We start from the raw sequence: 66,462 nt of genomic DNA, 5'->3' as shown, positions 1-66,462 counted from the left end.
GGTCTGTAATTTTTATCATAGGTACACTTCAACTGTGAGAGACGGAATCTAAAACAAAAATCCAGAAAATCAAATGTTATGATTTTTAAGTAATTAATTTGCATTTTATTGCATGACATAAGTATTTGATCACCTACCAACCAGTAAGAATTCCGGCTCTCACAGACCTGTTAGTTTTTCTTTAAGAAGCCCTCCTGTTCTCCACTCATTACCTGTATTAACTGCACCTGTTTGAACTCGTTACCTGTATAAAAGACACCTGTCCACACACTCAATCAAAAAGACTCCAACCTCTCCACAATGGCCAAGACCAGAGAGCTGTGTAAGGACATCAGGGATAAAATTGTAGACCTGCACAAGGCTGGGAAGGGCTACAGGACAATAGGCAAGCAGCTTGGTGAGAAGCCAACAACTGTTGGCGCAATTATTAGAAAATGGAAGAAGTTCAAGATGACGGTCAATCACCCTCGGTCTGGGGCTCCATGTAAGATCTCACCTCGTGGGGCATCAATGATCATGAGGAAGGTGAGGGATCAGCCCAGAACTACATGGCAGGAACTGGTCAATGACCTGAAGAGAGCTGGCACCACAGTCTCAAAGAAAACCATTAGTAACACACTACGCCGTCATGGATTAAAATCCTGCAGCGCACGCAAGGTCCCCTTGCTCAAGACAGCGCATGTCCAGGCCCGTCTGAAGTTTGCCAATGACCATCTGGATGATCCAGAGGAGGAATGGGAGAAGGTCATGTGGTCTGATGAGACAAAAATTGAGCTTTTTGGTCTAAACTCCACTCGCCATGTTTGGAGGAAGAAGAAGGATGAGTACAACCCCAAGAACACCATCCCAACCGTGAAGCATGGAGGTGGAAACATCATTCTTTGGGGATGCTTTTCTGCAAAGGGGACAGGACGACTGCACCGTATTGAGGGGAGGATGGATGGGGCCATGTATCGCGAGATCTTGGCCAACAACCTCCTTCCCTCAGTAAGAGCATTGAAGATGGGTCGTGGCTGGGTCTTCCAGCATGACAACGACCCGAAACACACAGCCAGGGCAACTAAGGAGTGGCTCCGTAAGAAGCATCTCAAGGTCCTGGAGTGGCCTAGCCAGTCTCCAGACCTGAACCCAATAGAAAATCTTTGGAGGGAGCTGAAAGTCCGTATTGCCCAGCGACAGCCCCGGAACCTGAAGGATCTGTAGAAGGTCTGTATGGAGGAGTGGGCCAAAATCCCTGCTGCAGTGTGTGCAAACCTGGTCAAGACCTACAGGAAACGTATGATCTCTGTAATTGCAAACAAAGGTTTCTGTACCAAATATTAAGTTCTGCTTTTCTAATGTATCAAATACTTATGTCATGAAATAAAATGCAAATTAATTACTTAAAAATCATACAATGTGATTTTCTGGATTTTTGTTTTAGATTCCGTCTCTCACAGTTGAAGTGTACCTATGATAAAAATTACAGACCTCTACATGCTTTGTAAGTAGGAAAACCTGCAAAATTGGCAGTGTATCAAATACTTGTTCTCCCCACTGTAAATGAGATATTTCTGTATTCAATAAATTAGCAAACATTTCTAAAAACATGTTTTCACTTTGTCATTATGGGGTATTATGGTGAGAAAATAAATATATTTAATCAATTTTGAATTCAGGCTGTAACAACAAAATGTGGAATAAGTAATGCGGTATGAATACTTTCTGAAGGCACTGTATTTCTCTGAACAGAAAATAAAAATGAAATCACTGGCATCATGTTACCCTGAAATTCCCAGGGGTTTTCCCATTCAGCTGAAGTTGTGAGGCAAAATGTATATAAGGCCTAACAAAATATGATTATGGCAATTCTACATTTGCATCAGTTAATCAACTAATGGTTTGACAAATGAAGACATGTTAGATTTCAGGTAAACCTAAAGCAAACATGGTGAGCATAGGCAGTCAAACCAAAAGCAGTGCCAACACAAGTACAGCTTCCTTATGGTGGAGGACAACAACAAGACAAACACGTGAATGAGTTCATCATAAATTACAGGCGTTTTTGTGGTCAATCTCTAATAATAAAGGTTACAGAAGAGCCTAGTTTTATGGGGCGTTATGTGATCTAGAAGCCAAACAACCTGAACAAAAAAGTCCACCAAGTCACCACGGAACCTCCCACTGACAGACGGAGAGTTGGCACCTTAAAACCTTTTACTGCAGTGGGCTAAATCAGGGTCACACAGAGTGTTTCTTGGTAGTCTTAAACAAATCTATTTTGAAACAAAAGTATACACCTCACACACATGGCTATGGTATTTGGTATTTTATTAGGATCCCCATTAGCTGTTGCAAAAGCAGCAGCTACTCTTCCTGGGGTCCACACAAAACATGAAACTGTGGGGAATGTTTGGTTAACTACTCTATCTCACTTAGGGGCGGACAACATATAAACCAATTATATTAATTATGCATGTTGTAGAATGAAACGCCTATATGCCTTAAATGCTTATGGATTAAGAACCAATTAAAGGGTTAAAACAGAGCAGAGACATTTATTTAGTGCAAATGCTGTGCTTCTGATAATGGATGGTTCCCTCTAGCTCCCTGCAGCTGGTCTGGGTATGGCAATGACATGTGATGGAGATAAAACTTCTCGTTGTAGCTGTGTGGTGATGGGAGTAACAATGGAACTAGTGTTGTCACTTGTTTGTGCTTATGACCTGACACACATAGTCATATGCACATAGTCTCAAGGAAAAACCATAGTGGCTCAAGGTCCAGGGAGGATGGTTGTTGGGAAAGGCTTAAAAGTATTAATTGATATGTTTTATAATGTGTTATGAAATGATAAGGGTAAAACAGAAGGAACATGATTGATACTTTGTACTCCAGATGCATGCCTGGATAGTGAATATAGTCAATACAGAGTGTGATTGTTCTTTAACGTACGTATGTATATAATGAGATAAGTGACAGAGGCCCCATTTAGAGAAGCGCACGTAGCCCTTGTGAGTAAACAACATGTGACACCGAAGGGTGTTAATCATGTACATTTAATGGAGTAACTGTGTAGGTTGTATAAGCATGACTATGCATTGTGTCTGTATAAAAGGAGGGCTCCGAGTCAGAAAAAACAGGTGTTCTGCAGACCATCTCGGCTTTTCGTTACTTTGTGTAATAAAAGTCTATCTTCATTCTACAAAAACTCTGGAAGATCTTTTGATTTTTAACAAGTATAGTGATAATTATCCACAACAAAACATTACATAATACAGAACATTAATAGACAACAGCTCAAGGACAGAACTTTTTACAAAAGGCACACGTAGCCTACATATCAACACATACACACAAACTATCTAGGTCAAATAGGGTAGAGGCATTGTGCCATGAGGTGTTGCTTTATCTGTTTTTTGAAACCAGGTTTGCTGTTCACTTGAGCAATATGAGATGGAATGGAGTTCCATGCAATAATGGCCCTATATAATACTGTACGCTTTCTTGAATTAGTTCTGGATTTGGAGACTGTGAAAAGACCCCTGGTGGTATGTCTGGTGGGGTAAGTGTGTGTGTCAGAGCTGTGTGTAAGTTGACTATGGAAACAATTTGGGATTTTCAACACATTAATGTTTCTTGTAAAAAATAAGAAGTGATGCAGTCAGTCTCTCCTCAACTCTTAACCAAGAGAGACTGGCATGCATAGTATTTATATCAGCCCTCTAATTACAATGAAGACCAAGGCGTGCCAACTGCAGCTTAACTAGGTATTTCCTTGCAGCACTCGACCACATGACTGGACAATAATCAAGATAAGACAAAACTAGAGCCTGCAGAACTTGCTTTTTGGAGTGTGGTGTCAAAAAAGCAGAGCATCTCTTTATTACGGACAGACCTCTGAATCTATATGTTTTGACCATGACGGTTTACACAATCTAAGGTAACGCCAAGTAATTTCAACAGCCACACAATTCATTACCAGATTCAGCTGAGGTCTAGAACTTAGGGAATGATTTGTACCAAATACAATGCTCTTAGTTTTAGAAATGTTCAGGACCAGTTTATTACTGGCCACCCATTCCAAAACAGACTGCAACTCTTTGTTAAGGGTTTCAGTGACTTCATTAGCTCCTTGTGTCGTCTCTCTTCTCTCCTCACCTCCTTCTCAAAACCCATTGGAGGAGAATGTCAGAGGGGCGGGACCTTTGGCTTTCTCATCCAATGGGTTTTGAGAAGGAGGCGAGGAGATAAGACGCGAGGAGTGTGCAATTGAGATTCTCCCAGAGTGTTTCTCACAAGGGAATGTCTGTGCTGTCAGCTGCTGCCCTCTCCGCTTCTTCTATTTCATCCTGCAGATGTAGGTATAACATTTTACAGTTTAGTCATTTAGCAGACGCTCTTATCCAGAGCGACTTACAGTTAGTGAGTGCATACATTTTCATACTGGCCCCCCGTGGGAAACAAACCCACAATCTTGGCGTTGCAAGCGCCATGCTCTACCAACTGAGCTACAGGGGACTGAATGCTAACCCCTCAGCATTCAGCTGCTTATCCAACATTAGTGGCTGCTTTTCCTTCCTCAGTAGCATTGTAATGTTGTTCACACACCCTTTCACCCTGACCACAGCCTGCATAATAAGTACTGTATGCAGAACGCAGAGAAAAAACGAATGTGAAATGCAGCAGGTGTGCTCATTTTCCTCTGCCTCTCTCCTCTCTGACTGTGCTGCAGTGTAATGAATGTTAACACTGGAAGCCAGGCTGCATTGTTATGTGTAACCAGAGGTGCTAAATAAACAACACATCCAGGTAAAACAAGAGAAATAACTCCGGTGCGAAAGGATGTCGCTATGTGGGCTGCTGTCAAGGCAACATTAGAAGTGTTTGTTTGGCTGAATGTGATACATTAGAGGTACAATGTGTACGTACACAGTCCACGCATCTTCCTGCATGAAGTACTGATTCTGTTGATGCCCCAGCTACCATTTCTAGTAGCTCCCTAGGGCTTCAAACAGACAGCAGAGCTCAAATTAACTCTTCCGAGTCGGCGAACGCTTCGGCGCGTTCAAATCGCGGGCCGGCTTTAGGACCGCGCAGCATCCAAACCAAGTGACGCAGAGGGCTGCCGTCGATTTCATGCAGAAATGGAGACCCGAAGCTACGTTTTGAGTGTTTGTTTCATGTAAATACACCAACTAAAACCAAAGTTATGATAATTTCAATTCCATGAAAAAGGTGCGTCAAAATATGCGCTCTTTTATGAGCGCTTTGCATTTATTATAATAACTTTGTCGTCTTTTGTGATAAAAAGGAACGGAAAAAAACGTGTGCTTGTGCTAACCCGGTTCTTCAGGATGCACACGAGTATATAAACATTCATTCCCATGACAACTAGCCATTGCGAAAGAACGAACGAGAGGAATTAGTTCAGTTCATGAGTAGTTTTGGAGAGTTTTTCACGAGTTAGTATTTCAATTGTTAGTATTTCAAGAGTTTTATTGTCAGCAGTATCGTTTTTGTGAAGCAATATGAGGCGCACACTTCACGTTGAACAAGCCGTCGACTTGTTATTCCAAATGAGCGATGAAGAAACTTTGGAAAGTTCGTCGTCAGACAATGAGAGTGGCCAGGATGACTTCGAGGACCCTGATTTTGTTGCTGAAAACGTGAGGTAAGAAGACAAACATTTTTCTAAAATGAATTTGTTTTATTGCTTTCGTTTATCTTACTATAGTATTCTATTCTACTTCACTGTAGTGCAAATGCCAATGAACATCTTGAACTTTGAATAATCTTGAATCCGTTTACCTGTTTTGTATAGTGACGACGACGACGACGAGCAGCCTGGGCCATCAACAGCCCCCACCCCCACAACAAGCCGACGGAGGCCATCACAGAGGGGGCGTGGAAGGAAGGATCAGGCCAAGACCAGGTCAAGATCTCCAGCCCAGTCAGCAGCACAGCCAGAACAGAGCTCTGAGCCATGGAAAACAGAGACTGATCCTGACACTGCCCCACAAGCCAGTAGGTTCATGCCCCGCAGACCACCAGGAGCCCAGGTGGATTTGCATTCAGGGCACACACCAAAGGACCTCTTCCTGCTCTACTTCGCCGCAGATACAATGAGGACAATCTGCAGAAACACCAACAAACAGGCAGCAAGAAATCAGCAGAAGGGGAGCAAATATCAGTGGACTGACGTTGATGTGGAGGAACTGCACAGATTTCTGGGTCTCCTCATCTACACCTCATTGGTGACTCTGCCTAGTATCCAGGACTACTGGAAACAAAGCCACATATTGTCTGTTTCATTGCCAGCGAAGGTCATGCCAAGAGACAGATTCCGGTCCATCTCATGGAACATCCACCTAAGTGATCCAGAGGAGGATGTCATAAATGACCAGCGCAAAGGTACACCCCAGCATGACAAACTGTTCAGGGTCAAACCTCTGATGGACGACATTCGCACTGCCTGCCAGGCTCATTACCATCCTAAGAAGGAACTGTCAGTCGACGAGAGGATGGTGGCTACAAAAGCCAAAACTGGCATGACCCAGTACATGAAGGACAAGCCTAACAAATGGGGGATCAAGCTCTTTGTGTTGGCAGAGTCTAACAATGGCTACACTCTAAACTTCAACGTGTATGTTGGGAAAGCACACACACCCAGCGTGCATGGACTTTCATATGATGCTGTTATGGACCTCATTCAGCCATCACATCTTGGTACAGGATACCATATTTATATGGACAATTTCTACACCAGCCCAAAACTGTTCCTGAGTTTGGGAAGTATGAAGTTTGGAGCCTGTGGGACCTACAGAAGCAACAGAAAAGGGTGTCCTAGTGGCAGAGAAAATGCCCTCACCAGCAAATCGAAGAGGGGGTCTGTGAGATGGATCAGAGAGGATCGCCTGGTCTTTGTGAAGTGGATGGATACGCGGGAGGTGTCGGTGTGCTCCACAATCCACCCAGCGTTTTCGGGCGAGACAATCAAGAGGAAGGTGAAGGAAGGACCTGGACGCTGGGTAGCAAAAGACATTCCCTGCCCTACCCCCATCATGGCCTACAATAAGTACATGGGAGGGGTTGACCTGTCAGACCAGCTTCTCCAGTATTACTCAACCCATCGCAGAACTGCTCGCTGGTACCGTACCCTCTTCCTGCATTTTTTGGACATGGGAACAAGAAATGCATACATCCTGCACTGTGACATCAGTGCGACCCAACAGGTCACACCCATGACGCACAAGAACTTTGTGGCAGAACTTGTGGCCCAGCTGTGCGGAGTGACCCAGACAGGGGTTCCACTTCAAAAAAGCACCAGCCATGTTTCTGTGGCCATTGCCAATGTTGCAGAGGCCAAAGACCAAGCCACAGCAGGCCGCAGGGTTTGTCAACGCTGTAAACAAGTTGACAAGAAGAGGTTTGTCACACCATGGAAGTGCAAGGCCTGTGATGTGGCTCTCTGTGTCATTGTGGACAGGAACTGTTTTGAAGAGTGGCACAAATAGGGTAAAGGCCAGTGGCTATACCTACTTTTTTTGTAAATAGTTGTGTATTGCTTGTATATATCTCAAGAATACTTTTATATGTTCATATTTGCACTTTGTGGTTCAATTTGAAGCTTTTTTTTTCATTTTGGACAGAAACTGTTTTGAGGAGTGGCACAAAAAGGTTTAGGGTTAGAATAGAAGAAAAACGCCAGTGGTTATACCTACTTTTTATTGTAAATAGTTATTTATTGCTTGTATATATCACCAAAATACTTTTATATGTTCATATTTGCACCTTGTGGTTCAATTTGAAGCTTTTTAAATGCTTGGTTCACCATGTTTGAGGGTTTTACAATAAAAAAAACATATTTTTTCTAAACGGACTTTGTGTTTTCTGTGTGTGTTTGGGTCCAGTGTGTTGAAATAGTATGTCAAAGTGAAAAACTTACTAACAGATCATATAGGTGAGGTTGTGCTGAAAAAAAAGATACCCAACATTGGTCTGGTAAACATTTCTTTATGTAGTATATCAGGGCAAAATTGAAGGTACCCAAAAACGGCCAAAAAAGCTCCAGACTCCGAAGAGTTAATCACAGGCATGATATATAGGTCATACGGCTTTTACCTCAAATGGCTAAAGACTAAAGTCGTTTCTTACAAGATTGGAAAAATAAGTTGTTTCTCCCCTGAAGATGTACACACGTGGTACTTTTAATGTACAATTCTGGAATATGACTAACATCCTGTTTCATCATTTACAAGGGTGATTCGAGGTTGTGAAATATATGTTTCAAAAGCATCTACATGTAGTGTACGATGCTCATTCAGAGAAGTGAGAAGAGGGTCGTTCCATGTCATTTCAGCAAGCCATGACACCCACCATCTCAGATTGTTCTGAAATGGTTTCTGCAGTTAGAAACATATAAGACAAGCATACCTGCAACATTATTTTGTTGAAACATAATTTGATTTTAAGCTAATTGACTGCACCCAAATTTGCCCTATTCATTTATAGGATTCACATAATATTCAATAAATATAGTACCTAACATCCGATTTGTACCAAATGTCATCCTACCAATGAGTAAGACATGAGGAATCCATATAAATGGTCAAAAGCCACCCACAGACCCCCCACACCCCACACCAAGCCCACCCCAACAGCCAGTATACAGTATCAGTCTGATTAGAAAATCAGATTCTCACACATTCACCATTGTATGCTCATCTATGGATTTCCCATGGACCAATTCAAACTTACTGGCATAATATGTGTCACTGAAAACTCTCTTTGCACCTATGAGGCTTTTGGAGAGTGGAACAAAGTGATGGAAGCTGCCGGTTCCTGGCAGAGTTATTGTGTTCTAGTTTGCTGAAATGATGATGAGTACTGTGGATGATGAAAATATGGACATAAAGGTGAAATTCATGCATCCAAGTTATCCAGCAAGGTAGTTTTCTTGGCAAAACAGAAAGGACACATGTTATGTATTTAATCATTTTTTAAGAAGAAGGTTTGGTCCAAATCAGTTGTTGCATACTATATTTATTGAATATTATATGAATCCTATTAATTGAAATGGCCAATTTGGGTGCAATCAATTAGCTTGAGTGGCGACCCATCATTCAGGACTTTTGAGCCCCACATTTTTAGCTAAAAATGGGGATTGCCTGTTTTGCATGTTATTTTTTGGGGATTGCCTGTTTTGCATGTCACATATGAGTTTGCAAACAATGTAAAAATAAAAATAAAAACAATAGAGTTAATAATTCCGCATACAAACATTAGCTCTTTTTTGCTTTCTTGAGAAAGGCAGCTCCAAAATGCAGGTGTTTCAGCCTAGCTCAGTGCTTCCTGTGGTGGTGGGGCAGCCAGCAGGAAATATGGAGCGTAGGTGTTGGTAATGTTCTCTAGTTGCGCCGTGATTGGCTTAGTGTTCTGTCACTCATTTGGACACTACGTCACCGCCAAGTCTAAGGGTAGAGCTTGGAAATTCAAGCCCCTTGGGTGCTGCCATAGAGTTACATTAGAAGTGCCCATCCAAGAAGGCTCAAGGTCATTGGCCACAGATAAAATGATGTCAAATCACGTTATATCTACAGTAGCTTTGATTGGACTGATCATGTCAACATCATACTTTCAAAATCTTAGCTAGCAGTCATCATCATGAATCAAGTCGATCAATCTACTGGCAAATCCTTTTTAATCCTTGTCATATGAAGATAAATAATGAAGAGAAATTATAGATAAAACTTATCGGTGCTCATCGGCCATTGGACATAAACATTACACAACAAGTTGGAAATCGCAAATTCAACAATGAGTGGTTTGGAAGGAATCAGTGGCTAACTGCAAGCATTGCAAAGCAATCACTAGCATGCTATTCAATGGAATGGCTTTGTGGTCCCAAATCTGAGATTAAGCCTCTCTTTTCCAAGTTTAAAATGATAAACATTCAACATTGGCCACGCTGTCAATGAAGCATGATTTGTGCCTCGCTCAAAACAACTGTTAACTCGGAACTGCAAAAACTTGACATCAGTGAGTTCAAGACAACTGGGAACTTGGGAAAAAAACTAGCTCCGACTGGGAAAACACGTTTTGAACAGTCATCCAACTCGGAATTGTAAATCCGGAACTCGGGCCTCTTTCTAGAGCTACGACCTGAAGATCACTGACGTCATCATGATTCGACCTTGTTTTTTTTGTTGTTCCCAGTTGTCTTGAAAGCACCATAAATCCAGAGAATACCATCATACTTTGATGACAAAGTTTGCGCACCAAGTACCGCCGCGCCACCTTCCTGTTCAAGTGAGCACAGCACAACAAGTTGAGTCCAAAGATGTATTGTATGCTGCTGCATAAATGATGTAATATGCCAGGGAGATATGTATACTGTAGCTAAGAAAGTAATACTAAGTGTATGTTGTGTAGTAAGCTATTAGTAGCCCATGTGCCTCACCCTAATAATTTGGTCTACAGTGAGGGAAAAAAGTATTTGATCCCCTGCTGATTTTGTATGTTTGCCCACTGACAAAGACATGATTAGTCTATAATTTTATTGTAGGTTTATTTGAACAGTGAGAGACAGAATAACAACAAAAACATCCAGAAAAACGCATGTCAAAAATGTTATAAATTGATTTGCATTTTAATGAGGGAAATAAGTATTTGACCCCTCTGCAAAACATTACTTAGTACTTGGTGGCAAAACCCTTGTTGGCAATCACAGAGGTCAGACGTTTCTTGTAGTTGGCCACCAGGTTTGCACACATCTCAGGAGGGATATTGTTCCACTCCTCTTTGCAGATCTTCTCCAAGTCATTAAGGTTTCGAGGCTGACGTTTGGCAACTCGAACCTTCAGCTCCCTCCACAGATTTTCTATGGGATTAAGGTCTGGAGACTGGCTAGGCCACTCCAGGACCTTAATGTGCTTCTTCTTGAACCACTCCTTTGTTGCCTTGGTCGTGTGTTTTGGGTCATTGTCATGCTGGAATACCCATCCAAGACCCATTTTCAATGCCCTGGCTGAGGGAAGTAGGTTCTCACCCAAGATTTGACGGTACATGGCCCCATCCATCGTCCCTTTGATGCGGTGAAGTTCTCCTGTCCCCTTAGCAGAAAAACACCCCCAAAGCATAATGTTTCCACCTCCATGTTTGATGGTGGGGATGGTGTTCTTGGGGTCATAGGCAGCATTCCTCCTCCTCCAAACACGGCGAGTTGAGTTGATGCCAAAGAGCTCGATTTTGGTCTCATCTGACCACAACACTTTCACCCAGTTCTCCTCTGAATCATTCAGATGTTCATTGGCAAGCTTCAGACGGCCCTGTATATGTGCTTTCTTAAGAAGGGGGACCTTGCGGGCACTGCAGGATTTCAGTCCTTCACGGCATAGTGTGTTACCAATTGTTTTCTTGGTGACTATGGTCCCAGCTGCCTTGAGATCATTGACAAGATCCTCCCGTGTAGTTCTGGGCTGATTCCTCACCGTTCTCATGATCATTGCAACTCCACGAGGTGAGATATTGCATGGAGCCCCAGGCCGAGGGAGATTGACAGTTATTTTGTGTTTCTTCCATTTGCGAATAATCGCACCAACTGTTGTCACCTTCTCACCAAGCTGCTTGGCGATGGTCTTGTAGCCCATTCCAGCCTTGTGTAGGTCTACAATCTTGTCCCTGACATCCTTGGAGAGCTCTTTGGTCTTGGCCATGGTGGAGAGTTTGGAATCTGATTGATTGATTGCTTCTGTGGACAGGTGTCTTTTATACAGGTAACAAACTGAGATTAGGAGCACTCCCTTTAAGAGTGTGCTCCTAATCTCAGCTCGTTACCTGTATAAAAGACACCTGGGAGACAGAAATCTTTCTGATTGAGAGGGGGTCAAATACATATTTTCCTCATTAAAATGCAAATCAATTTATAACATTTTTGACATGCGTTTTTCTGGATTTTTTTATTTTTATTCTGTCTCTCACTGTTCAAATAAACCTACCATTAAAATCATAGACTGATCATTTCTTTGTCAGTTGGCAAACGTACAAAATCAGCAGGGGATCAAATACTTTTTCCCTCACTGTATTTTCCCCTCTTAATTTTGCCTACTGTTCTGACTTGGTGGTGCACATGTAGCCTGTAACCTGTTTTAGAGAAATATAATCATTGAATATTGTAAGAGCTTTCATTGTCTGCTTATATGCCCCCTTTATTTATCCTATGGTTCTGACTTGGTATACAGGGAGAACACTGTAAGAACGGCCCATGTCCTGAATTCTGTCGCTGTACATTTCAAAAGTGCTAAACAAATAGTTATATTGACTACGTCCATCCTAGCTCGCTCATTAATGTCTTAATCGAAATTATGGATTGATCTTATCCACTTGTCATCCCCTTATGCCATAGTTTGTACATCTCAATTGTCAGTAGAAACCACATTTGTTTAAGCAAGTCAGCCATATCAGCTATGTTTTTTTTAAAGGCAGTAAATGAGGCTGAATGAACTATTTCGCTGCCAGACAAGGCTCTGCTGATAGCCAGGTGTTGCAGTGGTAAGATGTTGGGACTGCTGTTGGGACTCTGCTGTTGGGACAGCTTTATGTAGGCCCTAACAGTTTGTGGGGACCGTTTGTCACCGTTATAGTGCAATTAATGTATTGTTTAGTGTTGTGTTGTGTAGTGGCTTTGCTCGCATGCATCCCACATTACAGTGAGGGAAAAAAGTATTTGATCCCCTGCTGATTTTGTACGTTTGCCCACTGACAAATAAATGATCAGTCTATAATTGTAATGGTAGGTTTATTTGAACAGTGAGAGACAGAATAACAAAAAATCCAGAAAAACGCATGTCAAAAATGTTATAAATTGATTTGCATTTTAATGAGGGAAATAAGTATTTGACCCCCTCTCAATCAGAAAGATTTCTGGCTCCCAGGTGTCTTTTATACAGGTAACGAGCTGAGATTAGGAGCACACTCTTAAAGGGTGCTCCTAATCTCCGTTTGTTACCTGTATAAAAGACACCTGTCCACAGAAGCAATCAATCAATCAGATTCCAAACTCTCCACCATGGCCAATACCAAAGAGCTCTCCAAGGATGTCAGGGACAAGATTGTAGACCTACACAAGGCTGGAATGGGCTACAAGACCATTGCCAAGCAGCTTGGTGAGAAGGTGACAACAGTTGGTGCGATTATTCGCAAATGGAAGAAACACAAAATAACTGTCAATCTCCCTCTGCCTGGGGCTCCATGCAAGATCTCACCTCGTGGAGTTGCAATTGTTACGCACGCCTCTCGGAAGAGGGAACGCAACACCCTGCTACTACTCAACTCTCCGTGGTGTGAAAGAGGTATGGGACTGTAGGTGTGAGTAAGGATGACAAAAGGCAGAGAATACCGTTAACAGGGAATTTATTCCTTCGCACGGTAAGTTTGGGGAAAAGGGGCTGGACGGAACCAAAGCAAAGAAAGTAAATATCAAAGCCCCCTCTCCTACCTTACCTGCCTACCCACTACTTACTTAACTAGCACCACCTGGTGCACTAACCAAAATACAAGGGATGGTCCGCCCAGGTCTTTCCTAGTGTGCATAAACAGTTAACTTCTACGGGTAATGTATGCCTGCGGGCCTCTTGCCTAAGCACTCCCTAGGTGCCTTCCCCTTCCCCCCTTGGGAACAAATGAAACAGAATAATACAAACTGGTTCACAACAAAACCTGAGAAAAAAAACTAACTCAGGACATTAAAGAAACTCTCTGAGCAACAAACTAACACAAAACATTTCAATCAGCTCTCACAGCAACAACTACACAGTACATACCAAATGTCTTAGCAACAACCAACATGCTATAACTCTCAGCAATTCTGGTTCCCCTCTCTTCTTCTGAGCAACAGAACTGGGTCTTATATAGCTTCAGAAGGAGTTGGTAATTGGAGACAGCTGCGTCCTGACGAGGGCGCAGGGTCAGCTCTCCAATCATCAATGTTCATTGACCAATCAGCTGCTTGTTGGGGAATTTCAGGAACCCATTTCCTGAAATACATACATGAAAATACATAACCTACAACACAGAAACTGGGGAACGTAACAGCAATGATCATGAGAACGGTGAGGAATCAGCCCAGAACTACACGGGAGGATCTTGTCAATGATCTCAAGGCAGCTGCGACCATAGTCACCAAGAAAACAATTGGTAACACACTACGCCGTGAAGGACTGAAATCCTGCAGCGCCCGCAAGGTCCCCCTCCTCAAGAAAGCACATATACATGCCCATCTGAAGTTTGCCAATGAACATCTGAATGATTCAGAGGAGAACTGGGTGAAAGTGTTGTGGTCAGATGAGACCAAAATGGAGCTCATTGGCATCAACTCAACTCGCCGTGTTTGGAGGAGGAGGAATGGTGCCTATGACCCCAAGAACACCATCCCCACCGTCAAACATGGAGGTGGAAACATTATGCTTTGGGGGTGTTTTTCTGCTAAGGGGACAGGAGAACTTCACCGCATCAAAGGGACGATGGACAGGGCCATGTACCGTCAAATCTTGGGTGAGAACCTCCTTCCCTCAGCCAGGGTATTGAAAATGGGTAGTGGATGGGTATTCCAGCATGACAATGACCCAAAACACAAGGCCAAGGCAACAAAGGAGTGGTTCAAGAAGAAGCACATTAGGGTCCTGGTGTGGCCTAGCCAGTCTCCAGACCTTAATCCCATAGAAAATCTGTGGAGGGAGCTGAAGGTTCGAGTTGCCAAACGTCAGCCTCGAAACCTTAATGACTTGGAGAAGATCTACAAAGAGGAGTGGGACAAAATCCCTCTTGAGATGTGTGCAAACCTGGTGGCCAACTACAAGAAACATCTGACCTCTGTGATTGCCAACAAGGGTTTTTCCACCAAGTACTTAGTCATGTTTTGCAGAGGGGTCAAATACTTATTTCCCTCATTAAAATGCAAATCAATTTATAACATTTTTGACATGCGTTTTTCTGGATTTTTTGGTTTGTTATTCAGTCTCTCACTGTTCAAATAAACCTACCATTAAAATTATAGACTGATCATTTCTTTGTCAGTGGGAAAACGTACAAAATCAGCAGGGGATCAAATACTTTTTTCCCTCACTGTATATATTTTTTTGCCCCACCAAGATTTACATGTAAAAATCACCACTGATTAGCTTAATTTCTGAGTTCAAATTGTCTTTCAACAAAATGATGTTGCAGGAATGCTTATCTTATCTGTTTCTAACAACATAAATGATTTCAGAACAATCTGAGATGGTGGGTGACGAAATCCTCTATCTTGTGCTTTTTGAGGTGGAATGACCCAAGTGACAGATTTGAAATGTAAACCAAATCGTAATTCGTAAAGATTGTATTGGGGTGCAATTTAACATTGGCTACAGGTAGACAGACAGATGGGCAGTGAAAAGAGTATGCATGCTCTATGTTCATTAGAATAAGGATTGAGACACTTCAAACTGTTTTCAGATGCAGAGACTGTCCCACATTGCCTGCATACTGTAGAAGAGCAGTTGTCATGGAAACTGTGAGGCAAAGCTTTCCCCTCATGGAGCTAAATCGTGTGGCCAATGCCATGGCTGCATTCATGCAAGTCTTGCCTCAGTGAGGGAGTTCTACTAACCTGAGCCGCGGTGCACCTGCCTATGGCCCGTGACATGAGCGGGCAAAAACGGTGAGGGAGGCGCACCCTTTTCAAATCGAACAGTAACCTGTGCCACTCGGTCAAGGCAGCATGGTGCATCGTCCAGAAACATACAACATCTCTTTTCCATTAAATATCAGTTGGATACAGTATACCAAACATTAGGAACACCTTCCTAAAATTGAGTTGCACACCCCCCTTTTGCCCTCAGAACAGCCTCAATTCGTCGGGGCATGGACTCTACAAGGTGTCGAAAGTGTTCCACAGGGGTGCTGGCCCATGTTGACTCCAATGCTTCCCACAGCTGTGTCAAGTTGGCTGGATGTCCTTTGGGTGGTGGACCATTCTTGATACACATGGGAAACTGTTGAGCATGAAATACCCAGTAGCATTGCAGTTCTTGACACAAACCGGTGCGCCTGGCACCTACTACCATACCCCGTTCAAAGAGACTTAAATGTTTTGTCTTACCCATAAACACTCTGAATGGCACACATACACAATCTATGTCTCAATTGTCTCAACCTGTCTCCTCCCCTTCATCTACACTGATTGAAGTGGATTTAACAAGTGACATCAATAAGGGATCATAGCTTTCAGCTGGATTAACCTGGTCAGTATATGGCATGGAAAGAGCAGGTATTCTTAATGTTTTGTATACTCAGTGTATGTTCGTATTTAAAGGGATAGTTCACCCAAATAAAAAAAATACACAATAGTTTCCTCACCCTGTAAGCAGTCTATGGACAAGGTATGACGGCAATCCATGCTTTGGCTTAGTTTCCCTGGCAGTGGCTGGCACTGCATTTGTGGCACAAATCCCATTCAAGTCATGGAACTGGAAAATGTTTGTCATCGGGGGGGGTATTTTTCTCCTCGCTCTGCTGACAAGTATTTTTTCTCTGCTCATACAGGATTAATAAAGGCCTAGTGCACTAATTTCGTGGATAATTATTTGTTATTGTTATTTATCAGGGGGTACTGCAGCACCCTCAGCACCCCTACTTTCTGCGGCTATGCCTCAGAGCCACAGCCAGGATATGAAGCCAGACTGTCTTTGTCTACAGGAAGTGGACCTGTATGTTATAAAGGCAGGACGGGGTGTTGCACAGCACACTCAGAAGCCACACCACGCAGGAAACAAGGTGAGCCTTGCTCTGCTTAAAGGGTAACTCTCAACCCCAATTTCAGCCCTTGCCCAACCCCTTCACATTTTTTAAAAATTGCATTCAGGTGAGAAGTTGTGGGTGGGTGAATTGCTCAAAAATATTCATTTTGGGTGTGGGTAAACATAGTTGTACCTGATCCCAACACGTTCTCACTAAAACATACTTACCAGAAGTCCACTGGCACTGGCACCCTCCTGAATACAAAGCGCTATGTTTGGGACAAATCCAACACAACACATCATTGAGTACCACTCTTCATATTTTCAAGCATGGTGGTGGCTGCATCATGTTATGGGTATGGTTGTCATCGGCAAGAACTAGGGAGTTTTTTGGGATAAAAAGTAAGGTAATGGAGCTAAGCACAGGCAAAATACTAGAGGAAAACCTGGTTCAGTCTTCCTCCCAACAGACACTAGGAGACAAATTCACTGTTCAGCAGGGCAAATATACACTGGATTTGCTTACCAAGATGACACTGAATGTTCCTGAGTGACCTAGTTACAGTTTTGACTTAAATTGGCTTGAAAATCTATGGCAAGACTTGAAAATAGCATCTTGACAGAGCTTGAAGAATTATTTTAAGAATAAAGTGCAAATATTTTTCAATCCAGGTGTGCAAAGCTCTTAGAGACGTACCCAGAAAGACTCACAGCTGTAATCACTTCCAAAGGTGATTCTAACATGTATTTCATTTTCAATAAATGTGCCAACATTTCTAAAAACATGTTTTAAGTTTGTCATTATTGTCAAAACGGCTGATGTCGATGTGTGGTGGGAGTCAGGCGCAGGACACAGAGGCTCAGTCAAAACGACTTTACTGGACCGAGAAAAATAAACACTCAATACAAAATAAAGACCTCGACACTGGAGGTAAAACGAACACGCTAACCATGCGTAACAAGAATATAAACCAAACTGACAACACCCGACAGGCGGACAATTACACACAAATACCCACAAACAAAACGAGAAACTTATAGGGGACATAATGAACACTAACTAGAAACAGGTGTACAAATAAGACAAAACCAAACAAACATCGATAACATTCAACGGTGGAAGCTAGTACTCCGGGGACGACGAACGCCGAAGCCTGCCCGAGCAAGGAGGAGGAGCAGTCTCGGCAGAATTCGTGACAGTACCCCCCCCTTGACGCGCGGCTCCAGCCGGCCTCGGGGACGACCAGGAGGACGCGGAGCAGGGCGCGTGGGATGACCACGGTGGAACTCAGTCAGGAGGGATGGATCTAAGATGTCCCTCCTAGGCACCCAGCACCGTTCCTCCGGGCCGTACCCCTCCCACTCCACGAGATATTGGAGACCCCCCATCCGACGTCTCGAATCCAGGATGGACCGAACTGTGTATGCCGGAGCCCCCTCGATGTCCAGTGGGGGCGGAGGGATCTCTCTTATCTCACAGTCCTGGAGTGGACCAGCTACCACCGGCCTGAGAAGAGACACATGGAACGAGGGGTTAATGTGATAATCAATAGGCAGTTGTAACCTGTAACACACCTCGTTCAATCTCCTCAGGACTTTAAATGGCCCCACAAACCGCCGACCCAGCTTCCGGCAGGGCAGGCGGAGGGGCAGGTTTCGAGTCGAGAGCCAGACTCGATCTCCAGGTGCGTACACCGGACCCTCACTGCGGTAAAGATCGGCGCTCGCCTTCTGTCGACGGATGGCCCGCTGCAGATGGACGTGTGCAGCGTTCCACGTCTCCTCCGAGTGCCGCACCCACTCATCCACCGCAGGAGCCTCGATCTAGCTCTGATGCCATGGTGCCAGAACCGGCTGATACCCCAACACACACTGGAAAGGGGTTAGGTTGGTGGAGGAGTGGCGGAGAGAGTTCTGTGCCATCTCTGCCCAGGGGATATACCTCGACCACTCCTCCGGCCGGCCCTGGCAATAGGATCTCAGAAACCTACCCACATCCTGGTTCACTCTTTCTACCTGCCCATTGCTCTCTGGGTGGTACCCCGAGGTAAGGCTCACCGAGACCCCCAAGCGTTCCATGAACGCCCTCCAGACTCTGGAGGTGAACTGGGGACCTCGATCAGACACTATATCCTCGGGCACCCCGTAGTGCCGGAAGACGTGGGTAAACAGTGCCTCAGCGGTCTGTAGGGCAGTAGGGAGACCCGGCATTGGGAGGAGACGACAGGCCTTAGAGAACCGATCCACAATGACCAGTATAGTGGTATTCCCCTGAGAGGGGGGAAGGTCCGTAACAAAGTCCACCGAGAGGTGAGACCATGGCCGTTGTGGAACGGGCAGGGGTTGTAACTTCCCCCTGGGCAGGTGTCTAGGCGCCTTACACTGAGCGTACACCGAGCAGGAGGAGACATAAACCCTCACATCCCTAGCTAACGTTGGCCACCAGTACTTAGCGCTAAGGCAGTGCACTGTCCGGCCAATACCTGGATGTCCAGAGGAGGGTGACGTATGAGCCCAATAAATAAGACGATCACGAACTTCGAGCGGAACGTACGTCCGACCCACAGGGCACTCTGGGGGAGTAGGATCGGTACGTAACGCCCGCTCGATTTCCGCATCGACCTCCCACACCACCGGTGCCACCAGACAAGACCCCGGCAGTATGGGAGTGGGCTCAATGGACCTCTCCTCTGTGTCATATCGCCGGGACAGGGCGTCTGCCTTACCGTTCTGGGACCCTGGGATGTACGTTATCTTAAATACGAACCGGGTTAGAAACATGTTCCACCTAGCCTGACGAGGGTTCAATCTCCTAGCTGCCCGGATGTACTCCAGGTTACGGTGGTCAGTCAAAATGAGAAAAGGGTGTTGAGCCCCCTCAAGCCAATGCCTCCACACCTTTAGGGCTTGAACCACGGCTAACAGCTCCCTGTCCCCTACGTCATAATTTCGCTCCGCCGGGCTGAGTTTCTTGGAATAGAAAGCACAGGGGCGGAGTTTAGGTGGCGTGCTGGACCGTTGCGACAGAACTGCCCCAATACCGGCCTCTGACGCGTCCACCTCTACCTGGAATGGTAAAGCGGGGTCTGGATGCGCCAGCACCGGAGCCGAAGTGAACAGGTCCTTCAGTTTACCAAATGCCCTGTCCGCCTCAGCTAACCACTGCAAACGCACCGGGCCCCCTTTCAGCAGGGATGTTATGGGAGCTGCCACCTGTCCAAAACCCCGGATAAACCTCCGGTAGTAATTGGCAAAACCCAAAAACTGCTGCACCTCTTTAACAGTGGTTGGGGTTTGCCAATTACACACGGCTGACACACGGTCAACCTCCATCTTCACCCCTGACGCGGACAACCGATAACCCAAAAAGGAGACAGACTCCTGGAAAAACAGACATTTCTCTGCCTTGACATACAAGTCATGCTCCAGCAACCTACCCAACACTCGGCGCACCAGGGCTACATGCTCGGCTCGTGTAGAAGAGTACACTAGGATGTCGTCAATGTACACTACCACACCCTGCCCATGCATGTCCCGGAAGATCTCGTCTACAAAGGATTGGAAGACTGAAGGAGCATTCATTAACCCGTATGGCATGACGAGATACTCATAATGACCCGAGGTGGTGCTAAATGCTGTTTTCCATTCATCTCCCTCCCTAATGCGCACCAGGTTGTAGGCGCTCCTGAGATCCAATTTTGTGAAGAACCGCGCTCCGCGTAATGATTCAGTCATACTCGCAATCAGAGGAAGAGGATAACTGTATTTAACCGTGATCTGATTGAGACTACGGTAATCAATACACGGGTGCAAACCCCCATCTTTCTTCTTCACAAAGAAGAAACTCGAGGACGCCGGGGAAGTGGAGGTCCGTATGTATCCTTGTCTCAGGGACTCGGCTATGTAAGTCTCCATAGCCGCCGTCTCCTCTTGAGACAAAGGATACACATGGCTCCGCGGAAGCGCTGCTCCTGTCTGGAGGTCTATCGCACAATCCCCCTGTCTATGAGGTGACAAGCTCGTCGCCCTCGTTTTGCTGAACACGAGTGCTAAATCCTCATACTCAGGGGGAACGTGCATTGCGGGCACTTGGTTCGGACTCTCCACCGAGGTCGCCCCCACGGAAACACCTAGACATCACCCTACACACTGGGCAGACCACTCCTTGAGAGCCCTCTGTTGCCACGAAATGGTGGGATCATGGGTGATTAACCAGGGAAGCCCCAGCACCACGGGATACGCAGGAGAGTCGATCAGATATAACTGAATGGTCTCCCATGACCCCCCTGCGTATTCATCTTTAGTGGTGCTGTGACTTCTCTAATCAACCCTGATCCGCACCGGGCGGCTATCTAGTGCATGGACAGGGAAGGGAGCATCAACAGGCAGGAGGGGAATCCCTAACTTTACACAAAATTTCCGATCAACAAAATTCCCGGCTGCGCCTGAATCGACTAGCGCCTTATGCTGGGAATGAGGTGCAACCTGAGGAAATCTTACAGGTATACACAAGTGAACAACAGAGAGCTCTGGGTAAGTGGGGCACCTACTCACCTGAAATGACTCCCCAGTGCGTGACCTGTTGTCCCGTCCCCCTGGAGACCCTCCCCAGCACCTAGCCGCAGTGTGCCCTCCACGGCCACAGTTGGTGCAGGAGACGGCCCCCCTCGGGCTCTCTCTCCTCCTCTCTCTAGCGCCAGCACCCCCGAGCTCCATAGGGCTCGGCTCGGAGGTGCTGGAGGATGGAATGGACGGCCCCAACTCGGGACGTCCGCGGGTGGCCAGCAGGGTATCGAGACGGATGGACATGTCCACCAACTGGTCGAACGATAGGTTGGTGTCCCTGCAGGCCAGCTCTCGACGAACGTCCTCCCGCAGACTGCATCGATAGTGGTCGATGAGGGCCCTCTCATTCCACCCCGCATCCGCCGCTAGAGTCCGGAAATCCAGGGCGAACTCCTGTGCGCTCCTCTTCCCCTGTCGGAGGTGGAACAGACGCTCCCCCGCCGCTTTCCCCTCAGGTGGATGATCGAACACTGCCCTGAAGCGGCGGGAGAACTCCGCGTAGGTGATGGTGGCGGCGTCTATTCCCCTCCATTCGGCGTTGGCCCACTCCAACGCCTTGCCGGAGAGACAGGAGATGAGGGCGGAAACGCTCTCGTATCCCGAGGGCGCCGGGTGTATGGTGGCCAGGTAGAGTTCCACCTGCAGGAGGAACCCCTGACACCCGGCTGCGGTGCCATCATACGCCCTCGGGAGCGAGAGCCGAATCCCACTGGATTCCGGTGCTGGGATGGGAGGACTGGCCGATGGTGGTGGTAAGGTTGGAGGAGGTGTGGGCACCCCTCCTGTCTCCCATTGGCGCAGAGTGTTTATCACCTCATGCAGGGCGGATCCGAGTTGCTGGATCCTGGCGTCTTGACCGCTGACCCGATCCTCCAGCGACTCGGGTGCCACCGCTGCTCCTGCTGACTCCATAATGGTGTGTAATTCTGTCAAAACGGCTGATGTCGATGTGTGGTGGGAGTCAGGCGCAGGACACAGAGGCTCAGTCAAAACGACTTTACTGGACTGAGAAAAATAAACACTCAATACAAAATAAAGACCTCGACACTGGAGGTAAAACGAACACGCTAACCATGCGTAACAAGAATATAAACCAAACTGACAACACCCGACAGGCGGACAATTACACACAAATACCCACAAACAAAACGAGAAACTTATAGGGGACATAATGAACACTAACTAGAAACAGGTGTACAAATAAGACAAAACCAAACAAACATCGATAACATTCAACGGTGGCAGCTAGTACTCCGGGGACGACGAACACCGAAGCCTGCCCGAGCAAGGAGGAGGAGCAGTCTCGGCAGAATTCGTGACAATTATGGGCTATTGTGTGTAGATGTGTGAGAGAAAAAAATCTATTAAGGCTGTAACACAACGAAATGTGGAATAAGTCAAGGGGTATGAATACTTTCTGAAGTATGCTTTTACTTTTCAGTATTAGAAGTGTGTGGGCACAGGATGAATATTGTAAATAAAGGATTGGAAAAAAATAAAGTAATCTGCCACATGTGGGATTAGAACTCAAAACTATTGACCTATGAGCCAACTGTTTTATAACAACACCATAGTACCCTCCAAGCTCATCATTAAGCTTGGGGCCCTGTGTCTGAACTCCGCCCTGTGCAACTGGGTCCTGGACTTCCTGACGGGCCGCCCCCAGGTGGTGAAGGTAGGAAAGAACACATCCACTTCGCTGATCCTCAACACAGGGGCCCCACAAGGGTGCGTGCTCAGCCCCCTCCTGTACTTCCTGTTCACCCAAGACAGCGTGGCAACGCAGGCCTCCAACTCAAACATCAAGTTTGTAGACGACACAGGCCTGATTACCAACAATGACGAGACAGCCTACAGGGAGGAGGTGAGGGCCCTGGCGGAGTGGTGCCAGGAAAATAACCTCTCCCTCAACGTCAACAAAACAAAGGAGCTGATTGTGGACTTCAGGAAACAGCAGAGGGAGCACGCCCCTATCCACATCGACGGGACCGCAGTGGAGAAGGTGAAAAGCTTCAAGTTCCTCGGCGTATACATCACTGACAATCTGAAATGGTCCACCCACACAGACAGTGTGGTGAAGAAGGCACAACAGCTTGCGTGTGCGAGCAATGCAAAATATATGTACACATACATGTTATTCAATTATTGCACCCACACTGCTTGCGAGCGTCTGCGTAGCCAGGTGCTAAAATAGAACTTGGTTCTATTTGTGACGCTTGGCGAGCTGCAAGTCCTGCCTCTCCCATCTCCTCATTGGTTTTTAGGAGCATATACCCACGTGGGTGATTGAAAGATGAACCAAGGTCCACACTCCAGTCCAGTTGGTGGTGGTAATGCACCTTAAAGATGGTTGCCAACCACCATATAAAGTCCAAAGAAGAAGAAGCCTGAAGGAGGAGAGATTACTAGAAACAAACTGTGTTTACCCTTTTATCTGTGGATTAATTGTCGGAGTAGAGGACCTTGTGCATTTCAGGTAAAATAACAAACCAATGTTTATATCCCAGGACAAATTAGCTAGCAACAGCAAGCTAGCTAGCTAAATTGCCATAAAGGTTTTATGCTTTTCGACCTGTCCCCAAATTAATATTATTGGTTCAGAGTTCGTTTTGATATTTCAACCTGCGTGTCCTGTTCACGTCTGGACAAAATCAACATGTGCGCAATGGTGCACGCGTTCGCCCGGTCTAGTCAGCATGTAAGACCCTCACAAACTTTTACAGATGCACAATTGAGAGCATCCTGTCGGGCTGTATCACCGCCCAACTGCACCGCCCGCAACCGCAGTGCTCTCCAGAGGGTAGTGCGGTCTGCCCAATGCATCACCGGGGGCACACTGCCTGCCCTCCAGGACACCTACAGCACCCGATGTCACAGGAAGGCCAAAAAGATAATCAAGTACATCCTCCACTTGAGCCACGGCCTGTTCACCCCGCTACCATCCAAGAGGCGAGGTCAGTACAGGTGCATCAAAGCTGGGACCGAGAGACTGAAAAACAGCTTCTATCTCAAGGCCATCAGACTGTTAAAATAGCCATCACTAGCCGGCTACCACCCGGTTACTCAACCCTGCACCTTATAGGCTGCTGGCCTATATACATAGACATGGAATCACTGGTCACTTTAATAATGGAACACTAGTCACTTTAATAATGTTTACATACTGCTTTACTAATTTCATATGTATGTACTGTATTCTATTCTACTGTATTTTAGTCAATGCCACTCCGATATTGCTCGTCCTAATATTTATATATTTCTTCATTCCATTATTTTACTTTAGATTTGTGTGTTGGGGGTGCTGAGGAATATTTCTGTCTGTAATAAAGCCCTTTTGTGGGGAAAAAACATTCTGATTGGCTGGGCCTGGCTCCCAAGTGGGTGGGCATATGCCCTCCCAGGCCCCCCCATGGCCGCGCCCCTGCCCAGTCATGTGAAATCCCTAGATTAGGGCCTAATGAATTTATTTCAACTGACTGATTTCCTTATACAAACTGTAAGTAAAAATCTTTGAAATTGTTGAATGTTGCGTTTATATATTTTTTCAGTATACAACAAGTTGACATACCATACGGAAAAGTAATATATGGCATTCGGAAAGTATTCAGACCCCTTCACTTTTTCCACATTTTGTTACGTTACAGCGTCATTCTAAAATGGATAAAATTGTTTTTTTCCCCTCATCAAACTACACACAATACCCCATAATGACAAAGCAAAAACTGGTTTTTGGAAATGTTTGCAAATGTATTAAAAATTTTTAAAAATGAAATACAACATTTACATAAGTATTCAGACCCTTTACTCTGTACTTTGTTGAAGCACCTTTGGCAGCGATTACAGTTACATCCTCGAGTCTTCTTGGGTATGACGCTATACGCTTGGGACACCTGTATTTGGGGAGTTTCTCCCATTCTTCTCTTCAAATCCTCTCAAGCTCTGTCAGGTTGGATGGGAAGCGTCGCTGCCAACTATTTTCAGATCTCTCCAGATATGTTTGATCGGGTTGTCATGTGCCTTTTACTGAGAAGTGGCTTCCGTCTGGCCACTCTACCATAAAGGCCTGATTGCTGGAGTGCTGCAGAGATGGTTGTCCTTCTGGAAGTTCTTCCATCTCCACAGAGGAACTCTGGAGCCATCGGGTTCTTGGTCACCTCCCTGACCAAGGCCATTCTCCCCTGATTGCTCAGTTTGGCCCGGGCGGCCAGCTCTAGAAAGAGTCTTGGTGGTTCCAAACTTCTTCCATTTAAGAATGGAGGCCACTGTGTTCTTGGGGACCTTCAATGCTGCAGACATTTTTTGGTACCCTTCCCCAGATCTGTGCCTTGACACAATCCTGTCTCGGAGCTCTATGGACAATTCCTTCGACCTCATGGCTTGGATTGCGCTCTGACATGCACTGTAAACTGTCGGACCTTATATAGACAGGCGTGTGCCTTTCCAAATCATGTCCAATCAATTGAATTTACCACAGGTGGACTCCAATCAACTTGTAGAAACATCTGAATGATGATCAATGGAAACAGGATGCACCTGAGCTAAATTTCAAGTCTCATAGCAAAGGGTCTGAATACTTACGTAAATAAGGTATTTGTGTTTTTTATTTTGTATAAATTTGCAAACATTTCTAAAAACCTGTTTAATCCATTTTAGAATAAGGCTATAACGTCACAAAATGTGGAAAAAGGGAAGAGGTCTGAATACTTTCCGAATGCATTGTATATGCCCATATATGCTCATATACTGTATGCATCCACACATACACTATATATACAAATTTATGTGGACACCCCTTCAAATTAGTGGATTCAGCTATTTCAGCCACACCCGTTGCTGACAGGTATAAAAAAGTCAAGCACACAGCCATGCAATCTCTATAGACAAACATTGGCAGTAGAATGGCCGTACTAAAGAGCTCATTGACTTTCAATGTGGCACCGTCACAGGATGCCACCTTTCCAAGTCAGTTCATCATATTTCTGCCCTGGTAGAGCTGACCCGGTTAACTGTAAGTGCTGTTATTGTGAAGTGGAAACGTCTAGGAGCAACAACGGCTCAGCCACGAAGTGGTAGGCCACACTAGCTCACAGAAAGGGACCGCCGAGTGCTGAAGCGCGTAGCTCGTAAAAATCATCTGTCCTTGGTTGCAACACTCACTACCCAATTCCAAACTGCCTTTGGAAGCAATGTCAGCACAAGAACTGTTGGTCAGGAGCTTCATTAAATGGGTTTCCATGGCCGAGCAAATCTGGAATGATTAATCACATTTCACCATCTGGCTGTCCGACAGACGAATCTGGATTTGACGGATGCCAGGAGAACGCTACCTGCCCGAATGCATAGTGCCAACTGTCAAGTTTGGTGGAGGAGGAATCATGGTCTGTGGATGTTTTTCATGGTTCGGGCTAGGCCCCTTAGTTCCAGTGAAGGGAAATCTTAAATCTACAGCATACAATGACATTCTAAACAATTTTGTGCTTCCAACTTTGTGGCAACAGTTTGGGAAGGCCCTTTCCTGTTTCAGCATGACAATGCCCCCGTGCACGAAGCAAGGTCCATACAGAAATGGTTTGTCGAGATCGGTGTGGAAGAACTTGACTGGCCTGCACAGAGCCATGAGCTCAACCCCAACGAACACCTTTGGGATGAATTGGAACGCCGACTGTGAAACAGGCCTAATCGCCAAACATTAGTGTCCGACCTCACTAATGCTCTTGTGGCTGAATGGAAGCAAGTCCCCGCAGCAACGTTCCAACATCTAGTGGAAAGCCTTCCCAGAAGACTGGAGGCTGTTATAGCAGCAAAGAGGGGACCAACTCCATATTAATGCCCATGAGTTTTGAATGAGATGTTCGACGAGCAGGTATCCACATACTTTTGGCCATACTTTTAGTGTATATTGGCACACTCCACTTACCAAGACCATTGCCAAATAAGGCACGCTGTCACCTGTTTTTAAAGTAAGCCTTGAGGTGGTACTCCCAGTACATACCAAACCCCTCCCTTGAGATGACGTAGAGGCACCTTCTCCAAATCACGATTTCAATGGTAGAGTTGAACTGATAGGGGCGAAAAGAGCTAGATTTACTACTTGATATATAAATTAAAAATATATACAGGTTAAAAGTAATGACTAAATGTTCCACCCTTAAATATAGTTGTGAAATGTTCTTGTTTTAAGTATGATTAGTACTTTCTTAGTAGTGACTAATTATTATACTCCGAAACTTTGTGAGATGTGTTAGAATCTACTACCTGGTAATGTGTGAGTGTAGGACCAGTAAAGATTATGACATTGTGTTACTATTTAGCAATGTGAGTGTCACGCTCTGGTTCCGGGACTTGGTATTTTAGCCAGAGTGTGTTAAGTATTGTTGTGTTTGGGTTGGTTGGGTGGTTATTGGTTGTTTCTGTGTTTGGTTGAGTGACTCCCAATCAGTGGTAACGAGTGTCAGCTGTCGGCTCGTTATCTCTGATTGGGAGCCATATTTAAACTGTCATTGTTCGCCTGTCGTTGTGCTGCGTGTTTTGTTTCTTGTTTGCTGTTTTAGTGTTTTACGCATTGTGCGTAAATGCTCGCCTCTGATTGTTTCGAGGTAGTTTGTTTACCGTTTCCTTGTTGGATTTTTTGAGTAAACTCTGTTGGACTGAGCCTCGGTGTCCTGCGCCTGACTTCCACACCACATACACCTCACCACATGACAGAAAAACCCACCACAACGAGACCAAGCAGCAGTTGGATAACGAGTGGTGGAGCCAGAAGAGCGAAGGTTGGGAGAGGACTATGGAGGCCTGGTCCACCGAGAGGAGAGACCCCCAGAAATTTTTTAGGGGGGGGCTCACGACGTCGGGGCAGAAGGTGTACGGCCCGGAGGAGTGCAAGAGGTTGGCAGATATGGCCGCCAGTTTAAGGGGGCCACTGGTTACGAAGGGGATGGAAAGTGTGGAGGCACGGCGAGAGGTACTGGGGGGTGTTTCCAGTCCGGTCCGGCCCGTTCCTGATCCCCGTGTAGGGCCAGGGGTGTGTGTCCCCAGTGCGGTTCTGTCTGTTCCTGTTCCTCGCATTGAACCTACGGTGCGTTTCGCCAGCCCAGCCCGGCCTGTCCCTGCTCAACGCACCAAGCCTACGGGGTGCGTCGCCAGCCCAGCTCGGCCTGTTCCTGCGCCCCGCACCAAGTCTGTGGTGCGTTTCGCCAGCCCAGCCCGGCCTGTTCCTGCGCCCCGCGCCAGGCCTACGGGGTGCGTCGCCAGCCCAGCCCGGCCTGTCTCTGCTCTACGCACCAAGACTACGGTGTGCGTCGTCGGCCCAACTCGGACTATTCCTGCTACTCGCACCAAGCCAGGGAGGCGAGTCGTCAACCTGAGGAGGTCCGTTCCGGCTCCACGTACCAAGCCGAGGGTGCGTATCGTCGGCCAGGTCCGGTCCATCCCTGTCTCACGCGCCAAGCTAGGGGTGCGCGTCATCAGTGTGGATCCAGCCAGCTGGGTTGGATTGGACCGGGGCCATTACGGGGGGAGTTATGTAGGGTGGTGGTCAAGCCCGGAGCCGGAGCCGCCTCCGAGGAGCAACACCCACCCAGCCCTCCCCTATTTGGGGTTTTGAGGCGCGCTCGCAGTCCGCGCCTTTAGGGGGGGGTACTGTCACGCTCTGGTTCCGGGACTTGGTATTTTAGTAGTGTGTTAAGTATTGTTGTGTTTGGGTTGGTTGGGTGGTTATTGGTTGTTTCTGTGTTTGGTTGAGTGACTCCCAATCAGTGGTAACGAGTGTCAGCTGTCGGCTCGTTATCTCTGATTGGGAGCCATATTTAAACTGTCATTGTTCGCCTGTCGTTGTGCTGCGTGTTTTGTTTCTTGTTTGCTGTTTTAGTGTTTTACGCATTGTGCGTAAATGCTCGCCTCTGATTGTTTCGAGGTAGTTTGTTTACCGTTTCCTTGTTGGATTTTTTGAGTAAACTCTGTTGGACTGAGCCTCGGTGTCCTGCGCCTGACTTCCACACCACATACACCTCACCACATGACAGTGAGTAGGAGTTAGACCGGACGGCGAAGAAGAAGGAGAACTGTTAAACATGGTGCAGAATATTGTGAGAACGGTGATAACTGAGGAATGCAGGGAGTAGACTATGATAAGAAAATATATGTGTATATGTGTGTGTATGTGTGTATATGTGTGTGTATGTATGTGTGTATGTGTGTGTGTATGTGTGTGTGTGTGTGAACTGATGGTCAGGAGAGCAGTTTTAAAGTGGAAAACTACAGCCCGCCTACAGAGGGGTGGGATTTTCGTATGACGTGTGCGTATAAAAAATATTGTATGACCATTTTGTGGCAGAATTCTCAATGAATAAAGGCCTGACTATGCAGACTGGGACTCTGTCCGTTTCTTGATCCAAAAGCATTACAACCTTTTGGGAGACGCACAGAGACACTGAAATAGTTTGTTAAATAATTCTCATAACAGCTTGGTCCTTCTGAGCCGGAATCCAATACCTGCCTCTGTCATTCCAGGTAACTCTGAAAACCGTTGACGGGCGAATGATACATTCGTAAATAGAAAGACCTGTCCTTTGACATTAAGGGTTAAGACAGGCCAGAGGACACCTGATTAATGACAGAGATGGTGACGGAATCCAAACCTACATTGAATCTCGGCTGCAAGGAAAAGGTCAGTAGTCTTTATTCATTAATTGGGGCAGTCTGGGATTGCTCAGGGTGGGTCCGTAACGATTCACGGTAATAAGCCATTACCAAAATAAACTACCCTGTATTCAGAGAACCTGTAGTAGATTATAGAACAGTCAACAAAATAATCCGGGATAAAGAAATACAGTGACAGAGCAGAGTGAAGAGAGGGTTAATATAATTGAGTAAATTTGGACGGTTAAGATCACTTGGAGAGGGAGAACCCATTTCTGTTGTATGAGACTGTCAGGAATTGTCAAGATTACATTTGAGGGGATAAATTCCTCTGTAACGGTATGAGATAATTCTGGGGGACTAGTCAAGACTACCTATACAGGGATGGGTGATTCCAAATGTTGTGTGAAACTGTTTTGAATTATTTGTTATATTGACTTGTTATATAGAAGAGGAGGCTATTTGGACGGTTAAGATCACTAGAAAAGAGGGAGAACCCATTTATGTTGTATGAGACCGTCAGAAATTGGCAAGATTACATTTGAGGGGATAAATTCCTCTGTAACGGTATGAGATAATTCTGGGGGACTAGTCAAGACTACCTATACAGGGAGGGGTGATTCCAGGTGTTGTGTGAAACTGTTTTGAATTACTTGTTATATAGAAGAGGTGGCTAAGGGATTTTTAACAGTACCAGCCATGGGAGGCAAATCCTCACAAGAGGTCCCAGAATTTACTGGGGACGAGAAATACATGGAAATGCAAGACAAACGGAATGTGTATTATGGACCTATTTGGAGAAAGAAATATGGATTTATTGGGCGACTTGATGTAATTAAACTGGAATCCATGATTAAACAAATGCATGTAAATTGTGGTAATGATCTAAAGAAACAGAAAAGAGAGGGCTAGATAGAAATTGGGTGATGAGAAATGTTGAATTGCATTGTTTAAGCAAGAATGGCATTACATTCATGCTTTCTAGTTATGTGTATGCAAATATGTTATTCGTTTTTGGTGGTGTGTGGATAGAATTTACTAATGCCAGGATTTAGTAAACGAAGCAGAGAGATGTAGTGAGAGCAGTGGAAGGGATACCCCACCCTAAGACGGGGGTACACCAGTTCAGAAGAGATATGGAAGGGCTGACCTCCAGCTTTAAGCTGACTACAGGGGAACTAGAGAGTGCAGTCAGACAGATAGTGTTGGAGGACTGGGCGGCAGTAAGGGGAAACTGGGTTCCCGGAGATGGGAACGGGCCGGTGTTAGAGTGGGAAGAGGCTTATGGAGATAAATTGGCACAACTCTGTGATAATCTGAGAGAATATTATCACAGACATGCCGACTTCTCCAAAGTCCACGAGTGTAAGCAGGGAGACAGTGAGACTATTAGTCAATACCTAGAGAGACTGAGAGATGTGTTCAATGCAAACAGTGGATTTATTAAACAATAGGTTTATATTTTAATAAATTAATGCAACAGGTTTAAATCAGTAGATTAGTGGTTATGGGCTTGTTATTTATAGGTTTAGTGAATTTAATGAAACATGGAGTTATCCGATGTGTTCTGAGGGGAGAGTTGTATTTTTTTTATTTAATTTTTTTTATTTCCCAGGACTGAGGAAAATCCCCTACAGTATAAAGGGACAGTAGGAGACAACGTATCACTTTTTTTTTTTTATAGATACCTGGAATAAAATATCACTGCTTACTTATATGAAGTAAGGGATTATATTGACAAATGAGTGAAATATGACATTAAGAAGGGTGACAGGAACACTATACGGGGAAACAGATATTTCCTATGTTGTTGATTATATTTTACATTTTGGCCATTTGGCAGACGCTCTTATCCGGGGCGACTTACAGTTGGTGAGTGTATATATTTTCATACTGTAAAGAAAGGAACAATCCTACGAGATAATGTCTGGCATAAGGATAAATTATTACATTTATTAAAGTCACTGTTTTGATATGCGGAAATATTGACACATGGGTAAAACAATGTGTCAATAGGGGGATAGGTTAGATGGTAGAGCAGGTTAGGAAGCACTTTGTGGCCTATGGTATAACAAATTACTACAACAACAAAAAAAAGATAGACAGAGAGCAAAATGTCAAAATATCCAGTCCAGCAATTGGAAATTGATTTTATAGAGTTATCACAGAGTGAAAGGAAGAAATTGGGTACAATGACTACCGATAGTATTAATGACGATTAGGGTAACACCAGATAAATTGGGTTGTCCCCCTTTGAGAAAGTGTTTGAAAGACCTTACAGAATGCCACAGTTGGCAGGACTAGAACAGGCAGACATAGAACTAGAGAATACACTAGCAGAACACATGAGAAAATTGTTCGTTAACCATACCCGTATGTCTAAGAATTTGTGTCCTACAGGAGAATTAAAGGAGAAGGTGACTCATAGTATACAACCTGGAGACTGGGTGTGGATCCAATCGTTGAGGAAAAAGGATTGAAAGCAGTCACGCTGGGAGGGACCATACCAAGTCCTATTGGTAACTGCCTTCGCTATAAGAATAGCTGAGAGAGCCACTTGGGTCCACGTTACCCACTGCAAAAAGGTAGGCCCACATACCAACACCGTTGAACACACACAGAGTTAAAGAGAAGAACTGACCCACTAGGGTTCGGGGGTAAACTCTGTTAATGAAGAAACCCTACCCCGACCTTTCATCACTGTGGGGTGTTTATAGAGGTGTGGGTATGGGGAAGTACCAGGCAGGTGGGTCAGGGACAGGATTGGGATGGCGGTTTTGGGGATTTTGGGGGACTCTGAGCTGCATCATCATGTTAACCATATTATGGATTAATCCAGGTCAACCTAAACAGGGAAATGATGCACTGATTCGATCTCGTAGAAATACTGAAACCAAGAAAGACTATTGGGGGAATGATTATTTTATAGTTAAAGTCAGTTTAGGACAAGATGGGGGATTCAAGATACCATTCGACTTCTCCCATGAAGAGATAGGAGGTTTTGAGGGCTTTGGTAAGAAGGGGGCGTGTACAAAAAAGTTAGGTCCTAGAAGGTATGGTAAATACATTTGCACTGGGGAACGCTCATGTCCTTGCGCAAGGGTGTTAAACATACCTGGGGAACATACTATGAGAATGGAATGGACGCAGCACACCGATGGGGAATTAAACAAACCCATGATAAAGATAAAACGGAACTGGTGATAACGGTAAAGTAAATTATGCAAGATGACATAGCAAGGAACTATTGGGTCTGTGTTGATGATGTCGGGGCAAATACATGTATGAGGCTCATTTTTCAGGAGAGAAATGAATCTTCCACCCCCGAGACAGAACAGCAGGTAGATCTAATGTTATCACCAGAGGTATCAAAAACTATTCTAACACCCCATGGAAGGCCCTCAGAAGGAATCCTAAATAGCACTAAACCACCAAGGGTAGAATATTTCCTCTTGCAGGAAATGAACCAAGGAGAAGTAGAAGGAATTTCAAATGAGAACTTCTGGGTAAGGTGGATGAACTACACAGCTAGGGTGTTGGGTCAAACTAATTGTTATGCCTGTTCAACAGGTAGGCCAACCCTTCTAACTGCACCTATGCCTCGGACCATGTTCTCTTGTGTGATAGATTTGGGATCAAACCTCACCTAATTGTTCTGATATTAAAATAACCACTCTTAAAAAGGATAATTACTAAGGCACCCCAATTCACCATGAACCCCGGAGATTATCAATGTTATAGACATCAAAGTAATGCGAATCACAGATCAAATTGGAGAAGGGTTTACAACAACGTTTTTCTGGTGGGTTACAATTAATAAAAATGTTGACTGGATTAATTACATCTACAAAGGTTTGTTAATTAGACAAGGGATGCAGTGAAGGGAATTTCAGACCAACTATCCGCCACCTCACTCATGACCTGACAGAATAGGTTGGCTCTCGATATGCTTTTAGCAGAGAAGGGCGGATTTACAAGATGGTGGGAGGTCATTGTTGTATGTTTATCCCCAACAATACAGCCCCAGATGGTACAGTAACTAGAGCACTGGCAGGTCTCACTGCATTAAATAAAGAATGGGCTGAGAACTGGGGGGTGAATACATCAATGACTGGTTGGTTTGATAACATGTTTGGTAAATGGAAAACTATTGTTGTAACTATTCTGTGTGCAGCTATAGCTTCTATAGGTATGTTTGTTCTTTGTGGATGTTGTCTTATTCCCTGTGTCCGAGGGTTGGTGAGCAAGGCGTTGGAGAATGCAGTTTCCCAACAGATGGTGAGATACGGCCCAATCCCGGACTCCGACCTAAGGAATGAAGAATATGACCCACCAGGCTTGGTGGAGGATGACGACGATTCAGATAGTTTGAGACTGGATGAAACTTTTCTTAGTTCTAATGTGTGAAGGTTGCAGTGAAAATCTAACGAAGAGCTGTGACTGGATGTTTACCTAGAACTATAAATCTCTAGTTTAAAAGTAATTGTAATGAATTTCTGTGTATTAAAGTGTGGATAATTTAGTCAAAGCGTGGATTGATATAGAAATTAAAATATATACAGGTTAAAAGTAATGACTAAATGTTCCACCCTTAAATATAGTTGTGAAATGTTCTTGTTTTAAGTATGATTAGTACTTTCTTAGTAGTGACTAATTATTATACACCGAAACTGTGTGAGATGTGTTAGAATCTACTACCTGGTAATGTGTGAGTGTAGGACCAGTAAAGATTATGACATTGTGTTACTATTTAGCAATGTGAGTAGGAGTTAGACCTGACGGCGAAGAAGAAGGAGAACTGTTAAACATGGTGCAGAATATTGTGAGAACAGCGATAACTGAGGAATGCAGGGAGTAGACTATGATAAGAAAATGTGTGTGTGTATGTGTATATGTGTGTGTATGTACAGTGAGGGGAAAAAGTATTTGATCCCCTGCTGATTTTGTACGTTTGCCCACTGACAAAGGAATTATCAGTCTATAATTGTTTATGGTAGGTTTATTTGAACAGTGAGAGACAGAATAACAATAAAAAAATCCAGAAAAACGCATGTCAAAAATGTTATAAATTGGCTAGCATTTTAATGAGGGAAATATGTATTTGACCCCCTCTCAATCAGAAAGATTTCTGGCTCCCAGGTGTCTTTTATACAGGTAACGAGCTGAGATTAGGAGCACACTCTTAAAAGGAGTGCTCCTAATCTCAGTTTGTTACCTGTATAAAAGACACCTGTCCACAGAAGCAATCAATCAATCAGATTCCAAACTCTCCAGTATGGCCAAGACCAAAGAGCTCTCCAAGGATGTCAGGGACAAGATTGTAGACCTACACAAGGCTGGAATGGGCTACAAGACCATCGCCAAGCAGCTTGATGAGAAGGTGACAACAGTTGGTGCGATTATTTGCAAATGGAAGAAACACAAAATAACTGTCAATCTCCCTCGGCCTGGGGCTCCATGCAAGATCTCACCTCGTGGAGTTGCAATGATCATGAGAACGGTGAGGAATCAGCCCAGAACTACACGGGAGGATCTTGTCAATGATCTCAAGGCAGCTGGGACCATAGTCACCAAGAAAACAATTGGTAACACACTACGCCGTGAAGGACTGAAATCCTGCAGCACCCGCAATGTCCCCCTGATCAAGAAAGCACATATACAGGCCCGTCTAAAGTTTGCCAATGAACATCTGAATGATTCAGAGGAGAACTGGGTGAAAGTGTTGTGGTCAGATGAGACCAAAATCGAGCTCTTTGGCATCAACTCAACTTGCCGTGTTTGGAGGAGGAGGAATAATGCCTATGACCCCAAGAACACCATCCCCACCGTCAAACATGGAGGTGGAAACATTATGCTTTGGGGGTGTTTTTCTGCTAAGGGGACAGGACAACTTCACCGCATCAAAGGGACGATGGACGGGGCCATGTACTGTCAAATCTTGGGTGAGAACCTCCTTCCCTCAGCCAGGGCATTGAAAATGGGTCTTGGATGGGTATTCCAGCATGACAATGACCCATAACACACGGCCAAGGCAACAAAGGAGTGGCTCAAGAAGAAGCACATTAAGGTCCTGGAGTGGCCTAGCCAGTCTCCAGACCTTAATCCCATAGAACATCTGTGGAGGGAGCTTAAGGTTCGAGTTGCCAAACATCAGCCTCGAAACCTTAATGACTTGGAGAAGATCTGCAAAGAGGAATGGGACAAAATCCCTCCTGAGATGTGTGCAAACCTGGTGGCCAACTACAAGAAACGTCTGACCTCTGTGATTGCCAACAAGGGTTTTGCCACCAAGTACTAAGTCATGTTTAGCAGAGGGGTCAAATAGTTATTTCCCTCATTAAAATGCAAATCAATTTATAACATTTTTGAAATGCGTTTTTCTGGATTTTTTTGTTGTTATTCTGTCTCTCACTGTTCAAATAAACCTACCATTAAAATTATAGACTGATCATTTCTTTGTCAGTGGGCAAACGTACAAAACCAGCAGGGGATCAAATACTTTTTTCCCTCACTGTATGTGTGTGTGTGTATGTATGTGTGTGTGTGTGTATGTGTGTGTGTGAACTGATGGTCAGGAGAGCAGTTTTAAAGTGGAAAACTACAGCCCGCCTACAGAAAGGTGGGATTTTCGTATGACGTGTGCGTATATAAATACTGTACGACCATTTTGTGGCAGAATTCTCAATGAATAAAGGCCTGACTATGCAGACCAGGACTTTGTCAGTTTCTTGATCCAAAAACATTACAACCTTTTGGGAGACGCACAGAGACACTGAAATAGTTTGTTAAATATTTCTCATAACACTACTAAAAGACCAAAATATATCACTTTTGCAACGAACTGTCAAAATGAAGACCAGAATTAATGTGTTTCACTATAACTAAGGCTAAAACGTCTGTTTTTCGATGAAAAAATGTTTTTTACATGGAAATTATTGTTTAAGAGCACAATAGTCTAGGCCACTGGACATAATCTATTTGTTATTAATAATATCCTACTTTTTCTCAAATTTCAGCATGTTGTAAACACAAAACGTATTTGGTGATCTCCAAATAGTTTCATGGAACTTCCATGTCGGTACCTAGTTAGCCAGGGATAGTTACTAACAGGACCCAAACTGTAGATGTAGTGGCTAACCTTCCTGATAGCCACTCTAGCACAGGTGGAATAGACTGGGATTTGCAAATGTTCATAGACGTGTGCAAAACAAACTGTTTTCCAAACATCGTTCTTTGGTTGGGTCTTTTGCCCTTTTATCAGCAAAGATAAAAACAGCAATAATTCCATACAGGCAGATGTTATTACCCCACCTGGTTTCTGCAGCCGAATTGCCCAGGTGCGTAGGCTAATATTAGTTAATTTGTAAGTCGCTCTGGATAAGAGCGTCTGCTAAATGATGTAAATGTAAATGTAAATATGCTCTCCATACCTATGCATCCCTACTTCCTGGTCACCTGTGCGCCAATATTTACAGTACGAGTCAAAAGTTTGGACACACCTACTCATTCAAGGGGTTTTCTTTATTTTTACTATTTTCTACATTGTAGAATAATAGTGAAGACATCAAAACTATGAAATAACACATATGGAATCATGTAGTAACCAAAATATATGTTATATTTGAGATTCTTCAAATAGCCACCCTTTGCCTTGATGATGGCTTTGCACACTCTTGGCATTCTCTCAACCAGCTTCACCTGGAATGCTTTTCCAACAGTCTTGAAGGACTGCTTAGCACTTGTTGGCTGCTTTTCCTTCCCTCTGCCGTCCGACTCATCCCAAACCATCTCAATTGGGTTGAGGTCGGGGGATTGTGGAGGCCAGGTAATCTGATGTAGTACTTCATCACTCTCCTTCTTGGTAAAATAGCCCTTACACAGCCTGGAGGTGTGTTGGGTCATTGTCCTGTTGAAAAACAAATGATAGTCCCACTAAGCCCACACCAGATGGGATGGCGTATCACTGCAGAATGCTGTGGTAGCCACACTGGTTAAGTGTGCCTTAAATTCTAAATAAATCACTGACAGTGTCACCAGCAAAGCACCCCCACACCATAACACCTCCTCTTCCATGACTTGAACTCTGTGAAGCATTTAATTGGGCTGCAATTTCTGAGGCTGGTAACTCTAATGAACTTATCCTCTGCAGCAGAGGTAACTCTGGGTCTTCCATTCCTGTGGTGGTCCTCATGAGAGCCAGTTTCATCCTAGCGCTTGATGGTTTTTGCGACTGCACTTGAAGAAACTTTCAAAGTTCTTGACATTTTCCGTATTGACTGGCCTTCATGTCTTAAAGTAATGATGTACTATCGTTTCTCTTTGCTTATTTGAGCTGTTCTTGCCATAATATGGACTTGGTCTTTTACCAAATAGGGCTATCTTCTGTATGCCCCCCTCCCCCCTCCACACCTTGTCACAACACAACTGATTAGCTGAAACACGTATATATATATATAGAGTGATTATAAAGTGCCACTTCTGGATTATAAAGTCCCTCTTCTCCATTGTGCACAGAAAAGGCTTGTGATTATAAAAATTCCTTCCAGGAAGAAAATTCCCAGATTCCTGTCACATTCCATAAAGGAGAAGGAGCCACATGCTTGTAGTGAGGCCAGTCTTTTAGAGAGGAGGCCTAAGGTGTATTCATTAGTCAGATTCTGTTGCAAAATGTTTTTGTCTGTTGCTAAACGTTTTGCAACAGAAACCATTTACCGTTTACTCTAGGAACCAAACGAAAGCAAATAGAACCAAACGGGAAGGGACCTAACTGAATTTGTCCAATAGAAACTCTAGTTTTCATTGCAAAACGTTTTCCGTTTAGAGTAAACGATTTCCGTTGCAGAAAAACGAAACATTTTTAAAACGGAATCCAACCAATGAATATACCCCTGCTTTTTTTTTCCAGAATCAGAAATGAGCTGTAGCTCAATGTGTACTGTTTGGTAGGCAGAGAAGGAGCAAGACCGAAATCAAAATTTAACAGAGCTACCTTTTCATGCCTTTTTAGGCATGTTAAAAAATATATTAAGCCCCCCCCCCCCACCCAACAGACACACACACACACACACACACGCACGTGTCATTAAATAGCTTACTTTGTGAGGCAATTCATGACACGTTTATGTACATGTGTTCATGGTCGACAGGTGATGTTAACCCAGATATTTCACTTCTGAATCTGACTAATGAATACACCCTAACGCTTGTCCATATATGTATATATTCTTAATTCATTCCTTACTTAGATTTGTGTGTATTGGGTATATGTTGTGAAATTGTTAGATATTACTTGTTAGATATTACTGCACTGTTGAAGCTAGAAGCACAAGCATTTCGCTACACCCGCAATAACATCTGCTAAACACGTGTATGTGACCAATCAAATGTGAATTGATTTGATTTATAATAAGTCAAAACAAGTCAATTTAAAATAAGTCAATTTCAAAGGCTGTTAGAGAGAGTTTGTTGTTTTTGGGGGAGGCTTTCTTTGATTTGTTTATAGCCCAAGAGCTGACTTTGGAGTTTAACAATGGGAGGTCCCCCTCACTCTGACGCTGAAGGCCAGTGGGCCTGATCCAAAAAGCATATTTCCTAGAGAGCTTCACTTCCTTGCCAAGAATATCATTGTGTTTATTGTTCATTCTTATCAATGCACAGCCTGTCCAGAAACAACATACAGAGACTTAAAAATTCAGCACCATGCGCTTGATCTTTTAAGCAGAAAGGTGTGCTTGTGTGTGCATGCATGAGTGTGTGTGTGCATGTGTGTGCATGTTTGTGTATGGATTTACGTGTGTGAGAGAGAGAAAGAAAGAAAGAATGAGAGAGTGTGTGTGTATCACATTCAAACCATATCCAAGGATGCTGACTAACAGATGCAGTTGCAATGATGGATGTGATAATGATGTTTGCTCATGCAATGATAATGAGGGGATGATGTTTCAGCTTCAGCGTAGTAGACCATTGGGAGAATTATCCACACATCCAAGAAAGTCATAAACATATTGAAGGTTATGGGCATGCTGACAAATTACTATTCACATGCATTTAGGTCAGGTGTTTATTCAGTGAGGTTTCAGATGAAAACAATCTACCAAAGTAAAAAAATGTAATATAATAATATTATTATGTATTATATATTCTGTGGGTCTATGCAACACTACAACAGAGTGACAGGACAGGTGCATCTCACATACTAAATGTTTCCCAGGTGACTGTAGCTGTAGCATACCTGTTTTTCCAGCATTATCATCCTCTCAGATACATGACATTAAAATCGCTTCTTGTGCATGTTCAGAATATATTATCTTCTCTTCTGCACCAGCATCCAGCATTTTGATAACGATATTATCCACAGTGAAGCTCGTGCATCAAATCAGCGTGTATGTTTATTCTTGTGGAAATGTCCAGTGAGTCCAGCACCACCTTGAGATTATATGTACTGTAGTAGGATACTGTACTAGTCTATTCAGCTATTAGTCTAAACTCCACAATAAATTGCAGCATTCGAAGTGCATTTAATTTCTAGGTCATCCTCTATCTTCATTCTCAAGCCTTATGCCCTCCTGCAACCATGGGAAACATGCAATGCGCATTGGTCTGATTTGAACAATTTCATGAGATTTCTTTATTTGCTATTGTTAATTTAACCCCCCAAAATAGTAATACAAATTGCTGATCATATAATTCCTGATCCTATCCTTTTGCTTTGGTGTACATAGCATCACGCAGTGAATTATTCTGTCCACTTATGCTCAAATAAACTTTTTGAGCAAATTATTTACAGCTGTGCACTGAGACTCGCAAAAAATAATAACTGTCCTACCTATGTCAAATATATATTTACTGCCTTCTGTCAGGCTCGTAGGTATCAGCCAGACGCGGACATAATTTTTTACAGTATGCCCGACCTAAAGCGTCTAAAAACATTGATGCTCTTGAACACCCCACCAAATCGCAAAGCGAAAGTCCAGCGTTGATCCAATCCTGCGATGTTCTTAAACAAGTTCCTACTCACAGCATCGTGGGAGTTATACTCCAGTCTAGTAGGTGGCGGTAATGCAACATTTATTGGATGCCAACCGCCGTTAAACCTCATCGAAGAAGAAGAAGAAGAAGAAGAATAAGAAGAAGAAGAAGAAGAAGAAGAAGAACGCATTGTGGGAATTTATGTAAAATCAAGATGGCAGCCGCCTGTGCGAGAACTATCGGTAAGGTCGGCTGGAACATTTTGGAGTCTCCAGCATGTCGTGCTGGGAATATTGCCTCCCTGGTTCCAAGGGTCTCGCTGCATGGATCGAGCAGGGCATACGGTACGGGCGTTGCAGGATTCCGATCCAAATTGCTCTTCACCCCTCTGCGCGTTGGCCGGGTCCTGGGGTGTGCGTACCTGGTTGGAGGGGGACTTGGCTTGTATCAAACAATACAGTTATCTGTCCAACATCACCTTGCTGAAGAAGAAGGCAAGGTAATGGGCAATAATATTAGCTATGAAAAGTATTTTAATTAATTGCCATGTAGTTTACCTTAAGCAAAGGATGTCAGGTGGATTTTTGTCAGCTGACAACCTGTCTGTGGTTTGCCTAATAAATCAGACCGTGTACACAATGGAAAGCATCGCCACATTCGGGACTACTGGCTGGTGTGCTTTTGTCATGTAGTTTGCACAATGTTACATCCAGGTTCAACTAAATGTTCCATTGTAAATGTATATACAGTTAATGAAATTGACTTTTTCCAACTTATATGTCTTCCACAGGCTTATTCTGATGGTGACCTGAAATTGACACTGTACCAGTACAAGACCTGCCCATTCTGCAGTAAAGTGCGAGCTTTTCTGGACTACCATCGGCTTCCATATGAGATTGTGGAGGTCAATCCCGTCATGAGGAAGGAAATCAAGTGGTCAATTTACAGAAAAGTGCCAATCCTAATGGTGAACGATGATGTGGTAAGGGGGACAGAGTCACTCTGCATGGCTTGGTATTAGCTAGCAGATCCGACCCGCATGTTTACAGCTGCACTAGGGTCAGAAAGGCTTCCTGTGTAAATTAAGACACAGTGGAGCCTGCGTGAGATATATGGCTGGGAAAACGTACCTCATTCCAGGGATGAGAAATGCGTTCTCCGAATAGTCCCATTATCCTAACTGTTACAATGAGAAGATTGAAGACTGCTAGTTTTTCCGGAAAACGGTCCTTTCGTCCTCATGCTAGGTAGCAGAAGCCACAGCAGCCATTTTGAAATGGCAGTGTCAGCCAATCAGCTCCTTTGTTGTTCAACATGACATGCCATTCCATAATGGCTACTGCTAGTTAGCATGAGGACAAAAAACTAGCAGTCGTTCAATCTTCTCTGTGTAACAGTGGGGATAATGGGACAATTCGGAGTACATATCTCGCGCCGGCTCCGCAGTGTCTTAATCTACACAGGAAGCCTGTCTGACCCTAGTGCAGCTGTAAAAAGTGGGTCGGATCTGCTGGCTAGGTTTGGTATTAGTTACAGGCGTATGGGATGATGGAAAACTTGTTGTGTGATCGCTCTCTCCTTCTGTGCTCTTGACCTATCAGCAACTGAACGATTCCTCAGTAATAATCAGCGCTTTGAAGACACAGTTGATAAGCAAGTAAGTAGCTACCTCCCGAGAAATGTTCTTGTTGTTTTTTTACATAAAGTGGTCCTTGATCATGGTAACTAAGCATTCTGAATTCTCTATCTCTTCCTGCAGGGAAACCATCTCAGAGATTCTGCGCTGTTACCCAGAGATGAAAGCTGTCAATGAGAAGGGGAAGGAGGTGACAGAGTTCAACAACAAGTACTGGGTAATGGTGAATGAAGCTGAAGGTCAGACGATGTACCCAGAGAAAGACTCCAGAAAGTAGGTGAACACCTTGGATGCCAAATTACTGCTGCCCATAATAATGACAAAATTCTTAGTGCATGGGTCACTAATGAAAATTCATGGATCTGTCCAAACCTCTCTAAAGACACTGTGCATCACTACTCTTTTTAGATTCTGTCAAGCGTCAGCTAGGCTTAAATGTCCCTTTCTCTTCCCCTTCAATCTGCTTCAGAGAGGAGATCAAATGGCGTAAGTGGGCAGATGATTGGCTGGTTCATCTGATCTCGCCCAATGTGTACCGGACCACTGGAGAGGCCCTGGCCTCCTTTGACTATATTGTCCGCGAGGGCAAGTTTGGCACTTATGAGGGCTTCTTTGCTAAGTATGTTGGAGCAGCTGCCATGTTTGTCATCTCAAAAAGACTGAAAAGTAGGTGGGTGACAAAATATTTTTTGTATGATTGTCTGCTATATAACCAGCCAATAATGTTTAGTGATGAGCTCTGTTTAAATTGAATGCCTCTATCCTGCAGACACAACTTGCAGGATGACGTGAGACAGGATCTGTACAAGGCAGTCAATGACTGGGTGGCGGCCATTGGCAAGAAGAAGTTCATGGGTGGAGACCAGCCAAATCTGGCTGACCTGGTAAGAGCATCACATCTGTCATGTGAAGTATTATCTTACACTTCTTGAACTTGTATTGTCTACTTTGTCTCAGATGCAGATTTCATGATGAGACTATTTGTTTATAATAGCCAAAGTGTTTTGTTGATTTATGTCCTTGACTCTCTTCTCCTCTCTGCAGGCAGTGTATGGGATCCTAAGAGTGATGGAGGGTCTTGAGGCCTGGGATGACATGATGGAGAACACCAAGGTGAAGAGCTGGTACAGATGCATGGAGAAAGCTACACAAAGCCACGAGGACCACAACTGATCCTGCTCAAAACATTGACCAGCGCTAGGAGATCGGATTCAATAGCACTTCCAGCCCTCAGATTAAATCTGTAGATGTCATGAGATGGGAAAAGTGATTGCATCAAGGAAAGGTGGAAAAATGCAATAAAAAATTTTCCTAAGGACCTTGTCCACCTGCTGCAATTCACAGAAAGCTACTTCCAACCTTGATTTATTTTCTGTGAAAATGTACCCAATGATTTGTTGATTTGCTTTAATAAACTGGCAGCAGTTAGCCGTTAGATCCTTGGTTGCTGTGGGTTTCTGTCTACCTGTGCCCCCCAGTGTCAAAGCTGCAGAGACTTGTACAATGTCTATGACATGGGTAAAACCAAATTGGCAGCTTTAAATTTACATTGCATCTGAGTGCAAAACATTTCCTCCACGCAGTCTTAGCATTTTGGGTTCAATTTTTTGTCCTGTTTTAATTTCCATTTACTCAAAGGTTGAAATAATTGAACAAGCTAACACGACTGTTTGAATAGTTAACGTTACATCAGAATCAATATACTGTTCCCTCTTTCCCAGTGCTTTCCCTCTGGGTTTGACCTTCCATAACAGTTCTCAAAGTAGGAAATACTCACTTGTAATGCTTTGGAAAGTATAGATTCAAACTTATTTTGGCTACCTGTTTCATGATTCTCTTTTTAACCTGTTAACTTCACGACTGCTTATTCTACCTCAGATGAGGGTTCCAGTCATAACCAGATTATTTACATTATGTCGGCTCAAATAAATTATTCTCAATTATGCAGGATATAGCTGGGTGTTTGTGTGAAATGGGTCTAATAATTTGGGAGCTTCCATTGGACAAACTGGTTGAAATTGTTATGCATAAACTCCTGACCAATTTCTAAATGAAATACTATGGCTATTAAAAACCAGCCCAATGATGTGCATACATGTAAAAAGGTTCAATAAAAATAAGTAAAAAATGTTTCATGTTTTAATTCAGGAACAACGTACATTGTTATATTTTGCACCACATGAAGTATTACATTCATTTTCCAGGGAAGAGATACAGCTCTTACATTTCATATTTTACACCTGTATTATCTTCATTTCACTCTAAGACTACATTTAGACAGGTAGCCCAATTCTGATCTTTCTTTCACTAATTGATCTTCTGACCAATCAGATCAGCTCTGATGTGATTGGTCAAAATACCAATTAGTGGAAAAAAATATCAATTGGGCTGCCTGTGTGAACGCAGCCTTATACCGGTTTGGTACAACCTTAACTGCAGCTCAGCACCAACTGAGTGGTAAATGGAAACCTTAAATCCTCACACTATAAAAACAGAAATAGCTAATTACATGTCAATGTACAAAATATAAACATGTTGGTGGATTACATTCCATTATCTATGACAACACTGACAATATGGCTTGAATAGTGGATGTCATGATTGAGTAATCAGATCTAAAAGCAATCAGCAAAAAATAAATACAAATAGAGAGAACAGAAAGTAATCCCTCATAGGTTAAAATCTACAAGTAATGCCATATGAATTTGGTGAACCAAAATAATCACATTGCAGTGAATGAGAAAAGACAACAACAACCGTACAGCAAGAAGCCACATAACTACCTTAATAGTATAATGTTCTCAACAAGGGTAAGGGGGAAAAAGAACAATGGATATGACTATGCAGTAGGATTAGCACGAAGATTGGATAAAATAGTTAATGTTGCAGTCACGGTACAGGCCAGTTATAATTTGGTTTTAGCAAACTATACTAAGTCTACATACTATTAAGCAAATTGATCAGGATATAGCGCATCATTGCAAACATAAACATAACTTCCACATCTACACAGAGCTTCTCTACCTAGTGCATTCTATGAGTTGTAGACTGGGGTGATGCAGCCTTGAATACAACTGAGGCATAATTTTTAATGTCCAACGAACCTTCTTTCCCATCCTTCCGTGCCCCACTCAGGATCTCCAGAAGTGGGAGATCAGCTGGCCTTTGGGGGGAGGGATCTGTCTGTTTCTTAATGAACTCTTGATAGGGAGACAAAAAGAAAACACAGGATCACTTTGACCAATTTTAAGAGTTAAGTAGGTTTTAAAGACAGTGCATCAGTGTCAGTTCAAAAATGGTGCATACAATACTGTGCTATAGTGGGCTGTGCAGCTTGGCCTTGCAGCACACTCACCTCCAGGAACTGCTTGAGCCTTGTGACTGAGCCCGCCTGGCCTTGGCTGGTGACAGCTTCAATCCTGAGAGAGGAGAAATGACAACATGAGGTCTGTGCATTGAAAGAGTGTCCAAGGTAAAGTGTACCACAAGGTTAGACCAGACTATTTTGTTTTGATGTAAAACTGAACTGCTGAGAGTGGTGATTGTACCTTGGCAAGTAATCCTCTTGGATGAGCAGAATGAGCTTCCAAAACTGAACCTGATACTGCTTCATCAGGGCGTTGCCACAGACCTAAGGGAAGACCGAGAACAGGGGACATCAGTGACCTGCATAAAATGTCTAGTCTTGAGACCGTCTTTGGAGACAGGTGTCAGAGACATGACTCATCACCTCTAGGAAGTCAAAAAGGAGTGTTGCCGTGACGTCTGCCAGGGGCTCCATGTTCAGCATCTGAGCCAGCCAGCGCCAGCCGTTGTTCAGCCCATGTGGGTCAGGCTGGAGGGGTGGACACAAATAATGATAATAATAAGGTCAGCCTACTGACATTATACAAGGGGGGGGGGCAGTGAAGTGTTTTGACATAGTGATATTAGCATTCGTTATGTAAACAATGTAAGATTGTCTATACCCCCTGCTTGGAGACATAAGGCCATCTGAGCTGTATGATAGCAGCATAGAGGCGGATCATTCCTGACATCCTCTTCAAAAAGCTGTCCTGAGCCTCCACCCCTCCATCTTCCACACGGTAGCCTAAGATTCTGGTGGGACACAGAACACCACATCAGCCAGAGCAACTGACCTCATTTGCTTAGATTGTGGAAGCAACACACTTGAAATGCAGCATAGGTGTTTTTAACCCAAAGTCATGGAATTACTTAAATTTCTGTTTCATTACAGTTAGTTCCAGATGCATTGCAAAACAGTGTGATGCCTCACTGACTTCTGATATTCCTCTACAGATGTGCCATCCTTCATAGGTGGGTAGTGGGGCACTGCGTAGGGGCACTTCTTGTGAAGGTGGGCGAGGATGAGGTCTCCGACTTTGGGGTGAAGCTCCCACACCCCGGAGGCCACCACAGCGATGGGGAAGGCTGCCTCGTGGTGGGATGCCACCTCTTCCTCTCCTTGTTTCTAGAGAAACACATTGACAAGGAAGCATTTTCTAGAGCTCTATGAAAACAAGACACTACACTATTTTATTCGTATGACTATGGAAGTATAAAACATAGCATTAAACATTAGGCACTGTATGGAAGACATATAGAATTGTAAAGAGACAAAGACCAATAGTCCTGTGTCTCCAGCAGTTCAAGCCAAGGTCATGTGAACTCACCACAAACTTCTCGGCCAGTTTGTAGCTGACAAAGTCCAGGCCGTTGGGATGCTGGGAGGTGGAGACAGACTTCCCTCCGGATACCACTGATCTCCCAGACAAAAGCTTGTCAATCTTGTCAAATATTTCCCTGAGCTTGGAACCTGGGTATTTGACAAACATGGCCCAGACAATTTCAATCGCACAATTATTATAGCAATGTTCACCTTCTTTCACTTTACCATAGATAGAATGAGTGTCATTATAAGCCTCGGAGACCTCTCCATAACCCAGACGCACCTGAGATACTGGAGATCTGGCTGACAGGGATGGTGGCTGCCTTCTGGAGCTCCATTCTTAGTTTCTTTGTCTGAAAAACAAATTTAAAAAGGTAATAGTAATGTTGCCATTCATTTGTAATTGAGCTTTTAATGTGAAGGTGTATCATAATGTGGGAACTGCAGTTTCCTATAATGGCACAGTTTATTTCTCACCCATGCAGTTTCAACCAACCTGGATATCCTTAGTGTTGTTCAAGCCTTCAAAAGACTGTGCACACTGGTTAGCGGAATCCTGCAGCTCCTGGTACCACTTCAGAGTGCTCTGCTCAGCTTTAGTCTGCAGGCCTTTGGAAAGAACAGAGTGCTTCCTCATTCGTACATACCATATGAATCCAAACAAACACATTCCTTTTATCCATCCATTTATCCTCCCTCTCATTACCCTTTTTCCGTGCCTTCTCTTTGGCTGACAGAGCTGCACTCTTCTTCTGCTCTTCCTGCTGGGCCTGCAGCACTGCCAACTTCCTGCGCTCCTCTTCCTCCTCCTGCGCCTTCTTCCTCTTCTCCTGGGCCTGGGCAGCCGCCTCCTGCATCACCCGGATCAGTGACCTCATCTCATGCAGTGCCCGCTCTGCCACCGTCATGTCTTCCACACTGGGGAACTCCCCCTACGCAAACACAAACAAACATAACCACTTACCCATATTGACCAGAGCAAGGACATAAACAGGATAACAACAAAATAGATGTTATTCCCTGCTCCCCCATAGCATGGGTCTACTACGAAAGACACATGCAACCATAGATGAAGGATAAAGAGAATCACACTGACCTCTGCTGTCGTGCGCACCACCTCTGACACCTGGGAGCATAGCTGGTTGGCGCGGGTGCTATAGGAAGTGAGATCAGGGGAGGGGCCTGACTGGGTGGGTGTGGCCGGCTCCAGGAGCTGATTGAGTTGAAGTATCTCTTCCTGGATGGCGTTGAGAGCACGCAGTCTCTCCCTACCCTCCACCTGTCTCTGCCTCTCAAATTCTGCCTCCCGCAAGCGCTGTTGCTCCGCCTCCCTCAGGCGCAGGTTCAGGATCTGTGAGGGGTGGAGGAGATTTTTCAACCTGTATCTGAAAACGACTGTTTTGCATTTTGCTTTCTGAAGTTCCAGTGGTTAAACTTTCAATACCTTTATTCTGTTTTTGTGCTCTTCTTTCAACTTTTCTTGGCGCCCAATGCTTTCTTGTGTTCTTTTAAACAAGAGAAAGACAAGCAGTAAATTAAGATTCTTGACATGTAACACATTTTCAATCCTGTCACAGGGACAGCAGCATATTGGTGGGTGAAAAGGAGACGATTATGCTTTAGAGATAAAACAAGCACGGCGTACTCTCTGTCCATCATGTCCCTCATACTCTGGTACTCCTGTCTCTGCTTCAGCTCCATGAACTCCTCAAAGCGTTTGAGCTGCTCTGACTCCCGGCTCGCCACTGAGGCCACCAGCTTCTCCTGCAGCTCCTGCCTTAGACTCAGCTCCATCTGCACCAGGACATTCAAGGGTCTAGATTAGGTATGAAATGCTAGCTTAACATAATGCCATGGTTCTCACATATATAGTCAACAGTGTTGGAGTCAAAATGTAACAGTGACATGTTGATGCATGAACAAGATAACTAAGAAAAAAAATGAAAAGAAGCCTTTGCAACCTTGGCCTTGGCACGATGTTTCTCCTCACAAATGCGTATACATCCTGCCATTTGAGTTGCCCTGGGAGACAGCAAGGAGATGGTGGGGGGAAGAATGGGGTTGGAGACTGGACTGACATCATTGCTGGCATCTGTGGCACTGTCCTCATCACCAACAATCTGCTGCGGATCGATATGAAGACAAATGTGATAGGTTCATAAAAATGTACAAAAATACAGTGTGCAGAGGGAGTTATAATATGGGATAAACGGAGTGGGAGAGAGACTTGCCTGCTCCTCGTCTTTCTTCGACCTGGGGACCAGTAGTGGAGAAGAGAGGGGAGTGGGCTGAGCATTGGCTGAAGGGAAGGGGCTGGTTGAGGAGCTTGTGGAGACTGGGGCCTCCTCGGACAGGCCTGGGCTTGGGTCACGGGAAGCAGAGCCCAAAGAGCAGGTCTTCTGAAGGGTTCGAGGGCTCATGTTAAGCCTCTTCAGGATGAGCCCAGAGAGTGGGGACAAGCTAGGAGCTTCATTACAACCTGACAAAATATCCTGCAGGGGACATGAGAAAGGATCATACCGGTAACGTTAGGCTACATCACATAACTAATAAAATGAAATGCTTATTTAAAATGTGTGTCCAATGTTGCCTAGGATACTGAAATCGTAGACATACCATGAGCCAGCTAGCTAGCAGGATAATAATTATGTTGGTCGTGTTGTAACTTTGTTTTTGTCAGTTAGCGAATACACAACATGCGATACAACTTTGAACCATTGAGCTATATATTTGAAGTCGTAAGCTAGCATGCTAGCGGTGACGTTCATTACCTCCCCCTTTTCGAGCCAGTCTGGGTTGTATTTCAGTCTTCCCTTTGTTGAGTTTTTTAAGGCCTCTAATGTATCCCATCGTAAACTTTCAACAGGCATTTTGGCGTGTAAATAAACACACAACAAACACTTTTGAGAGACGGGTGATTATTAGGCTAACTTTAGCTAGCTGCTGCTTGCGGCATAAGTGCCACTGAAAGTCAAACTCCGACGTGGTCAATTTCCGGCTCTGATACATCTATCGTTCCGAGTCAAGGCTGTTTATCCTCAAAGCTACTTTGCCCTCATAATGGGTCAATTCATAACGTATTGTGAACAATGTTAATCTAAATACTGCGGGTAGAAGCTTGACAACTATCTTGACTTTTTCCTTCATTTTCTGAGTTTGTGAATGCGTGAAACACACCAGACTGTCCATTTTCATTTTAAGCTTTTGTTATTGTTTTGTAAAACAGTACAGTAAATTTCAACTGAATATAAAAAAGAGATCCTTGGTACAACTCATACAATATAATGCTAAGAATATTCAATCAGATTGGTGAGTGTGTGTGTAGAGAGCTTGATAGCACAGAATCACCAAACACAATACTATATGAAGCTTTGAGAAACTGAACATAATTCTGCAGGCTGCGGTTTGTAGAGTCAGATTGTTCCAGTCTCTCCTTCAGGTTCCTCAACTGATTCCGGAATCATCTCTCCATCTGCAAAGGAAGAAACACAGACTTCCATATCAGTTCAGTTTGACAAAGTTATCATAGTTGTATCATTCCTTATTATGGTGATTCAGATCCTATCTGCAAGTTTGCCTCCTCCAGTTTCCTAAGAGAGGGAAGGAACAGTCAAGACATTGATCAGCAGAAACATACAGAATGTTTTGTGGATCATTTCCCATAGGGACACCAAAGTTTTTCCACATCTCCTTCAGGTATTGATATGACTTACCTCTCTATACTTTCCATCTTATGCTTTAGAATTGTGTTCCCCTCCAGCAGAAGCACATTTTTCTCTTGAAAGGTTTCCACCAGACAGCCCTGCTGTTCCACCTACAGAGACAGACACACACACACTTTTAATTGAAGCACAGATATGATTTTCTTCTGTAAAACTGTCCATTTACAGTATGTGTTCATACCTTGTGTCTGAGTTCAGTGGGGGTGTTGTGTTGCTCAGTGTTTCTCCTCTCCTGAGTGTGCGTCTCTTCCTGGGCCTCTCTCAGCTGTTCCTCAGAACGCTTCAGCCTCTCAGGCAGAGGCTCCAGCTCCTTCAGCCACCCAGCAGCTGCCTCCTGACCTGCACAATATCGCTCTCCAGGTCAGCCTTCATCTCTTGTGCATCTTTCTCAGAGATCTCCAGCTTTAAGCAGTACTCCTCTGACTCTAAGCGGGCCCTCTGAACCTGCAGCACAATTGTCACATATCAATTCAAAATCTATGCTACAGCCTGGATAGCATGCAGCATTATAGCTGGATTATAACACCTTGATTGGAGTACAGCCTACACTCGGATAGGCTGATCAACTGTACCTTGCTCTTATAGTTTTCCACCTGGCTCTCTAGCTTCTTGACTGAACTCTTCAGCTGCTGGGCTTCAGACTGGGACTGCGTCAGGTTCACCTCTGCAGCAGACAGGGGTGGTCTCAAAAAGAAGATACACAAATAACTAAACAACTAACCTGACATTCAAATTTACAGAATGTTTTGTCATCTTCAGTCCTTATCAAGGTTTGATATTCTATAGTTTATTACACTTGATGACTGAAAGTGAAGAAAAAATGATGTTTCCCTTCAGTCTCTGGTTCACTAGTTTGTTGACAGAGTTGTCAGAGGTGAGGCGGTGCAGCCGGTCCAGGAGCCCCTCCGTCTCAGCACGGCCTTTCTCCTCCACAGTGTGGATCTGTGCAGTCATCTCAGTCACCTGGCTGCACAGACAGACAGCAAAGCACATAATGCAAAATACACTTATTTCAAGGTTTTGGACAACTTCTTTTTACAAGGTCATTTGCCAAAGACAAACCATTATGAATCATTCATATGAAACAGGTCTTGAATACCTCATGGTAGTCACAATTACTCACTTCTTGAGAACAGTGATTTCCACTTCAAGCTGCCTCTTTGGAGTGGCGGGTACACCAGCTCTCAGCTGAAGAAAGGGCCTCTGCCAACTTAAGTCTCCTGAATGATGGCACACAAATACATTGGGCAGTGTGACACTTGGACCACTTGGTAATGTATCTACATGTGTGTTCCTCCCATATAATATAATTCACAGGATCACACACAACCACCTTGTTGCCATCCAAACACCACATGTCAACCCGTGAGAGCAGCCTGAGGACCTGTGAGTGTCAGACCTTCTCCAGCAGCTTTGCAGCGAGCTGTCTGGCTGAATCCTAACTGTGCTCTGCTCTCTGCCTCTGGGTCTGGTTGGCCTGCTTCAGACTCTCTTTGTCCTCTTCACTCTGCTGCTTCAGCTCCTCCAGCTGCTCCAGCAGGGCCTGTATCTCCTCCTGCTGCTGCTCCTGGGTCTGCTCCATCTCCTGTTCCACACAGGGAAGGGAGATAAAAAGGGGGAGAAATGGAGAGAGACGATTTATTGTTGTGGTCAGATGTCCCGAGTACTTTAAGGTGGTATTGAATTATTAGGTGTTTATCTGAGTTGCAATGAAATATAGATCAAGGATAAAACAATAGTATACTCTACATACTCTATCAATTCTGTGGCCCGTAAACCTTGATACCCACTTTACTCCGGGCGGCCATTTTCAGTCTCTTTGCTGCGTAACTGAACCATAAGCAGGCTGTGGGTTGACTCCAGAACTTTAGAAAGCTCTCCAGTGGTCTTCACATTGTCCTGTATGGAGGATATGGAATGATGAGTAAAGACAAGCTGCTATCTGTGAGCACCTGGTAAGCTAAATAAAACAACTTTATCATGATCTCTCTCTGCATCAAATGCAAACGGCTGAGAATCTAGAGAACTAGAGACCATGATGTACCTTTTCAGAATCCAAATGCACTGCAAGCTGGGTGGCTTCCTTCTCTTTGTTGTTGAGTTTTGCAGTAAGATGCTGAAAGCCAGAAAAGCAGAAACAACATTCTAAATGTCATCTATGACCATGGATATGCACCACACAGAGTGAAAGGAAAATTTAGCAATATAAGGGAAATTTAACATGGTGATGGATACACACCATATTTTCTGCTTCTGTGTCTGCCAGTCTCCCCAGTAGGCCTTGCCTCTGCTCTGATGTCCACAATGATTCTGTCTATCAATTAATACAGTACAAGTCAAAAGTTTGGAAACACCTACTCATTCCAGGGTTTTTCTTTATTTTTACTATTTTCTACATTGTAGAATAATAGTGAAGACATCAAAACTATGAAATAACACATATGGAATCATGTAGTAACCAAAAAAGTGTTAAACAAATCAAAATATATTTTATATTTGAGATTCTTCAAGGTAGCCACCCTTTGCCTTGACAGCTTTGCACACTCTTAGCATTCTCTCAACCAGCTTCATGAGGAATGCTTTTCAACAGTCTTGAAGGAGTTCCCACATATGCTGAGCACTTGTTGGCTGCTTTTCCTTCACTCTGCGGTCCAACTCATCCCAAACCATCTCAATTGGGTTGAGGTCGGGTGATTGTGGAGGCCAGGTCATCTGATGCAGCACTCCATCACTGTCCTTCTTGGTCAAATAGCCCTTACACAGCCTGGAGGTGTGTTTTGGGTCATTGTCCTGTTGAAAAACAAATGATAGTCCCACTAAGCGCAAACCAGATGGGATGGCGTATCATTGCAGAATGCTGTGGTAGCCATGCTGGTTAAGTGTGCCTTGAATTCTAACTAAATCACCGACAGTGTCACCAGCAAAGCACCCCCACACCTTCACACCTCCTCCTCCATGCTTCACGGTGGGAACCACACATGCGGAGATCATCCGTTCACCTACTCTGCGTCTCACAAAGACACGGCGGTTGGAACCAAAAAGGACTGATTTTCACCGGTCTAATGTCCATTGCTCATGTTTCTTGGCCCAAGCAAGTCTCTTATTCTTATTGGTGTCCTTTAGTAGTGGTTTCTTTGCAGCAATTCGACCATGAAGACCTGATTCACGCAGTCTCCTCTGAACAGTTGATGTTGAGATGTGTCTGTTACTTGAACTCTGAAGCATGTATTTGGGCTGCAATTTCTGAGGCTGGTAACTCTAATGAACTTATCCTCTGCAGCAGAGGTAACTCTGGGCCTTCCTTTCCTGTGGCAGTCCTCATGAGAGCCAGTTTCATCATAGCGTTTGATGGTTTTTGCGACTGCACTTGAAGAAACTTTCAAAGTTCTTGAAATTTTCCGGATTGACTGACCTTCATGTCTTAAAGTAATAATGGACTGTCGTTTCTCTTTGCTTATTTGAGCTGTTCTTGACATAATATGGACTTGGTCTTTTACCAAATAGGGCTATCTTCTGTATACCACCCCTACCTTGTCACAACACAACTGATTGGCTCACACGCATTAAGAAGGAAAGAAATTCCACATATTAACTTAACAAGGCACACCTGTTAATTGAAATGCATTCCAGGTGACTACCTCATGAAGCTGGTTGAGAGAATGTCAAGAGTGTGCAAAGCTGTCATCAAGGCAAAGGGTGGCTACTTTGAAGAATCTCAAATATAAAATATATTTTGATTTGTTTAACACTTTTTTGGTTACTACATGATTCCATATGTGTTATTTCATAGTTTTGATGTCTTCACTATTATTCTACAATGTAGAAAATAGTAAAAATAAAGAAAAACCCTGGAATGAGTAGGTGTGTCCAAACTTTTGACTGGTACTGTAAATAAACACATTTTTAAAGAATGCTCAATATATGGGGCATTGAACAGTCAGCCTTGTGCAGACTCTGCCATGAGGAAACATAATCAATAGAACATATTTTCTGGTACAGTCCATCAGTGGCTCGCTTTTGGAGTTGTCCAGCAATGGTTGTTATGTAATAATATCAGGGTTCAGATGGACCTGCAAACTGCATTGTTAGGGGATCTGAAAAACCACGATCAGTCAATGGGAAATATCATTATACTCTTGGGTAAAGCATTTATTTTGAGGGCAATATCGGTAGACATTTTTACAAATAAGGAGGTTCAGGAACCCCAGTAAGACATCATAGTAAAATGGAGGGATGTATAGCAAAATGGCATTATACTGGGAAAGATGGGTTAATCTGTGGACATCGGGGGGTTGGAGTTAAGATCAGAATGAATGGTGGATTGGCTGCTGTGGGTGAAAATCCAGCACTTGAGGAAATTAGGAATATATGTATAACTATTTAACTACATGTAACGTAGATGTGACCGAAATAGCTGTAAGTAGCAGTAAAGGTATTGCTGTCAGTTAGTTTACTTCAATTAGGGTAGGGATGGTAGAGAATGGGAGGAAAAGTATAGAGAAAAGGGAAAAATAAATAAATAAGGGATTGGAAATGATGCAAACAATTAAACTGATAGAACCTACAATCTATCTGCAATGTTAAAGCTGATCTACCCCCACCCACCCACCCCACCCCACAACACACACATTGTTTTCTTCCAATCAATATATTAGAAAACAATTCTTATTGTCATTTTCAATTTTCCTTCAAAACCACTGTACTTGTCAATCTAAGCAAGTCCATGTATTGGGGAGAGTACCTCTTGTTCATGGCACTCCCTGAGGAGATCTCGGAGAGTGCAGCTAACCTTTTTCACACCACCCATAGCCTCATTCAGGGCTGTCAACTGTGTGGCCACTGCCACCCCATCAATCTCTGCTTCTACCAGCTTCCTCAGTAGCATGTCTCTTTCCCCATGTAGAGTCCCCGACTCAGCCTTGCATGAAATGGAAAGATTAAAACCAAGCTAGTGCTAAACTGCCTCACACATTTTTACATTGTCTTGTGAATGTCTTGTAAATGTATGCATGATGACTAAATGTGCTCATGTCATGATATTACTCCACACCTGTTGTGGCCAGTCTCCCACCGCTTCCTTTGGGAGTGTTGGAGGGAGATGTTCTCTCATTTTCCGAGGTCCAGGTCTTTGGTGGAATCCAGCAGCTCCTCCTCCTGCTCGTCGAAGACATGTTGGCATGCACTCAGATACTCAGACTGGTGCTCCTTCTTCCGCAGACTCATCTGATCATCAAAAGCAAACAGAAACACACACACCCACACACATTGAGTTTATTTGTTTACTGGACACATTTATGCAACAAACAAGAGGGCACTGGATATTGCTGAATCCCAGTAAGATCTTTGCTCTGTATTGTAATGAAGCAGTAAGTTGTGATAGTGGGATAGGGTTTAAGTTGGGTAAGGGGCAAACATAGAATTGTACACACTATACATTATCAACTGACCCAACATCCATCATCAGTCTATCAATGTTTTTTCCATATTTGTTACGCTGGCCATGCATCCTCTGCTCTTGTTCATCCTCATGAGACAGGTCAGCCAACTGCTCCAGACAGTATGAAGGCCCCTGAGAGACATGAAAATCAACATTGGTAGTATATCTAATGATACCATGCATGATATATGTGGGAATAGTGAGCAATAATGTATGTTTATAAATGTGAAATGTAAGCAATGTCCATTGCACTGGATGAAAATGTATCTGTGAGGAGCAAATAATTTACTTGCAGGACCTCCCACTTGTATGTCATCCCGAGTAGATGTTCTTCCTTGGGCCAACACGCAGCTGCCCAATATCCCCCTTGATGTCTACCTCTTTGATTGGCAGTCATGGTTTAACTGTTATAGGCCCACTTTATTTCAAAGGTTGAATCAGTGTTTATCACTTCATTGACTAAACGTTAACTAACCTGTGGGGTCTTTGCAGTGCAGCTCTTCTGACACTTTTTCAGGTGTAACGTTACATGTACAGGTGTGGTCTCTGGCACGTAAACGTGCAATGCCACTGGTGGTGAAGCATCACGCGTTTTCATTCTTAACCAATTGCAGCACACGATAGAACAGAATTGGCACTAGTAGGCCTACTAGCTGCTAGAAAGTCATACCAGATAACCAGAGATAATCATACCACGACAAGAACAGTACCCGGCAGCATGTTCATGATCACTCCATGCATGGCCAGCAAGCTAAACCTCAACAGATGTTCTTAATTCATAACCGGATTATGAATAAAAACTGGTTTGGTAAAAGTGAGTGATTTGTTTACCTGCTAAATCTCTACCGACGGGATCGGGATCGGGATCCGGTCATCCCTAAAGATATCGGTCTGTGATTGGAGAACATTCGTTGGACCCACGTTCTAATTTACGTTGCCAGTAGCAACGGGACGTCCTCTGCAAGACGTAATATTTCTGGAAAATATCAATCTCCTACCTGTAGACCGCGCCATGCGTTAACTGACTAATTTGACTGTCTGTAAACATTACGTGGTTTTCCCATTGGGTTTACCAGGCCATGAGGTGCTCAAACGAACCAAATTTGAGATATATATTTCGAATATTGTATGAATTGGCTGTAAACGTCCATTTATGACTACTCTCGTATTTGCTTAACTGTTTCGTCCGAAGTCGCTCGTTCCTGATCTGCATACATATGCAATGATACTAGTTAAGTCTTTCATAAGTGCGCGCTTCGAGTTGCAACATTTATAGCCAACAATGGCGAGCAGACAACCGTGGAACTTCGGCTGCAAACACTTATGTTGTGTTTCATTGTCTTTATGTGCAATAATGCTCGTCGAAGCCTGTGTTGGCGAGGGACTCGGTGACTTGTTCTGCAAGTCCAGTGGACACGAATTGGCTTTTGAGAAAGATGCTAACTTTATCCACTGTCGACCTGCGCCCTCTCATATAAATTAGTTATAGGGAAAAGAAGAGTGCGCGTCAGGGCTAATATTTTTTCAGTCATGACTTTCAGAAAGGCAGACGTTGTGAAGCACTGGCCGGAGGGGAGACATTTCATCTGGTATCCTGGACAGTAGCCACATGTCCGCGATGTCACATGCACCTTGGTGGGTTGGGAATTAAAATAGATTTTGGCATATGATTTTGATTGTTCTGTCTGTGGTCTCATCCATCAGACGCGTCTGGAAACCAAGTGGGGCTTTTCTAAATACATGGCACCAATGTCTACCTTATGCGGTTTGTTTTGTAATAGGTTCTTATTACCAGGTTGGGCGTTTCAACCAATTGAACGGCCAAAGTATAAACAAAAAGTTATTGTGAGGAATCTGAGCAGACAGTTGGCCGTTGATCACTAATCGATTGCTACAAGAAAACTTTGCATCAACACTTCCTAGGACTCCAATCATTCAGAAGTTGACAACTCCTGCATTCAAAGCTACAAATGGATACCTGGCTCTACCAATGAACTTTTGCATTTTATAATTAAAAAAAGTGGCACCAACACAGCATGTAGTATTTCTTGCGATTGTATAGAATTCTGAAATATAACAAACTGTCAATAACACTAATATACTGGTCCAGTACTGCAAGTACACAATTCTAGCCATAACCACCAGACATTTAACATCCATGTAGTTTGCTGGCTCTAGACAAATCACTACAATTTACTACTATGGTTGGTTAGAAGAGTCACACATTTGTGTACACATTAAGTTTTATTGTAACAAAACAACTTGTACACCTTTAAGTTTAAAACAGATGATTTTTTCCCCCAGCGGAAAATAAAATGGTGATTAGATGTAAATTCCATGAGATAACAGGTTGTTTTCCATGAAGCAGTGGAGGGCCCAAATTTACAAGCATTTTTTTTTTATTAAGTTTTGTTTTGTTTATTAAAAATGTAATTTCACATCTCATGGATGTCTGTAAAACAATACAATGGAAAACAAAATATAACATCGTAATGGTGTCAAAATGCCCACCCTCCCCAGCACCCTAAGATAACCCTTTACCCTACCCCAGCATTGACCCCAAACATTACAAGTGATGGGAATAAGCTGGTATTTTCTGTTTACTTTTAAACACATGGGGGGGGGGAACAACATTATTTGTAGGGATCTACTTGCCAACTGAACAAAATTATAAAAACTATAAAGGGGTCCGCTAGCACTAGGTCACTGCACCATGGCGTTTGTTCATTTATCACAACCTTTAACAGCAAGAAAAAAGTATATATATAAATTGCTATTTAAATTCTACTCAATATGGCGTGCGGAATCTATTTTTTTGTACGTTTTTATTTTTCTTCAGATGAATTTGGGAATTGGGGTGGTACATACAATTCAATACAGGAATCTGCCATTGGTTTTAGATGAGACAAAGAAACTTAACATGGCACGGACAGGAGTGAGGCTTCAGAATGAGGAGATGAAGCACAAAATAAAAAATCTTGGGTGGATAACCAAATTGGGGTGGAAATAGGAAAGGGTATTGGTAGATTATGTCATTTTTCGGTTTAGTCATCTTCTCCTTCATCATCCTAAACAAAAGGAAGAAAAAAATCAGCACTATGCAAACAAATCTCACTATTCAATATAGCTCATTAATAAGAGGAAATTAAGCAATTATCTAGGGCATACCTCCCCATCATCTCCGTCATCCTCATCTTCCTCTCCATCATCTTCATCACCCTCCTCATCAATGTCCTCAAGACCTTCCTCATCGTCATCATCTTCACCTTCTGCCTCCTCATCATCCATGTCAGGAACCTGCCAATCAAATTAGCCAACGTTTTAACTATAAATTCTTCATCTACACAGGAGACTTAATCTCCTGGGTGACATTGACAGTAAATGAACTCAAAATAAAGCATCCAAAGAATGAATAATAAAGTTGCACAATGGCAAGTCCTATTCAAAGTTAAGACATTTGATAACAGGGAGTGGTGCTAGGCCTTGGAGACTTACCAGGTAGTATTGCAGGGGGTTTGGCCAGATGTCGTCCTTGATGACCTCTCCCAGCTCATCCGCCCCAGCATCTGAGTGATCAGTGAACCAGGTGAAGAAGCTCTCGGGCTCTTCATGCTGCCTCTTCTTGCCAGCTTTATTCTGTGTCTGGCTGGAGCGCTTTGTCAGGTCCTTCAGAGACAACATCACAGGGATTAGTCGCTCTGGATAAGAGCGTCTGCTAAATGACTAAAATGTAAAACAAACCAGCTTGTGTGTTTGTATTAGTTTTATTGCATAGCAAAATACCCTTACCACAACTACCAGGCATGAAAACCAAAATGATCTATGAACACTGAGGTACAGACAACATTCAGGTTAGGGCTGGGAATTGCCAGGGACCTCACGATACGATATGTATTGCGATTCGATACTGCGATATTATTGAGATTTGATGTTCAAAGCATATTGCTCACTATATGTCTGCTGAAGAGGGAGCATGAGAAAGCGAGTTTTGATCAGTCAGGGTAATAAATGCCGAAAACATGTTGGCTCACTATTTTAAAATATGGAGAACAAGCTATATGATTAAAAATACTATACTTTTTAAAGTGCCCTACTCTTTTCTGCCAAATGATGTGCTTTTAAAGCAGCAATGTAACTTTTTCGGCGACCAGACCAATTTCATAGAAGTTAGAGTTATAGATCTGTCGTTCTCATTGAAAGCTAGTATTAGAAGCAGTAGATATGTTCTGTGTGCACCATTTCTATGCTTCCCGTTCTTAAGTTTAGTTTTTGCATCTTACTTTTCTTCGTTTTGTACACCAGCTGAAATTACAATGTTGGGTTATTGAAAATACATATTTCACAGCAGTTTAGATGGTACAATGATTGGTACACATTGCTTGTTTTGTCAAACTGAAATTATGCGAACTATTAGAATTGTATCAACCAGGAAATAGCAGAGCAATTTCTGCATATTGCACCTTTACAGAATTTCCAATATTTCCATGCATGTGAAAAGAGGTGATGTGAAATACCTTTCCTGATTTCCATTTGATTTCTGTTGACTTTGATGATGGGTCTCCACTCTCGTTCAGATGGAACTCTTTAGAAAGGACTTTGTTTTCAAAGTATGGATTTTCATCAAAATACTGGAACACAAAATAAGTCAATTTATTTAAGTCAATAAATATATGACATATTGCTGCCAATAATGCAATATCCTATGAATGCAATATGATGGTAACCTTCATCACTTACAAAATCTATTCTGTAGCCTGACTTGATATCTTCAAACTCTGTAACCTCCACCCTGGTCAGATAGTGAAGTGCCTCCTCATCTTCCTCACCAAGAAGGGCTGAAACTGTAGGGGAAAATGTTTTAAACATATTCAGAACATCTGAGCATTCTAGGTTCCAGTGGTAAAAAACTGAGAGCCTACTAAAGAAACTCACCTTGCGGATGGTTGACGAATGTTGTGACCCAGAAGTTTGGGATTTTGGCAATCAGTTCTGACCTCTTCTGAAAGAATGGCTGACGGAGTTTGTTGTATTTCTGTTCTACCTTCAATATCTCCTCACTCGCCTGCTCATTCAGTCTGTGGAGAAGAGATTGTACATGCATATCAGGGTTTTTCCTGGATCAAAAGGGGGCTTAGGTGGTGGGCGTCTGTTTTTCCGAACGTTGTGTATATATATTTTTTGCATTTTACGTCAATTTCCTTAAATTCTCCATGGAGCAGAGAAATGTTTGCCGTTTTAAAGTGAATTTCTACACTGTGCCATGGAGCTGAGTGAAAATGGTGCAGTTTTAAAGCTAATGTCAAGGGAATTGTACATGTTCTGGCATGTAGCTGAGAGAACACTCATTTTAAAGATAATTTCCTGCAATTCTATGCATTTTGCCATGGCTAAAGTTATTTTGCTCAAACTTAACAAAATCAATACTGTTAAATTAATTATATGTCCATTCTCTTTTCTACATACTTCATATTTGGTTTTAGTCGTTTAAGTTTACACTGAAATCGTTTTTCCCTTCCCTAAAATGTATTTGCGTGTTTTTTTACCAAAGGTTTTTAAGGTAGAAATACCCCTGCATATCAATCACATTGTCACACGGTTAAACAAACACATATGTTTGTTTTAATGTTTATACATATACACTTGAGTGGATTACCTGTCAATTTCGTTTTGAACTTCATCGATGTGTTCAATAGCTTCCTGTTGCTCTTTTTCTGTAATGACAAATGCAATAATGTCAGAAAATATTATAGTGACTCTCGGTGCAGTGGTGATAGACATCAACATTAAACAGTAACTACCAAGTTCCTGCACATTTACCAGCCAATAGTCAAAGATGTAGCTATATCCAAAGTTAAGAGCTAATGCTTTTGTTTTGAAATTGACCATGAACTCCATGCTTCACTCAGGTCCATGATGGAAAAGCTTTGTAGGAGTGAGCTGGTAACGATTGCAGTCTGAATAAAGGGGTGCAAAATGGGCGAAAATATTATAAATTTTAACAAATGATTTTTGCCATGCATGACTGAAATGTGTGCGCGTAGTGTTAGCAACACCTCTGCAACTAGCGATTTCAGAGCAGCTTGTACACTGCGGTTCTTCCTGCTGGCTACAGCGAGGAGGGCCGCGTGGTTTAAAAGTGGGAGTCCGCACACTACACTCTGTGCCTCCTTTCCCAACACTGATTTACAGCTGGCTAACTAGCTGCATTGCATCGAGACTATGCCCAAGTTATTTGTTTATAACTAACCCTGCATTGTTGAGTCAACGCATATAATGCTTCCAATGGCCTACTTCCCGAAAACGACGGCTCACTAACTATAAGTTAAGCTAGTTAGCTATGTTGCCAATTTCACATTCGCTGGCTAGCTTCATGGCGGATTTGCACAACAACAAAGTAACAAGGCCACGGTGGTTTCATTCAACATAGAAAACGTTACTTCTCAATGAACTAAGAAAAAATGCACTGTCTATTATAAAAATTGTTTTACAATTGCATTTACAGTACCAAGGACTAAACTAGCTAAACAAAATACTTAACAGGACATCCATTGATTAGACAATTAGCTAACTAACGTTAGCTAGCTATGAAATGCTGCTAACGTTAGTTAGCTAACATGGCCTCCATCACCGGTCTAACGTAGTAGAACCTAGAACTACGCACTCACGGCAGACAATACAGACTGCACCCAGAACCGGGCAGACTCATATGGAAAAGCAGAAGGACAACAAATTACTGGCTGTGAACTAATTTGCTTTCAAGTAGTACATTTCAGTATAACTAATAAAGTGAAAATGGCGGTTAACTGGAGGCCGCCATTCCTTACCAGAGGTCTCGTCCGCGCCGTCATAGTTTGAGTTCAGCTCCTTTTTACTCACTTTTGCCGCCGATGCCGACATGTTTTTCGAAGGCTGTGAATAACAGACTTCGGAAAAGAACACTGAATTCGTTTTTTTCTGTTCTCTCCGAACAGGAGACTAGTATTTCTACCTACGATTTCGGTGTACCGTTACAACGTGTGCAGCGCTCCTCCACACAATAAAAAGCGAGGAAGTCAGACACACCACCACCAAGCTCAAGGCAAGCCCACTCACGCGCTCCCTTTCATTACGAACGCGCCTCAGCAAATGGAACCAACAGGGCTCCGCCTCTCGAGGACAAGTCTACTTGCTCGATTCTAGTGTTGCTTTCTGATAGGCGAGGTCGCACATAGGGGCTGGTATATGCTGAGGGGATTCGATTAATCTGGCCCGGGCAAGCGTGTTTTGCACCGGGTGAAAGTTGATTGCATTCGTTTTGGAACCAGGCTGCCTCCCGGGCGTGAGTCAGGTATCCAGTTCAAAGCCAAGGGCGAAGTCGGCTCAAAACAAAATGACGTAATAAGTAGGATTCTGTTTTCATATGCAAAAATCATTGCTTTTGATAAAAACGCATTATCTACCTTCCCAATGAAAACTAGTTTGAAAATACAGACATATTTAATGAAAACTCCATGCATGTTTCTGGACGATGCAACATACTGCCTTGTTGACAACATAACCGAGCGGCGCAGATTACTTGTTCGATTTGAGAAGGCCGCTCCTCCCTCACCGTTTTGCCCGTTCCTACCACGGGCCATAGACCGGTGCCCCGCGGCTCAGCATAATCGAATCCGCCCACTAACTAAAAAAAGGCGGGATTTTGTTGAAAAACATCAACATCTTTGTAACATTTTGTATGTATTTACATAATCGTGTTTAAATGATCACAGCTAACAATTTCTTCTCTTTTTTTCTAGTTATTTACTTGCTGTATAGCATTTGACCTCTCAACCCTACCTTGCTACAAAGGGAATGTAGGCTACTAGTAATTGCAGGAAAAATATTTTTGTTATTTTCAGTTTGCTGACACATACATACACACACACACACATATATATATATATATATATATATATATATATATATATATATATATATATACACACACACATACATACATACATACATACACACACACATATATATATACACACACATACATATATATATATATATCACTCAGCTTTGATTATCCAATTAACTGTCCATTTACATTTTACATTTTAGTCATTTAGCAGACGCTCTTATCCAGAGCGACTTACAGTTAGTGAGTGCATACATTTTCATACTGGCCCCCCGTGGGAAACGAACCAACAACCCTGGCGTTGCAAGCGCCATGCTCTACCAACTGAGTTTGTATTTATCCATACAAGATGTGGTCTGAAAATAATAAGCATCAATACTAAGATAAGACACATTCATTTAGCAATAACAAACAAGATATACAGCTCTCATCTGTTATAATAATCCAATGACTGAAACGAAAATACAAGTAGCTAGCAACATCAGACTAACCAGCTAACAATGACAGGCGAAAATGTAGCTAACAATGTTAGATAGCTAGCATAAAAACGAGATACATAATGCTGTAATAATGACGAAAATATTCTTAAACTATTGACAACTTCGTCAGTAAAACAGGGGGGAAACATATACCTTACTTACAGTTTGGTATTCACGCACAGTGATTAATAAATTGGTCAGAAAGGAAATAATGTCCAAAACGGAGATTTGTGTTTACAGCAGTAGGTGGCGAGCTGCACTTCGTAATGAATTAAACACTCAGCCAGTTTGCGATAGCTGTGACGTCATCACCGAGTTCTTAAAGTGACAGGCTTTCTTACACAGCCGCCCCGAATGTCTGCTACGACATTCTAACCAGATGGGAAGTCTGTTCTTGGTGACAGGTTCTTCTGCATCATCATCAAGGATGGCTGGGAGCTGCACCAGGTGGGTCACTGGTCGTAGGTAAGTCCGACCCTTGACCTGGATAGCAGCAGTCCTAATATGTCCATCAGCTCCGGGGTAAGTATGAGTCACCTTCCCAACAGCCCAGAGAGCTCGAGGGAGATGAGGGTCCACGATGAGAACCACTTGATCCACAGTAAGTTCCCTTCCATCCTTCCTCCACTTCGGTCTTTCCTGTAGACTTGGCAAGTAATAGCGAACGAACTGGGACCAAAAGTGATCAGCAAGGACTTGGCTATGCCTCCAGCGGCGTTTCCCTAGGATGTTACTGGAGTCATACAAAACCTGAGGAAGAGACGCATCGTAGCGTCCCATGAGTAGGAGGCTCGGTGTGACGGGATCTGGGTTGGCGACATCGGCAATGTACCCGAGGGGTTTCACATTCAAGATTCCCTCCACTTCGGTAAGCACAGTGTGGGGCACGATTTCAGTGACGGTCTGTTCCTTGAGTATGACCTTGAGAGCAGGTTTCACTGATTTCACCTCTTTCCCACATTCCACCAAAGCACTTGGTGGTTTGAACCGGAATGATATCCTCTGTTCGGCCAACTGTTCCTTCAGGTGGGGGGCCATCGCTTTGAAGGCCTCTCGCAGTTCTAAGTCTCCCCCAACAAAGTTTGTACCATTGTCCGAAAGAAGCTCGAAAGGCTTGCCTCGACGTGCAATGAAGCGTCTTAGAGACATCAGGAAGGCATCGGCATCCAGGCTCTCCAGGAGGTCCAGGTAGGTGCAGCGGCTGGTCATGCATTTGTAGACGATGCCCCATCAGTTTTCGTTGTGACGTCCGATTTTTATGTTGAATGGTCCAAAACAATCCACTCTGGTAGAGTAGAAGGGTGGCTTGTACAGTCACAGACGAGCAGGAGATAGGTCCCCATTTGTATTTGTATTTATTATGGATCCCCATTAGCTGCTGCCGAGGCAGCATCTACTCTTCCTGGGGTCCGGCAAAATTAAGGCAGTTATACAATTTAAAAAACATTACAATACATTCATTACATAATTCACAACACACTAAGTGGAACTTCAGGTTTGGCACACCATCTTTGGCATTACAAACAGGTGTGCTGAAACTTCTGGATGGCTTCCCTTCCCTGCAGAATGCAGTATCTACGACGCAGTTCCGCCAGAACCCTGTCTGGGCCGGGATGGAGGAGAGTCTCGTCGAAATCTTGAACGAGTAGCTTGGTCAGCGGATGATGCGGATCCAAGACGATGGGGTGCATAGCATCCATCTCCAGGTGCTG

At 43.7% G+C, this 66,462-nt stretch overlaps 3 protein-coding genes and 1 pseudogene across 4 annotated transcripts; 1 reads left to right on the top strand and 3 right to left on the bottom strand.

Moving 5' to 3' along the window:
- Positions 1 to 41,131: 41,131 nt before the first annotated feature.
- Positions 41,132 to 43,996, top strand: LOC311145186 (prostaglandin E synthase 2-like). The gene is made up of 7 exons (XM_084181396.1): positions 41,132 to 41,424; positions 41,716 to 41,907; positions 42,527 to 42,582; positions 42,685 to 42,834; positions 43,031 to 43,231; positions 43,331 to 43,445; positions 43,606 to 43,996. The coding sequence occupies exons 1-7, from the start codon at positions 41,140 to 41,142 to the stop codon at positions 43,732 to 43,734; spliced, it is 1,128 nt and encodes a 375-aa protein (XP_084037522.1). The 5' UTR covers positions 41,132 to 41,139; the 3' UTR covers positions 43,735 to 43,996.
- Positions 43,997 to 44,687: 691 nt separating this feature from the next.
- gle1 (GLE1 RNA export mediator) lies at positions 44,688 to 50,210 on the bottom strand. The gene is made up of 16 exons (XM_084181395.1): positions 50,002 to 50,210; positions 49,462 to 49,722; positions 49,192 to 49,353; positions 48,876 to 49,024; positions 48,675 to 48,735; positions 48,327 to 48,581; positions 47,937 to 48,162; positions 47,727 to 47,839; positions 47,514 to 47,583; positions 47,235 to 47,377; positions 46,842 to 47,032; positions 46,530 to 46,659; positions 46,292 to 46,396; positions 46,110 to 46,192; positions 45,917 to 45,980; positions 44,688 to 45,761 (listed from the first exon to the last, which is right to left on the bottom strand). The coding sequence occupies exons 1-16, from the start codon at positions 50,098 to 50,100 to the stop codon at positions 45,693 to 45,695; spliced, it is 2,181 nt and encodes a 726-aa protein (XP_084037521.1). The 5' UTR covers positions 50,101 to 50,210; the 3' UTR covers positions 44,688 to 45,692.
- Positions 50,211 to 50,674: 464 nt separating this feature from the next.
- LOC311145043 (outer dense fiber protein 2-like) lies at positions 50,675 to 56,175 on the bottom strand (annotated as a pseudogene). Its single transcript has 12 exons — positions 55,996 to 56,175; positions 55,694 to 55,864; positions 53,192 to 53,266; positions 52,997 to 53,068; positions 52,743 to 52,851; positions 52,352 to 52,537; positions 52,076 to 52,172; positions 51,749 to 51,919; positions 51,525 to 51,636; positions 51,134 to 51,396; positions 50,944 to 51,044; positions 50,675 to 50,702 (listed from the first exon to the last, which is right to left on the bottom strand). The product of its transcript is annotated as an outer dense fiber protein 2-like (transcript).
- A 2,254-nt stretch (positions 56,176 to 58,429) lies between these two features.
- On the bottom strand, positions 58,430 to 63,522 carry LOC311145165 (protein SET-like). Its single transcript, XM_084181372.1, has 8 exons — positions 63,214 to 63,522; positions 62,043 to 62,100; positions 61,322 to 61,464; positions 61,127 to 61,230; positions 60,904 to 61,017; positions 59,885 to 60,055; positions 59,558 to 59,686; positions 58,430 to 59,457 (listed from the first exon to the last, which is right to left on the bottom strand). The coding sequence occupies exons 1-8, from the start codon at positions 63,284 to 63,286 to the stop codon at positions 59,434 to 59,436; spliced, it is 816 nt and encodes a 271-aa protein (XP_084037498.1). The 5' UTR covers positions 63,287 to 63,522; the 3' UTR covers positions 58,430 to 59,433.
- Between the last annotated feature and the right edge of the window lie 2,940 nt (positions 63,523 to 66,462).

The sequence above is a fragment of the Coregonus lavaretus genome, assembly GCF_964263955.1.
Source record: "Coregonus lavaretus genome assembly, chromosome: 17".
In the NCBI taxonomy this organism is placed as follows: domain Eukaryota; kingdom Metazoa; phylum Chordata; class Actinopteri; order Salmoniformes; family Salmonidae; genus Coregonus; species Coregonus lavaretus.
Note: the sequence above shows the minus strand (reverse complement) of the source record. Positions and strands in the feature narration are given on the sequence as shown.

Bases quoted from the DNA above. Each gene is read 5' to 3' on its own strand.
- LOC311145186 (XM_084181396.1), top strand. From the start codon at position 41,140: ATGGCAGCCGCCTGTGCGAGAACTATCGGTAAGGTCGGCTGGAACATT. The intron at 42,583-42,684 runs GTAAGTAGCTAC...CTCTTCCTGCAG, and splicing joins AAGACACAGTTGATAAGCAA to GGAAACCATCTCAGAGATTC. The intron at 42,835-43,030 runs GTAGGTGAACAC...AATCTGCTTCAG, and splicing joins CCAGAGAAAGACTCCAGAAA to AGAGGAGATCAAATGGCGTA.
- LOC311145165 (XM_084181372.1), bottom strand. From the start codon at position 63,286: ATGTCGGCATCGGCGGCAAAAGTGAGTAAAAAGGAGCTGAACTCAAAC. The intron at 60,056-60,903 runs GTATTTCACATC...TTGTCTCTGAAG, and splicing joins TCAAATGGAAATCAGGAAAG to GACCTGACAAAGCGCTCCAG. The intron at 59,687-59,884 runs GTAAGTCTCCAA...TTTGATTGGCAG, and splicing joins ACCCCCTGCAATACTACCTG to GTTCCTGACATGGATGATGA.
- gle1 (XM_084181395.1), bottom strand. From the start codon at position 50,100: ATGCCTGTTGAAAGTTTACGATGGGATACATTAGAGGCCTTAAAAAAC. The intron at 48,736-48,875 runs GTACGCCGTGCT...CTTGTTTAAAAG, and splicing joins AGGGACATGATGGACAGAGA to AACACAAGAAAGCATTGGGC. The intron at 47,378-47,513 runs GTGCGTCTGGGT...TCAAATACCCAG, and splicing joins CCAGATCTCCAGTATCTCAG to GTTCCAAGCTCAGGGAAATA.